The 54,434-nt window shown below is 52.2% G+C and overlaps 4 protein-coding genes across 5 annotated transcripts; 1 reads left to right on the top strand and 3 right to left on the bottom strand.

Moving 5' to 3' along the window:
• Positions 1-1,312: 1,312 nt before the first annotated feature.
• On the bottom strand, positions 1,313-4,218 carry IL10 (interleukin 10). The gene is made up of 5 exons (XM_068995934.1): positions 4,057-4,218; positions 2,667-2,729; positions 2,243-2,395; positions 1,662-1,727; positions 1,313-1,405 (listed from the first exon to the last, which is right to left on the bottom strand). Exons 1-5 carry the CDS (start codon positions 4,216-4,218, stop codon positions 1,313-1,315), a joined length of 537 nt encoding a protein of 178 aa, XP_068852035.1.
• A 12,763-nt stretch (positions 4,219-16,981) lies between these two features.
• On the top strand, positions 16,982-18,599 carry LOC138099024 (interleukin-20-like). Its single transcript, XM_068996029.1, has 5 exons — positions 16,982-17,218; positions 17,321-17,386; positions 17,794-17,946; positions 18,335-18,409; positions 18,522-18,599. Exons 1-5 carry the CDS (start codon positions 17,012-17,014, stop codon positions 18,597-18,599), a joined length of 579 nt encoding a protein of 192 aa, XP_068852130.1. The 5' UTR covers positions 16,982-17,011.
• Positions 18,600-20,975: 2,376 nt separating this feature from the next.
• Positions 20,976-30,816, bottom strand: PIGR (polymeric immunoglobulin receptor). The gene is made up of 11 exons (XM_068995653.1): positions 30,686-30,816; positions 27,405-27,500; positions 26,843-27,172; positions 26,352-26,681; positions 25,422-25,745; positions 24,741-25,055; positions 23,689-23,812; positions 23,069-23,187; positions 22,597-22,722; positions 22,414-22,472; positions 20,976-21,582 (listed from the first exon to the last, which is right to left on the bottom strand). Exons 2-11 carry the CDS (start codon positions 27,484-27,486, stop codon positions 21,457-21,459), a joined length of 1,935 nt encoding a protein of 644 aa, XP_068851754.1. The 5' UTR covers positions 27,487-27,500; positions 30,686-30,816; the 3' UTR covers positions 20,976-21,456.
• Positions 30,817-46,204: 15,388 nt separating this feature from the next.
• Positions 46,205-53,219, bottom strand: C26H1orf116 (chromosome 26 C1orf116 homolog). Of its 2 annotated transcripts, XM_068995903.1 has the most exons (5): positions 53,010-53,219; positions 52,820-52,896; positions 50,013-50,119; positions 48,543-48,705; positions 46,205-48,144 (listed from the first exon to the last, which is right to left on the bottom strand). In XM_068995903.1, exons 1-5 carry the CDS (start codon positions 53,033-53,035, stop codon positions 46,997-46,999), a joined length of 1,521 nt encoding a protein of 506 aa, XP_068852004.1. In that variant the 5' UTR covers positions 53,036-53,219; the 3' UTR covers positions 46,205-46,996. The 2 variants fall into 2 exon arrangements, with proteins under 2 accessions (XP_068852004.1, XP_068852005.1); XM_068995904.1 differs by lacking the exon at positions 52,820-52,896 and having other exon boundaries at positions 53,010-53,217.
• Between the last annotated feature and the right edge of the window lie 1,215 nt (positions 53,220-54,434).

The following is a 54,434-nucleotide window of genomic DNA, read 5'->3' on the forward strand; positions in this document are numbered from 1 at the left end:
GCCCTTGGCTCCAGGGCTGTCCTCGCTTCTCCCGCAACATCGAAGTCAAGGTGTTTGGGGGAAAAACAAGCGCAGAATTGGCTCAGTGGGAGCTTAATGTGCCCTGGGAAGAAGCTTAATTTAAGTTTTACAGTCTTTGGCTGCCCTTGAGCCCGCGCTTTCAGCAGGAGGAGCAGCGTTGCTGCCCTGCTCCGGGATGCCGAGCAAAATGTCCACAAAGAGTAAATGCGGTATAAAGAACCTCTCCTCAGCCGGGACTTGCACGGCAAACACCAAACTGGCAGTGTTTCATCTGGTGGGGGCCCTTTCACTCCTAAATGTTAGAAGTAAAAGCCTCTCTGGGGTTGTGGCCTTTTCCTCGGGCTCAGTGTCCTCCCGGGGCAGCGCAGCACACCGGGGTGAGGAGGCTGAGCCCTAAAATCAGCCACTTTTGGGGCACCGGAGGTGCTCCCACTGCTCGTGGGGATTAAAAATCCAATCCCGATATCGGCAGTGCTGGGAGCAGCCTCATGGATTTGAATGCAAATTACCCAAGCCACCTTAAAATGGTGGTTAACTAAATATCCTCTAAGTTCTACAAGGAAATGAACAACAGTAAAACAGTGAGAAAAACCCAATCAGAGACTGGAAAATAGTAAGGTTAACTTTGGAAAGTGCAGAGTGGCTCACCCAGCAGCTCTGGAAGGCAAATGCTGAGCAATATTTAAGTCAAGTTCTATTAGAACCAAACATTTCATTCCTACTACTAATTTTTTTAATTTAGTCTGGACTAGTCTACAGGCTGAAGTCTAAGGTGGAGTTAACCAAGCTGTTGCTGTGGCTTGTTCTCCCTCTAAACATAAAAACACCTGATTGCATAAATAAACAGAGAGATAGGATAGGAGGAGAGGATCATTTGCTTAAAATTAAATTTTGTTGAACTGAGAGCTGGAATTGCTCCTAATCAGGAGTGGAATTGCACTCAGGATAAGCTCAGCTCATTGTCTGCCCTCCAGAATAATGCTGCTTTGGATGTTTTGAAGCTATGAATAAAATAGCACTATGATAAACAGTATTAAAATATCGAACAATAAATAGTAATTTACAAGCTCATCACTCCTTTCTTCAAAACACATTGTAAACATCAACACTGAGGTATTTAAAGTAATAAATAATAAATTCAATTATTAAAAAAATAACTTTTAAATACAGTATTAAGCTGGAAGTTATTAACCTGAACCCTGAGATAACTTCATTTGAGCTTTTGCAGCCTAAAGTGATTTTTGAACAAGTAGCAGGATTTGGTGTGGAAGATGCAGACCCAGGGGTGCTCTCAATTCCTTCTCCTCATCGTCAAGTATTTTTCGATGTAGTTGATGAAGATGTCAAACTCTCCCATGGCCTTGTAGATTCCGTTCTTGTTCATCTGCAGGGAAAGCCGGGTGTGTTTAGTGTGACTGTCACAGATATGGGATGTACAATGCCTGGACAAGCTCTCCTTCCACGGACACCTCCAGCTTCTCTGCCCGATCCCCTGGGAATTCCCACCCTTCAATCATTGCCCTCTGGATTCCTCTGCTGCAAGAATTTGTGTGGCTAAAGACTTTTTGGGATTCTGTTCTCCACTCTCAGATCTCTGCAGGTTCCTCCCACCCCGGCCCAGCCCCTGAGCGTGGCCTTACCTTCGTGAAGGTCTCCTTGATGTGCTTCATGCTCTTGCTCCTGTCCTCGCAGGTGAAGAATCTGTGCTGTAAAGGGACACGAGCAGCGGCCTCAGCCCAGGGGTTCCTCCCCAGGGGTGTGGTGGTGGCTGTCCTCTCCTCCCTGTCCCTTGTCACTGCTGCTCCCCACCTTCCCCTTCCCCTGTGGGGCCACGGGGGCAGCAATTCCAGCTGCTTTGCACCGGGCTCTGATGGAAGGAGCCGGAGTGACCCTCAGGCCGTTCCCAGCCCTGTGTCCCTGTGTCTGGGACAGGGTTTGTCCCGGCTGACTGCACTGATGGACTCACGGCTGCAGCAGGTGTGATTTTGGGAGCCCCAGCATCGAGGTAAGGGTCAGACCTCCTCCTGCCCTCTCTTTGTCTCTTCAGCCAGGCTCTGACGTGCAGGGCTGGCTGCACGTGGTGCTCCTGCACCATCGTCATTTAACTGATGGTGAGCACAAACCCCATCTTCGAGGGCCCTGCCTGCCCGGATCCCTGCTCCTGCACCTGCCCTGCTCCTGGGGACCCTCTGCCCACCCCGTGCTGCCGAGCCCCACTCACACAGCGCCTCATCATGGTCCTGAGGCTCAGCAGGAGGTTGCCCAGGTCGCCCACGCTCTGCTGGTGGTGCGTGCTGGTCTTCATTGCGCTGGGCAGCACCTCCTCCATGTAGAACCCCATCATCTCCGACACCGACTGGCAGCCGAGGCTCCCCTGGGGCGACAGGAGGGGGAAGCCTGGTTGGGGATGGCCACCAGCACCGGGTGTGGGTGTTTGTACAAAGCAGAGGCGGGCGTGGGAGCCGCGCTGGCCGCGGGGGAAGCAGCGCCAGCCCCGCCGCAGCCACACGTGTCCCTGCAGGATGGCACAGCCAGCCTGGCGTGACAGCAGCGCATGCCCCAGTTTCCAGCTGGCTTCCCCTCTTATGAAACGCCGGGGAAGGATGGGGAAGGAGAAGGAACTCGCGAGGGAATGCGATTCTTACCTTGAACTCCTCCAGCAGGTCGGAGCTGAGCAGTTGGATGCTGAGGTCGTCATCTTTCGATTGCTGGGGGAGGATGAAGTTAAAAATGAGTTTTTCAGGCAGGCAGTCAATTCTTTCAATTTGCCCTAACAAATGATCCTTCCCTTGTCTTCATTTAGGATCTCCCTGCAGCAAAGGCAGAGGGCACCCAGCGCAGGAGCGTGCAGAGCACCGTGACACCAGGCGCAGGAGTCACCAATTCTCTGGTCCTCATCCTTGCAGCACAAGGACTGTCAGGTCAGGACAGCAGGAAAATGCAATCACAACCTCTGGTGCCATTGATTTTGTTAACGTCAAACTGCTCCGGCTGAGCTGGAGCCGCTCGCTCGCCTCAGCTGCGCAGGGTGTTGTTGTGTGAGGTGCTGCTGCAGACAGCAACGCTCCTCAGAGAGGAGTCAGAGCCGTGGCAGCCCCTGGGAGCCACCCCGACCTCTCTGCCAGGGCAGGAGGGTTTAATCCCCCTGGTTCTGTTACCCCTGTAAGCCGCCAGCTGATGGGGAAAGTGGGAGTTTGTTCCCGAGGTGCCTCTGTCGCACCAACTACGGTGGGGTGGGCAGGCACCACCCAAAGCATCAAAGGCTTCAAAGCTGTCCTGAGAGGTTAAAAATATTTTTTCCCAGCATTATCTGGGAGCTTCACAGCAAGCTCTACATCTGAAGTCTTGGCTGTGTTTGTTTGATAACAAAGACAAGCCATGACATCAGCTTGAGATTCAATCTGGAGAATTATCTTGTTTTGTTGCTAAAACACACGGACATGGCCTAAAACAGCATCAGAGCTGTGACCAGCCGCCTCTATCAGTACTGATGCCATGGCAGATGCTCTGAGTGCACCGAGTGCTGATTACTCAGCAGCCCTGAGGCTCCTGTGATGCAGAGCAGCGACCTTGCACAGGCACCAAAGCAGGTGCTCAGTTACTGCTCTGCTCCTCCACTCATAAAATACCCAGTGCAGGCTTTTGTGGTTCTTTCAAAGAAAGAATCTGCAGCAAAAGGTTTCCCTTTTCACCTGGCGCTGTCTTCAGCAGGGCTGGACCTTGGTGCCCTAAAGAAAAGACAATTTCCTTCCTATTAATTCAGTGATTAACTTGGTTTGCAACATTTCGGGGGAAGCCTGGCTAGAAAGGTTTGCAAAGGTTCATTATGAAATCTCGAGTTCATTGTAATTAAAACTAGGAAGAAAAGCCTCGCAGATCTTCTCTCAGTGAGCAGTGAAACCGAGCTGCTCTTGCTCACCCGTAACGCAACGCAGCCAAATCATTTCTGCTGGGAGGAAGCTCTTCCCCCTCCTCCAGATCCCAGAACATTGCGAAAAAGGCAGAACGAGGAGAAAGCAGCAGGGTGATACTTACAAAATAATCCTTAATTTCCTCAAACTTGACCCTCAGCTCTCTGAGCTTGGCAGGCAGGAGCTTGGGGAAGTGGAGGCAGGAGGGCTGGGCGCAGGCAGGCGCCGTGCCCAGCAGCAGCAGGAGCAGGACGGGCACGGCTGTGCCCCTGGAGCAGGTCCTCATGCTGTGGGAAAGGGCTGCTTCCCTCTGCTGCAGCTCCCGGAGGGATTCCACAGGAGGGTATAAAGCAGATCTGCAGCTTTCACCTTGATGGAGCCCCTAATTTATACTCTCAAAACATCGCTCCATTTCCTCTCCCCATTTCCTGACGAGCAATATTGGGGTTTTAAGTCATTCATTAAGCCCAAATGTCACTTGGGTTCCCGTCAACTTGGGTTTCCTGTTCTTTGACCCCCCTCCTCTACTCACACCCCATCAATTTTTTGTGCTTAGACTCTGCATTTTTTTTTACATTGCTTGTTTCTTGTAAATTTAGCTGTGGCTGAGGAGGAAAGCTGCAGAGACATGAAGAAGCCAAGGTGCTGTGTGAGGTTACTTCATTCTAACAGTTCCATTTTTTATTTTTAGATGAATGCTATATGGTTAGGGGGAAAAAAATTGTTGTTGCTTTTAAATCTCAGTATCAAACCTGCAGAGAGCATCACTCAGCAGAACTGCTTTTCACGAACTCTACAAATTCTCTGTCTCTTCCTTTGGCATTCTAATCTGCAAATGCACATAATCATCTGAAAACTTCATTTTTAATTAATTTTAATTTTCTTCCATTAATGCACATAATCATCTGAAAACTTCATTTTTAATTAATTTTAATTTTCTTCCATTAATGCATATTTCTGCTGAAGCCAGTGTGAATTTTCACTGCTCAGCAAGCTCCCAAAACTCAGCTGGAAGCTAACGGGATCAGTGGATCCCAGTGGAGGATTCCAGTCCTGCTCTGGTCCCTCGTGGATCCTCCAGGGGAGGAGCAGGGTTTGTGCCACTACTTTGATGCCTGGTGTTAAAGTGCATGAGCAGGTCATAAAAACTCATTTTCCAGGCTTTTAAATCCTATTTTGTTTCCTAGAAATGGACAGCAGTCCCATCCAAGCAGCTGTCTTAGCTGAGACTGATTGTCCCAGCTGTGATAAAAATTCTCCTTGTGGAGCCTCAGAGAATTCCTGTGACGTCTCCCCATTTTCCGCTTCCCTCTCTTTTCTCCTCTCTTTCCATATCTATTTTAGTCCACACCCCCTGTTTCCTTGGGATAAAGATTTCACTTATTTATTCAGGAATTTGGCATCCCAGAAAGTGAGAAGGGAGATAAATTCGACTTTTCTGAAATCACGGGGTTTTCTTTGAAATCCCTCATGCTATTTTAAAAGTGCTCGTTCTTCCCAGTAGGGAAGCCTTCCTCCATTAGGGAACAATCCCTTAAATTCTCATCTCCTTCATGGCACTGATCTTCTTTCAAGTTGAAGTTGTGAACCTCTGAGAGGGAATTTATCGCTGGAAAAATGCAAAGAACTGTTTGTTCCTGCACACTGAGAGTTTTTCATTTTATTTTGGGGCAGGAGAGAGGAATGGTTGGCATGCACACGTGTAAGAGCAAAGGGGATGAAACATCAGCAACTGGAGTGTCTGAGGCAGGGAAAGTGTGGGATTTTGTGATTTGTTTTCCTTTTTTCTGTTGTGTTACCTCTTCCAGAGGCGATGGGGAAGCTGCTCCCGGGGAACCACTGCAGGGACATCAGGGCAGCTGAATCATGGCCTGGGTCATGTTTTTGGTGGCCCATTTTTCTTTCCCTGCTCTAACACATCTGTGGGGTTTTTCCAATCAGCAGAATCCATCTGAAAGGAGAAGGGCAGAAAGCTCGGACAGAATCAGTCTTAAACTCACTTCCCACAGCCAGGATCCCACCTTTCCTTGGGATCCCACACGGGGAGATGTTTTTGCTTCTTTTGCATTAACTTGAACCTGCCAGGGGTCAACAAATCTTCAGTGCCAAGACCTGGATGGCTGCTGAAGCTTCCTCAGGGTATGGAAGTTGATGCGTGAGGTTGGTTTGTGTGATCCTGGATCCTGTGATCCTGAACTCCTGGAGCTGATCCTGCTCCCTTCAGGGAAGGATGCGGCCCCAGGCACTCCCCTGCAGTGGAAGGGCCGCTCAGCCCCAGCTGTGGCTTTAGCTGCTGGTGTTTTTACGGGATGCAAGGCAGAGGGGCTTTGGGAGCGTGCCCTGGCACCAGCAGGAGCTGGATCAGCCCCGCAGCTCCAGGAGCCTCCTTCCACCCTGCCCGGGGGCTGAGCGCTCGTTTCCACACTTGTCTCACTCCGAGCCCCCCCGGGCTGTCCGTGAGGTCACGTCTGACATCCCGAGCGCGCCCAGCGCTCCGGCTCTTGTGCAATTCCCTCCTCCCCGTTTTGGAACCCCGGGCTGTGTTTTGGGGCTGGCAGCAGCGTCAGGCGCCCGTGCCCGTTCCGCAGAGGAAACTCTGGCCTGCGCAGGGCGATTCTCTGCTGTGTTTACCTGCGTTTCCTCTGCCTCGTCAGAGATCTTGACGGGGCAGTTTCGCTCTGAGTCAGCCGTGCTGAGCGCTGTGGAAAGGCGGTGACTGCGCTACTACACCGGCGTTCATGAATGAAGAAAGCACCTTTGCCTAAAGAGTGTCCGGGCCGCGTGGGTGTATCTCTGAATCTTTAGGAAACAGCTTTCATCTTTGCCAAGAAGATCATTTCAGGAAGGAGAATGTGTTACTCAAAAGCCATTCGTGCAGTTTTACCCCACCTCCCACAAACTTCTGAGAGAGGCGAGTTCACAAGAAACAACGGGGCAGCAAACGCTGCTTCTGCACCGAAACAGAGGCCTGGGGGCAAACACTTTCTCCCACATGAGGAAAAGGATGGTCCTGGACATGGTCCTGGACATGGTCCTGGGCACGGCTTGGGGTCAGACATCCTCAGGGTCCCATCATCAGAGCAGGGTGGCACCTGACCCTGATAATTGAAGGGGCTTTTCTTATCTTGGCAAGGTTTAATTTTAAACTTTTAACTTTAAACTTTTAACTTTAAACTTTAAATTTTTAAACTTTTTTTGCCATCCTGGTGTCTGCCGTTGCTTTTGGACAGAGGAACATTGTGTATCACCATCCCTGGAGGGGTTTCACCATCCCTGGAGGGGTTTCACCATCCCTGGAGGGGTCCAAGGAATGACTGGACATGGCCTTCAGGGCTCTGGTCTGGTGACAAAGTGGGGATCGGTCACAGGTTGGACTCGATGATCTCAGAGGTCTTTTCCAACCTCAGTCATCTGTGACTCTGTGATTTTCTGCACTGTATTCTAGACGTAACTTGGAGGGTCCCCTACATTTCCAGGCTGTCACAGTGGTGTTCTCCTTTCTTTCCTGTTCAGAAATTCCCCATTTCTCATCCCTTCAGATCCGGACGATCTGCTGCCAGTGACGCTCGCGGGGGAAGTAGGGCCTTGGAGGCCTTTCCTTCACCCTGTGTTTGAAGCGATGGCATCTGCTCTCTCAGCAGCCCAGTGCTGATGACTAACAGTTCCTGGTGAAGCATCAAGTGCACTGCTTCATGTTTTTTTTCAAGAATTTTTCCAGCTGGCGGGGCGTGACGTTGGACATTTCACATGTGGGAACCTGGTAGGAACTCGCAGCGTGACTCACATCGACCTCAACAGGTAAATCCCAAATTGCTCTTTGGAAATTTAACCAATGTCACCGGTTTATCATGTCCAGAAATAGGTTATTAATCATGAATCAATCATAGCTTTGATGTGATTTCTGATATGACACAGAGAGAGAATTACATAAGAAGTTCTTAGAAGGTCCAGAACTTCCACGTGTTCTAAATTAAGCTGGAACTCTCTGGAACTGGCACATGAAAGAATCAAGGGGTGGAGACTTTCTCCCCTCTGCAGATTCAGTTTTGGTGATGAACTTAATTGAGAAATATTTGCACTTTTTAATTGCACTCATAAACCTCCCAATATCTGCATTTCTGCTGCAGCCTAAGGCAGAGATTGAATAACATCCCTATTTAATATCCCCCCTGGAATTCCAGGGTGCCCTCTGCCAACCTAGAAGAGCCAGCTGTGCTTTATTCCCAATTTTCCATGAGTTTTGCCATTTTAAGCCCCTCTCTGAGGGGTGTGAGGAGTCGTGGGTGAGGTCAGTGATGCTGCCATCACCCACATGAGACTTTCCCCACTCCACAAAGCAAACAGAGGTGTTGTTACATTTTTATCTCTTTTATTTTGCCCTGAAATCAGCTGTTGACAGGAATTTTATGATGCTCACAGAACTGTCCTTAGAGAACCCAATGGGACCTTGGCACTGGAGTCTCAGCAGTGGGGACTATGTGCTCCAAGTGAGGTTTACTCAGGTGAGTTTCTTCGCAGACAATTAAAAAGTGTAAAAGTATGCAAAAAAAGCTCCCTGAATATATAATCCATTGCTCAAATATCACTTCCAGTGCCCTTTGGGGGTTTTTTTGAGCCTTCTACAGAAGCAATTTTGAGCAACTCCTGCCCTGAGCAGCTCATTGCACAAGTGCTGCTGTGAGGAGTTTCTTTTTTCTTGTTCTGGTATCACTTGGGGAGAAGATGAGCCGATCTTCTGGAGAATATTGACTTTGTCATGGTTTAGCACCAACACTCTGACCAATAACACAAACCCAGCCTATTTATTGTGCTGAGGGGTCACAAGACAGAAACTCCTTGTCACAGTTTGAGAAATCAGATAAGGCAAAGCTGCTGCTCGGAAGCTCCGTGTGAGCCCGGGGTGAATTTCAGAGCCAGCTCCACTCACTTTCCACAGCAGCACGAGGCCCCAGAGCCAACACTGGCCTGGCAACTCCCACCGTGGAGTTTTGGGGTGGTTTTTGTGCAGCACTCACGTGGAGGGTTTGGAAATCCTGGGTTTTCTTTGCCAGCCCACAAACTGCGGCTCAGCGCTGGCCGGGGATGGGGATGGTGGCTCATCCTCGGAGCTCGAGGGATGCTGCAGCGTCCTCGGTGCTGCCAGGGGACTTTCCACGTGCTCCCACTGTATCTTTCTGCTCCAAAAGGTTTGCTGTGTTTTTTTGATCAAAACATGATCCACCAGGTGAGCTTTTCAGAGGTTTCAGAGGCTTTTGAAAGTCTTCAGATCCCCCTTCTGTTCTCTCGTGTTTTTTTAGGGAGGGAACAGGTAATCCAGCCTCCTTCTCCTGATTATGGAGACCCAAAGAAACTCATGGAATCATGGAGTGGTTTGAGTTGGAATGGACTGCAAAGGTCCTTTATTTCCAACCCCCTGCCATGGGGGCTGAAATTGAGTTCTGAAAGCAGTGGAGTTCAAGCACTGAAAAGCAATTCCTGAAATCCTGCTGCTCCCCATGGGAGCTGGGGTGTCAGCTCCACTCCTGCTCAGCACTGCTCTCCTTGAGCCTCTTCAGCAATTTCTCTGGGATTTATCTTTCTGTGGAAGTCTGAGGAAGATTTACTTCATTAACAGCATCAGGCATTCGTGTCTCTGTTCTGTTATTGCTCTCCCCGTCACTTTTGAGGACTGTAACTGAGAAGTGGAAGATGAAGTTGAATGGTGGAAAACCCCTCACTGAAAATGGTGTTTAAAAATAAGAAGATGAAAAAAAAAAAAAAGAAGAAGAAGAAGAAGAAGAAACAATGATCTGAAGCAAACTTCCTCTGCTGTCGGGAAAGGAGGGATGGGCCCTTCATCCCCGCGCCTCGGGAGTGCCCGGCAGCGTCTGCGGAAAATATAAAGTCAAATGAAGACTCAAAATCCTTGCAGTGCCCCTGGTTTATATTGATGGCTGAAAGGGGTTGTGCACTGAGGAAGTGCTCGGCATTTTCCAGAGCCTTCAGTGCTCCCCCGAGGTCAGGGGAGAGAGGGCCAAGCTGGTGCTCCCCGTCAGGCAGAGCTATCCAGGATAACTGGTAAGAGGATGAGCCTCTGGAAAAATTAACCCTGCTTCAGAGCATGATTTTACAAGAATTTGCACCTAGAGGCAAACAAAAAGTGCCCAGTTCTCCTGGATTTTCCCCTTCCCACAGGATGTGTTATCAAATAAGGCAGGAATTGGTGGAGCCAAGTGGCTGTGATGTGCCGGCCTTCCCTGCTTGTCCCTTACTGCCCATCTCTCCTTGCCCTGGGGCCAGAGCTGGAGCAGAACTCCCCAGGCTCACGTGCATCCATCCTGAAACCAGCCTTGGCTCGGTGGGGTTGTGAAATTGAGAGGGGCAATATTAACCCAAAACCGAAACCCGGCGCCGGGAGCCGGTTGCATACAGAATCCACAGCGAATTACTGAAACACAGCTTTCAGTTTTGGTGAAAGCTGAACCTGAGTGGCTATTGGAGTGATTCATTTGCTCCCTGGATCATTCAAAAAGGGGGCTGATATCAGCCAGCTCTCAGTTTCTCCTTTATTAGGTGTCATTTATTGCCTGCAGTGTCAGCACATTTCACCCTCGGGGCAAACCCGGGTGCTGTGTGGGACTGCCAGATCCATCGGCTGCTCCCGCCTCATCCAAGCCTGGTTTTCCATCAAAAGCCACTTTTGGGAATATGATTTAAGGGTGGTTATGGGGGTGCTGTGGTTGATTGTTGGACTGGATGATCCTGAAGTCTGTTCCAGCCTGGGTGATTCTGCATTTCTGTGAAATGCCCTGCGTAACTTCTGCTGTCACAGCAGCTTTGAGCTCTCCGAAAATAAGGATGGGAGGAATATGAGAGCTGGGTGATGGGTATGGGGATCCCAGCAAACCCTGGCCCAGACAATTTAATTCTCCAGTTGTCCCTGAACTGGGCAGAGGTGAGTTAAGCCCTCATGGGGTGGTCCTTGGCATCACACAGAGCATGAACAGCCTGGGTTTGGGCACAGGGCACTTTGGGTGGGCTCACACGGAGGCAGAGGTGGCAGCTGGAACCTGAGTGCTGGATAGTTGAAAAAAAAAAAGCTTTTTGTGCTATATTATTTGACTCTAAAAGCCTGAAATATGCGTTTCCCTTTGGGGAAGATGCCATTTATGATAACCAAAATACAAGCTCACATTTTGCCAGAACAGGGGAAACAATTATCTAACCTTCCACACCCCCCACCCTGGTGACTAAATGAATTTTCTGCAGAAGAGTTGTCGATTGTGATCCTCCACCACGCTCTTCCTCTTCCTCAGAGGTGAATCTTCGAGGTGGAAGGAAAAACAGAAAAGCACCTTTTTTTGTTTTTTTGCAATTTCTTTCCCCTCGGGGTGAAATCCTGTCCTAGCAGCAGCAGCAGCAGCAGCAGTGCCATGGGTGAGTCACATCTGCTCCGGGCAGGAGGTGGCACAGGAGGTGGCATCGCTGGGACGTGCAGCCCTGCATGGCTGGGACGTGTCCCTGACCTGGCCAAGGATGTCCAGCCAGGACAGGGGGAGCCCAGGGTCACCCCCAGCACTGGGGTGGTGCTCCCTGGGGGACGTGGCACTGTCCCCTTCCTGCTGCACCTGGGGACAGCCTGGGCCGGGCTCTTGGTGTCTGACAAGGGCAGGAAGAGCCCCAGAGGGACAGCCACGGGCGGTGCCCCAATTCAGGAGGATTCAGGCATTGTCTTGGGGTGAGGGACATTGTCTTGGGGTGAGGGACATATTCCCAGGCTCTCCAAAAGTCCCTGAGGGCCGCAGAGCTGAGAAAGGAGCTGCTTTGCCCATCCTAAAGCTGCTGAGAGTCCCGGGCACCGTGAACCTCTCGGGAAGAATCCTGGAAAGCAGCTGAATTTTTCTCCCTGGGCTTTGGATGCCTCTTGGAGCTTGGCTGAATAAAAAGCGCGTTTCCCTACGCCGAGCCACGCTCAGCCTGTTGCTTCCTACGAGGCAGCACCCAGTGTTTGATTTTCAGAATTATTCAAGTGGTTGTGGCTTGAAACGTGACTGAGGAGAGGGTACACGCTGTACCTCTCCAGCAGTAGCTCCTCACTGAGTGTTTTCTGACTCATTTGGCGAGTTTACTGAGAAAAACAATTTTTTTTTACTTCTCTCAGCAGCACTGCAGGGTGGGTGGGTGAAGGCAGGGCTGGTGCTGGCCCCAGCCAGGCTTTCTGCCCATAACAAGCTGCACTAATTAAGGGAGAGAAGAGCAGTCTGATTTTCAGGGCTGGCAGAGGGTGTTGCCATCACGGAGAGCAAACGTCGGTGCCGAGCTCACGGAAAGAGTGACACCAGGGGTGGCACCTGTAGGGTGCTGCTGTCAGCGCCTGGCTTCAGGAGGATCGTGCCAGGTTAGCACTCGTTCAAACGAGGTTTCGGCTCTGGATTGGAGCGGCAGGGATTTCTTCACAATTAAGTCTTGATTTCTGAGGTGCTGAGCACTGCATTTCACCTTGCCATTGACACCCAGCTACGCTGAGGGCAGGGCTGGCTCACAAATCACACCACTGCAAGTGTCAAAGAAATTACTCCAGTGCGTAAAAACAAAGTAGAAACACTTCCTTCTGCCGCTGGAATCACAATTCTTTGACAGGGGTTTTGGTGAGCTACAGCATTATCAGGGCACTGTAACACCCTGCAATCATTTTTGTTTCATGTGGCTGAGTTGGTTTTTGCAGCTCTTTTCCTGAAGGAGATCAGGAAGGTTCCTGAGCCCAGATATTGCTGCTGGATGTTGTTATTAAGGCTCAATTCTTCCTTTATTAAAATTTCTGGGAGCATTTCTCTCACTCAGGTTCTCCGGCTCTGGGGACCTGAGAAAAACCATTATCAGCCTCATATCTGAAATGATGGTTTACCTAAAGCTGCTGTGAAATAGGGGCGATGACAAAGAATGTCAAACCAAGGCTGGGCTGTCGAGTGTTATCAGAATTTCTTAGAGCACAAAAAGTGCATTGAAAGGCACTATTGAAACTGGTGCCTTGTCACCCTGAAACGCTTTACTGGAAACCTGATGTTGAACGTGATCTGGGACCAGTGCTGGAGAGCGGGGCGCCTTCGGGTCAGAACAGCTCGACGACAATTTTTTTAAGGATTTTTAAAAAATTTTTTTAGGATGAAATGAATTCTTTGAAATGAATTATTGGGAATGAATTGAGTTGGGCGAGGGCAGGATCAGGATCAGTCCTGCAGATCAGGATCCCCAGCAACACCAGTGGGGTGCACAGGGGATGGATGGAGCAGGGCTGGGAGCTGAGTTTCCCAGCGTAACCGGCCGGGGCTGAGTCAGTGTCGCGTCCCTGTCACCCCCCGGGGCTCTCCAGGATCGCCTCCTGTGTTCCTAACTCCCCCGAGCCCTTCGTCTGCAGCAGCCTGGTGCTTTCTGCTGCCCTGGAGATGTTTTGTCAGCAGAGCAGTGACGCTGCTCGGTGGCAGCGGTGCTTGGCGGGGCTGAGCATCGTCCCCGCGGCGCTGGGAGCTGTGGGGACACGGCGGGGTCCCAGAGGCTCCTTCCCCCCGAGCGTTGTTTTCCAGCCGCGCTGGGGATATTCCCTTTGCTCCCGGCTCAGCCCCTTCGTGCCTGTGTGATGTGGGACTGCACTGCTCACCACGGGCTTCGCAGAGGTGGTTTCTCAGATAAGTTAGCGATGCCCAGGGCTGAGCTTTAATTCCTGAGCACGAGGGCAGCTGGCTCACAACCCTCTCTGCTGCCTTGGCTTGTTATTTGGGTCGTAACTGCTCTTAGGGTGCCCTGTCACAACGTGCCTGCCATAAAATCCCGAGGGAGGAGCCCTCCCCCGTTAGCTGGGGGCAGCCTGGAAGGGTTCCCGGGGAGAGGAGCGCTGTCCCGGCCCCATTCCCAGCATGCGGTGCCCGAAGGGTTTAACTGTTCCGAGAGTGCCTGAGGGAAGCACTTCCCATTTTACTGAGCTCATCCGCAGCGTCACAATGCTGAGTTTCAGAAATCCCTCTTTCTTCTTTCCCTCTTCCTTCCCAGAGCAAAAGAGGGATGATTTGCTGTTTAATTGAGGGTATTTTCATGCTGCTGTAGCTGGCAAGTTGATGACAGCCTGGGGAAAGCCAAGCTGGGGTCATTTGCTTCCATCTGGGTTTGGTCCAACATGTGCTGATGGCTTTAAACTGGCAGAGGGCAGGGATAGATGGGATTTCGAGAAGGAATTCTTCCCTGTGAGGGTGGGCAGGCCCTGGCACAGCGTGCCCAGAGCAGCTGTGGCTGCCCCTGGATCCCTGGCAGTGCCCAAGGCCAGGCTGGACATTGGGGCTGGGAGCAGCCTGGGACAGTGGGAGGTGTCCCTGCCCGTGGAACACGAGATGGTCTGTGAGATCCCTCCCATCCCAAACCATTCTGGGAACCCTGCTGGTTCCACCCCATCTGCTCTGAAATGAGAGGCTTTTGGACATCCCCCACATCCAGCACTTGGGGTGCCCCATCACCACCATTTCACAGACAGTAAAACCCCAAAATGAAAATCTCTCTGGATTGTCCCCCACCCCGATGGGGTTTTCCTCCTTCTTGCCCTTGTGGTGAGGGTCCTGCTGATTCCTCTGCTTTGCAAAAGGTCGGTGACAGGACAGAGAGGCCGAGGGACACAGCCAGGACCATGTAGAGATCTGTACGAGGCCCTGGACCTCGATAATACAACATTTCCCTTGTGTTCCTGTATCTTCCCAGCATCTCTCCTCCAGCTCCCCCACAGCCTTTAATCCACACCTCTTTCTTGCCTTCTGGCACTTGGCTGACCCATCCTGGGCGTCAGTTCGGTTACCAAAAGGAAAAAAACCGAAAAGCAAGAAATCCTTTCATGTCATCTGCCATTTACATAATGAAGTAAGAACTCACTGCCTCTTCCCTTGTTTCCTCACCGGGCTGGGTGTGCACCGGGCTCCCGGGAATGCTGCCACTTCCTCTGCTCCCAGCAAAACTTTTGCTGCAATTCCAGGCAGCAGCTGGGAATTAGGGGAGGAAGGCAGGGATTAACAGGCCTGTGCTGCCCCAGATCCCTCCAACACCTCAGCCAGGGCAAGTCCAGCCTGCTGCAGCCTGGGCCCTGCCCTTAGGCTGCCCTGCAGTGGGCTGAGGGAGGCTTTTGGGGCAGTTTCAGCAATCCCGTGTGCAATACCCTGACTAGCCTGGGCAGAAAATCCATTTGCCTAGTCCTCCCCTGGTGACAGATCTACGCTCAAGACTGAGCTTGGTTATCAATAAATAAATTAGTCACCAGCAGATCTGTGCAGGACAGCCCTGGCCCACAGGCACGAGATACACCTGCATTGCAACAGGGGCTGCTGCTCCCAGCAGGAACCCGCTCCAGAGGCTGCCTCTGGGATTAGAGGGGCGACTTTGCCACCCCAGTGCCCTCTAAGTCCAGCTGGCCATCCCTCCCAGCCCCAGGAACTCCAAGGAGTTTGTTCAGCTGCACATTTTTGTTTGTAGACTGAACGAAGCTCCCTCCAAAGGGGCTACAGGAACAACCAAACCATCCTTGGAAGCAACAGCGCAGGGATCCGGGGTTTGCACCAGCACTGCCACATCTGGGTGACACTGTGCCCAGCTGGCAAACCCTGGTTCCCTGGGCACAGCCTGGAGTTGAAATGCTGGGAACAGAATGTGCCTGCTGTGCTCGAGGACCTGGGCTGCATCAGCAATTAAAGCTGCTGGTGGGATGATCGCGGGTGTCACGGTGCCACGGGGCTGGGGGACTTTGGAAAGTGTCAGTGACATTTCTGTCCTGCAGGGTGACAGCTTTGGACGGTGAATAATGATCACCTACATCACCTGTGACCCTGGAAACCGCTTCTTCTGCCAGCAGGGTGGGACTGTGTCCTCCAAAATCCCTGACCTCGTGTTTCTTTGCGTCTCCGACACCGGGGACACGGGATGGAGAAGTGTCCAGCCATTGAGGAGACTGGGACCAGGATTCCCTGAACCTGGGAGAAAGATTTCTTGGATTTGGGACCAGGATTCCCTGAAAGTGGCAGGGGAAGGCCACTTGTGCCAGGACATTGATGGAGAAAAGCCCTGGACTTGGTTTCACCACTTCTACCAGGTCCATTGCCAGAGGCCCTGGGGTGCTGGGACCACCGGCACCCCGTGGGGTGATGCCTCTGAGCTCCCCCCATCCCAACACCTCTGTGGTGAGCTGGGAACAGCCCCTCTCCACGGGGATTGTCAGCATTGCTCCACGTTGGGGAATTTTGGGGATGTGACCCCCAGGATTGTCCCTCCTTTGGTCACATCCCTCTTCCCAAAAGAAAACCCACGCAGTGATGCCAAGAGTTCCCGCCTCCGTAGGTGAGGGAAACACCTGTGGGAGAGGGAGCTGGTCCCTTGCACGAGCTCATTAATTCAGCAAATTACAAAGGGAAATACATGCCAGGAAAAGCAAGAAAAATCCCAAAAGTTAATCCAAGAGTTATTTCCTCCTGGTACTGGGATAAAAACGGGTCCCTCGGAGCCTTCCAGGTCAGACAGCGGTGAGAGAGGTGAACCCACACCGAAGAACAAGGTAAGATCCTGAATTTATCCCTTTGCTCTATGTCCTTCTGGGTATTTCCTTGCATTCCTATAATGTAATATTCCTATAATTTCTCTGAAGTTTTTTTTTTTTCTTTAATAACCTTAATTTTCAATGCTAACAAAACTTGTGTTTGACTCCTGCTATTCCAGAGGGAAAACACTTTATTTTGGGATCAGAGTTTGGGGTCTGCTCCTTTCAGCACCTCCTGCTGCTTCTGTGTCAGTAGACTTCTAAAAATTTAACTTCACTGTATTTATTTTTCTGATAACGTTTTTTCAGAAAAACTCTGTTTATTTAGATGCATTTTTAACTGATGTTTTATTTAATTTTCCTCTGCTTTTTGAGCTCTTCTGTTCAATATTTGACTTAATTTGATTTTTTTTCTCTTGCTCGGGGGAGCAAAAAAGAAATGGGTAAGAGACCCTAATGAGCATGGGGTTTTTAATACAGATGTAGAAGTTTTACATAAGATGTGTCTATTTTCATATGGATCACAGTTGTGTTATTTGGGAAAATGATGAGGAATATTCTCTTCCTTGGGCCAGTCTCCCAGGCAGCTGATATGAGAGGATCCCCTTTGTTCCTCTGCCTGTTCTCCATGTCCTGCTGGGTGAATCTGATGCTGACAGCTGGGGACAAAATCTTCCACTTCGGAGCCTGCAGGGTTTCCGTGAGCATGACAGAGATCAGGGCTGGCTTCACAGCAATTAAAGCCAATATTGTGAGTATTCACCAGGGTCCTGGGGAGCTGGGGGAGCCCTTGGCAGCTCCTGGAGCCCCTCTGGAGCCAGCAGGTCCATGCCCACCTCTGTCCTCTCTGCAGCAATCCAGAGACCCCATCCGGACCCTGAGCATCCTGTCCCACCCACAGTCCCTACACAAGGTTAAGGTAGGTGGCCCTGGCTGGGGGGCCCTTAAAGGATCCAAAAGCAGGTGAATGGGACCTTGGGAAGTGCAATCTATCAGAAATCAGTATCCTTCAGCTTTCTCACACCCCAAAGCACAAGACAAGGGCCACTGCTCCAGGTCTCAGCCTCTGATGTCCAGCTGCAAAATCAGCTGGTTTTATTTCGTGAGACTTGCTGAGGATGGATCTCCTGGAAAACCAGCCTAAAATGATTTCCCATATATTTTATCAGCTTCAATCAAGCACCACTGAAGAAGCTTTGTCTGAGTCAGACTGTCCTGCTGTGCTCAGCTACAACAGGCTTCCTGTTAGAGATGCTTTATCCCAGAGAGTCACTGCAGGTTACACCCCTTTGGAAGGCCTTTCACTCACTAAATCCATTTCTTAAGTCTTCAGACAGATGCTGCATCACTCATCACCTCTTCACCTTCTACGTGGACAAAGTTTTCAAGCACTGCAGGACTGAGGACTCGTTTGTGAACAGGAAAATCAGCAGCATCGCCAACTCCTTCCTGAGCGTGAGGAGGAAGCTCGAGCAGTGTGTAAGTCTTGGGTACTGCTCCAGTGGAGCTTCTTCTGTTACTGTTTCATGTATGAACCAGCCTGAGAGCTCCATAAAGCTGCAAAGTCTCTGTTTATAGAAATGGTTTTAACGAGAACACGAAGCAGAGTGATGGGAAGAGTGTTCTGTCCACTGAGAGATTTTTATATCTCACCAGCAAACTCCCCCACTGGTCCCCAGGAGCAATATTTGTCCTGTCCCTGAGTCTGCCAAGTCAACTGTTGTTAGCTAAAGTCTGATTTAGGGACCTGCAGCCTTTCCCACAGTTCCACAACGGCTCAGTCTATGATGCCCAGCAGAATTAGAAACTGAAATCTCATTTTTAAAAATTAACTTCCCAGACCAATGAATTAATCTTATGTTTCCAGCATGAGCAGAATAATTGTGTGTGTGGGGAGGAATCCACAGAGAAATTCAAGCAAATACTTGCAAACTACGAAGGGGTGAGTTGATGAGCCTGGTAATTAACACCATTTAAATTTATATTTCAATTCTCTTTATGTTGGGTTGTACTGCTGGTCTCTGCTTACAGCTCGATCCTTTATGTCATTGTAGCTGAATGTCACATCTGCAGCCATGAAGTCCCTGGGGGAGCTGGACATCCTCCTGGACTGGATGGAGAAATCTCGTTAGTGGGTGGCGTTAACGACCCACGGCCGGGGCTGAGGAGCTGCAGGGGCTTTGCACACAGCAGAGATGAGAGGGGCAGTAAACCACTGGATCAGCGCAGCTCCTCAGCAATTCCAGCTGCATCCAGGCTAACATGGAGAGCTTTGCCAGCCAGGGACAGCGGCAGAGTCTTCATTAAGATGGAAATAACGAGTTTGATTAAATCAGCATCGCCCTCGCTGACTGCTACCAAAGGATGCTCCAAGGGAAAACCTAGCAGGGTTTCTCTTGCTGGCAGACATAAGCTGTGATCATGCCATAAAATTATTGTTTAAATTATAGATTTTTTTTGTCTAGGGAATGTGGGGAATGAGTGCTGAGTGCTGGCTGGGAGGACTCTGGTGCAGCTGATGTTGCGTAAACCTCGGCTCGGTCTCAGGGCTGCTGCCACTGATGGATCTGGCTGAAATGAGGAGTACAGTGTGAGAAATGGTTCCAAGAATAGGTCCCAGCAGGTATGTCAGGCCTTAGAAATCTGTGTTTCCTTTTGAGGTGATATTTTCTGCCTTATCAGTAAAGAAATTTCTGTGCAAGATACGGAGTTGCTGAATAGAAAAAGGTTCTTGACTGTATTGTGCAATTTACTGACACTCAGTAGTGAGTCTCGTGGAAATCAGTTGCCATGACTGTAAATAAACCCCACTTGAAACTGTGCTGAGTCTGTTGGTCAAAATTCTGAGGAATTACATGATTCTTGTTGGTGAAACTTTCTGAATTCTCTGTGGTGTCCTTACACAGCAGACGCTGCCACTCCGGCATCCCAGGGCTGATGCATCCTTCCGGGCACGCCAGGAACACCAAACTCAGACCCCAGTGCTGCTAAATCCCCCCAGTTTGTCCCCAAGATCATTTTTACTGAGCATTGTTTATAGCTCTGGTCTGTTCTCTCCCTCTTTGGACGTTGCTGGTGCCACTCTCAATCCCGGCTGGGGGACAGCACCAGCATTTCCCTACAGCACGTGTGTCACGCCGAGTGACATTTGGTCATTCATTTTCGGACAAAAGATCTCCTGCTGCTCACTGTCCTCCCTCAAATATTGGCTTGTGCCAAAGGGGAGCTTCTCAGGGCTTTGATTCTGTTAATCTGCTTTCTCATGGGTTTCATTTGTCCAGCTGTCAGGGCACGAACAGGTGAATTCATCTCCCCATGCTCTGGCAGTGCTCGGGAGAGCTGCTTTTTCAGCTCCATCACTCTTTTAGGGAAGACAGACATCTGGGATTTTCCACGACTCTCTGTTGAAGAACAACCACCAGGAATGATGCTGGGATGCAGGGAGGGACTGCAGGGAGGGACCACAGCTCGTCCCTGACTGCAGGAAATCAGTTGACACCCGGTGACACAGGGGCGGCCTGGTGAGTTCCTCATGGATCTTTTTGGGCTCTGGATCGCAGCTTGGGGGTTTTATTCCACACCTTCAGCTTATGTTGCAACCATCACAGTTCATCCTATCCATCGATCACACCCCGTGTGTTGCATGCCTCAGTCCATGCCAGGCTCCCTGCTTTCACCTCAACCAGGGATTTTACACTTCTGTACCCACTGCAGGGCACGGCAGCAGCCCAGGGCCGTTCCCCTTCGGAAACGGGATGCCAGCTGGCAATGCCAGCAGTGGGAAGGAGCGGGGGTCGCAGCAGGCAGCTGCCAGGGCTGAGGGGTGCAGGAGGGCTGCGGGATGCTCAGCCCCTGCTCCTCTCCCGGAGTTCAGCTCATCCCGGCCGCTCCCGGGCAGTGAGGGAGGAGCGGAGCTGAGCAGAGGACGCCGTCGGGCAGGCTGAGGAGGAAGAGGATTTGCAAAGGGAGAGCAAAAGGGGTTTTCTCCTCTCAGAAATTTCCAAACCCGAGCGTTCTGCTGTCGCTGCTGCCCCCCCGGGGACGCTTTCCAGGCTCTCGCCTTTCCTGTTGCACCAGAGTCAGACATTCCCTCCCTTCCAGCAGCTCCGGGCGGGTGCGGACGTGTCCCGGCCCCTCCACGCCTTTCCCGATTCCAAACCCCTTCCCACAGGGATGCAGCCCTGGGGACGGGGCAGGTGAGCCCTCAGCTCCCTTTGGGGGCTGGCAGGGAGGTGCTGAGCGGGGCAATGTGGATTTGAGAACCGGTGAGCGGGGGGAGCTGCTGCCCTGCTCATCCCAGCACTGCAAGTGCACAATTCAGGAATGATTTGTGTTTTATCCGCAATGAAACTCAGTGTCTGTCAGCGAACCCAGCCCGCCGTGGTCACCTCTTGGTCATTACAGCTTCTTACACTGCTTTATCTGTGGAATATTCAGCTTTTCCCACCCTTTCTGTGCCTCTCTGGGTGGGCTCCCCTGTGATACCTCACAGACCATGAGTTCCCCAGTCTGCTGAAAGCCACTGGATTCTTTATTGCTCGTGCATACAAAAACTCCAGACCGTGTCTGCCCTGCAGGTGCTGCCCACAGGTCGCAAAAGCTTAGAGAAATCAAAAGCGTCAGATGCTGTTCTGAAGGGTTTTCCAGCTGCCTTTAAAAGAAAATGGGATTTTTTTTCTTTTTTCTTTCTTTTTTTTTTTTTTCCCAATGCTCCTTCTGGCCTGTGAGACGTCAGTGCTGGAACTGGGGCTGCTGGTGGGATGAGCCACTCGAGTTCCTGCTGCTCCCCAGCCCAACCTCCTCACTCAGTCCTGCACTTCCAGCCCAGCCCCCTCTGGCGTCAAACGATTCCTCCTAAATCACCGCTCGAAGCTGAATTTAAGCAAAAAGAGGTCAAGCTATAGCAAGTTGTGGCAGCAATGAAGAGTGTTGCTGGCTGACATCGTGATCCTCAAGGCAGAGCCGGTCCCAGGCGCTGCCACCTCCCCCTCAGACCTGGTCCTGCTTGGGGGACACGTCCAGGACAGCGCTGTCCCCCCTGGAGCTGCCCTGGGCGATGCTGTCGGAGGTGACGAGGAAGGAGGAGTAGGCGAGGTCAGCATCCTCCTTGGAGCTCTGGGAAGGACAGGAGGATGCAGTCAGGGGATGGGGATGGGCAGCATTTTGGGGATATCTCAGGATAACACGGGGACACGGGAGGAGTGGGACAATCCAGCGGATCACACTGGTGCCGCTGTGAGCATCACCCCTGGGAAGACCCCAAATGTTTTCAGGTTCGGGAATGCGTGACAAGCCTGTCCCTGGGTGTTGGCATCCAGCTCCCCTGTCCTACACCTGCTGGGCTTTACTGGTTCCCTGAACTTCCTTTATTGCTCCAGTTCAGCTCCTGGCACTTACAACACCCACACCTCACCTGTTGGTACGGACTTTGAAAAACACAGGCTTGATTCTGGCACCTTCAGCCACTGCCAAGTGGTGCCACTGAACCATGATCTTACCTGAGGGGAGGAGAGGCAGGAGAGGGCAGGGAGAGGCAGAGAAAATTAGGGGAAGGCAAGGATCTGAGGAGCAGCCCTTGCAATGGCAGAGCCCTCCCTGTGGCCCCTGTACCACTGAAAAGTGGGATGTGCTCTGGTTTCCAGCCATCTGCTTATCCCAATGTTTCCCATTTCTGGTAACAACCCCAACCTTCCTGACACTGGCTGGGGCTGCTTTGGTTTATTTCCTGAAGCAAAGTGACTGCTGCAATTGTCTCTGCTGAAACAGGGAGTCAGGACAGGGGTGAGACCACCCACGGGGGCTGGTCCACAGCAGGTACTGGATCCGGGTAAAATGGAGAGCACCTGGGTGTAAATAAAGCCCCTGGGAGGAGACACTCTGTTGCACAGACTGCAGGGCTGTGGCCACATCTCCCGGGTCAGTGGCCTCTCTCCTGCCTCCTCTTACCCTTTTTGCCTTCTTGGTGTCGGCAGCGCTTTCCAGAGTGTCCGTGGTGGTGATGAACTCTGCAGGCAGAGAAAGGGAGGTGTTGGGGAGGGGGCAGGGGCTGGCAGGTGTTTCTGTGGCTTTTGTGGGGTATTTCAGCAAGGAAGGGCTGAGCCCGGGGCAGGGCTGGGGTCACCCACTCACCGTCCGGCCCCATGGGGGTCTCCTGGCTGTCCTTCACGCAGGCGCTGTTGCTGGCGCTGTAGTCCCTGACGCTTTCGAAGTCTGACATGCTGATGTTCGTCCTGTAGCTCCCCACGGACACCAGGTCTGGTGAGAGGCAGGAGAAAATCCCTCAGGTCTCGCTCAGAGCGGGTGGGAGCACGTTCAGACCCAAACCCTCTGTGCCAGGCGATGCCGTGTGGCACAACGGGCAAAGCCCAGGGAGGGCTGGGCTCTGTCTCAGCCTGGGCGCTCTGGGAGTTGGAGCCCTGTGGATGGGCTCAGTGGGAGGAGCAGGGAGTTGGAGCTCTCTGGATGGGATCATTGGAGAAGCAGGGACCTCCCCTGCCCATCCTGGTGTGGCACCAGGAGAGCAGCTGAGCCCAGCACGTGGGTATTGATTTAACTTAGTGCTGCTGCAGTTTCTTGGGAGCCCAGAAAGGCAGGGACTCACCAGATCTCTTCATCTGCCTGTATTTGACAATGGCAAAAGCTGTCACGACGATCAGGATCAGCCCAGCAAGAGGGCCCAGCACCAAGGCAAGAGTGTTGGAGCCGTGGCTTTCATCAGAGCTGGAACAGAGGGAAGGAGATCTCACTGAGAATGATACATGTGAAAATCCAGCAGGCTGAATCTGGGCAGGATGGTAATTCTGAGTGAGCATGATGCATTTCAATCAATGAACTGGATCCTAGCACATATAATTAATAAAAACCAAATAAAAATATAGGCTAAAGGTTGTGCTGAAACAGCTCCATCGGCAGCTTGGTCATAAATACGTGAAGGAAAATTATCTAATATTAACAAAAGTACTTTCAAATAGCTGTTTTGTACCTGGAATTTCTAATAATTTCCTTCTGATACTGTTTGCTTGAAGTAGAGATTAATTGTGAGTCATCTCGCCCTTTGCTGTCATTTTTTATCTTCTCTGACATTTAGAGTAAAGTTCTTTGTGGATAAGATGATTTTTGTGTTGCTAAACAACACAGCCAGGGTGCACAAACACAGCAACCACAACGGGTCCATATAAACCCCACAAAAATGATAAATGGCAGGGGAGGGAGAGAACCAACCTTTCTGGGGCAGCTCCTTTTCGCACCTCAGCATCGCTGTAGGCTCCTCCCGGGGGAACAGCTCCGGACTCGGGGCTGGAATCGCCAACATCCAGGAGCTCTGGGCTGTGCTTGGCATCGTCCCCTGTGTGCCCCGGGAAAGGAGGGTGGTCAGTGAGCAGCAGCATGAGAATTGGACACAGAAACTATTTGGATGTGTTTCGTGGACGTGGAGCTGCTGTGGGTTTTGGCTTTCCATGAGAGGCTCTTCAAAATGGAGGTTTGAGATCTGAAATGATCTCACACCAAATAATTTACTGCGAAAATCTCAAGCAGGCTCTCTCTGCCTGTGAACTTTTGAAAGTCTTGCATTTCTAAGTAAAAAGGCTTGAATTTCTAAGTTCTGCCTCTAATATGTCCTGATCAAACTTTGCATCCTTGCTTTGCTTTTACTCCTGGCTCCTTGCCCATCAAAAGCAATGAAATAAGGTTGTTTCTTTCTCTTTTCACTTTGGCCATCACCCACTCAGGGTGGCTAAATATGGGATACCCAGAGCTCTTCTCTTTCTCTGCTTCTAACAATGTTCCTCCCCCAAAACCATTTCAATTCCAAGATACTCCACCAAGGCTGAGACCAAGCCCCCTGCTGTTGGTGTCAGCCTTTCCTGCTCCTTACTGGTTTCCTGTTTTTTATTAAGACAAGAAGTTCCCTGGAGAGAGATCCCTGAACTGGATCAGTTCTTCACCTGAAAGGTGCCAGATGTTGCCTAAACTCAATGACGATACAAACTGAATAGCAATAATTAGTACGGGTGGGGTTAAAAGTAAAACGTGCGTGGAAAGAGGTGAGTTTTAGACCGGATGTTTCATGACTGGGAAGTCAAAACGGAGCGGGATGAAAGCCCCGGAGGCAGAGGGTGCAAAGCAGGGCGCTGCTGGCACCTCTGGGAGATGCTGGGCGGCAGCGCTTCTGTTTTGCGGTGCTGCAGCCTAGCGGTGATGGAGAGCGCTCCCCGGGCAGAAGGCAGCGCGCTCAGAGCCGGGACAGCGGAGCAGCCCCGCCCGGGGCTCACCTGCGGCCACCCGCAGCTGCACGGCCAGGACTTCCCCGAAGAGCCCGTTGCGCTTCACCCCGCACCAGTACCAGCCTGCATCTTCCTCCGTCACCGGGTCAAAGCTCAGCACAACCGTCTTGTTGGACGTGTTACAGGTGGCACCTGGCCCCGGCAGCCCCTGGTCCTGCGCTGGCAGCACGGGGCAGCCGGTGTAGTTCCACTTGCACCAGTACTTCTCGTAGGAGTAGTACTTGCAGGGGTAGGAGCAGGTCAAATCCAGCCGGGAGCCCACTGGTGCCTCCACTTCCTTCTTGCCAGTCAGGCCAGGCTCTCCTGCAAGGGCAAACGGGACATCAGGGCTGCTGTGAGTGGTTTGGGTGGCGGGGGTGGCTGCCAGCAGGTAACGGTGCTGCTGGGGATGGAGCTCCGAGGGGAAGTGCTCCTTGCATTGCTAAATTAAAGCTAAAGATGCTGTTTATGGTTCTTGTCCTGCAAGGCTTAAGAAACACTTAAATGAGAATTTTCTGTGAAAATTCCCACGAAACTGAACCTTTCTGTCTCAGTTGTAAAGCTGCTGGGGTGAGTTCAGGCTTGGAGCTCACGTCTCTTCCCAAAACACCAGATTGCTCACTTGGGGTGCTCAGGAGGTGGTTTTGTACCTCCTGAGCAGGCAGAGAACCGCCAGTGCACAGCTCTTACCGTCTACAACCTTCAGCTCCGTTGATGATTGCTGCTCCTTCAGTTCATTTGACATGCACCAGTAAAAGCCTTCGTCCTTGGCCTCCAGCTGGTTCAGGACGATGGTGACGGTTTTGTTTCCGGGGTTCTCGAACATGGCCACTCTTCCCTCGTACGAGTACTTCACGTACCCCGTGTTGTCGATGATCTTGTCACATCCCTGGATTCTCCACTTGCACCAGATCCTCGTGGTGGATTTCTTTAGAGGATCATAGAGGCACTCGAAAGTTGCCGAACTTCCTTTTGTCCCGGTGACTGTGGTCTTTAACTGAGGGAAGTTTTTGTCTGTTGGTGAGGATGAAATGAGCAGTTATAAATGCCTCACTTGTGTCCATGGGGCATTCTCCCAAGAAAATCGACATTATCAGATCAAACAAAGCTGCTGTGGGTAAAGCAAGGCCAGGCAAAGCTCAGGGGGGCAGCCAGCAGGAGACTGTCCCGGCACCGGTGGGAACTGATCCTAAAGGGTCAGCCAGGCCTTGCTTTTCCCCAAATTCTCTGGGTGTTTGTTGGCTTTGTGGACAGACATTCCAAAGCTTTTTTCCCTTTGCTGGAGGGAGCATCTACATCTGTCAGTTTGGGATTTAAGGAAGTAGGGGCTTGAAGAGACAGCTTGCTTGCCTCAGACTGGGGGGTGGAATTTGTCTCCTGGAGTTTTGGGCTGGGGAACAGAGCTACCCACTGCTGGGAAGGTGAAGTCTGGATACAAGCGTTATATAGCGATGGTTTAGTACATTACAGGTGGTTAAATGAACAGAAAGAAGGATTTAGATGAGAGAATAGGGTAATAGCAAAGAGAAATTCGAGGTCTTGCTAAATAGAGTGAGACTGCTGGTGATGCTCCTGAAGAGAAGGAGAGAGGAAGGGGAAAACACACTGGGAACAGCTCACCCTCGTAGATAAACACGTCCAGTTCCTTCGATTTTCCTCCGCTCCCATATTCGCCGGTCCCACAGTAGTACAAGCCTGCGTCTTCCCAGTCCATCTGAGTCATCGTGACACTGAATGAGCCTACAGGCTCCTCAAAAGTCAGCAGAGCTCTGCCTTTGAAGGCATCATCAATTTCCTGATAGCTGTTGATGATGGTCCGGCAGCCTTCCTCGTCCTTCTTGCACAGGTATCTCTTCATGTCGGCAGTCTCCGGCCCAAAGCTGCAGGACACGGTCCAGGTGCTGTGGAGCTTCACGTAGAAGAGCTCAGGCGCCTCAGGAACAGGTGGGGCTGAGCACAGAGACACAGGCAGGGGCTGAAATGAAACTTTCCTGAGAGCACCGAGCACCTGCAGCTCTCAGACACCGGGCAGGCCATCGGTGGAGCCTTGTTTAAAAGGGAGAGGGGGGGAAAACTAAAAGAAAATGGTATTTTAGGGAGCCTGTGATTACCTTCAGCAACAGTGAGAGTGACTCTGTAGGAGAGCCCTCTGCCATTGACCCCAAGACCACACTGGTAGGAGCCGGAGTCCTCCAGCCCCAGCGCCGAGATGTTGATCTGGAAGTTCTCTGCCTCGGGGTGGTCAGTGAGGGACACTCTGTCCTGGTAGCTCGGGGCGACGTAGTTCGTGGACACCATGGTCACACACCTGGAGCCCGACTCCCTGCACCAGTACTTCCTGTCGTGTCTGTTCACCGCCGTGGGCGGGTAGAAGCATTTCACGGTGGCCGAGCCGCCCAGCACGCCATGGACCTGCCGCGGGCCGAACACGGGGCTGGAGACTGCGAGGGGAGGACAGGCCGGGTGTGAGTGCCCCACGTGCCACGCTGGCCGCGTGTCCCAGGGCAGCGGGGCGGCCCCAGGGCTGGCCAGCAGCAGGTGCCCGCGGGGTCCCGTGGCACCGAGGGGCACCCGTGAGATAAAGATGCTCTCCGGACCCTCCTCCTCCCTTCCCGATGTCACCTCCGGTCCTTGGCCACCCCAAGACCTGTGCCCCGGGCAGGTGACACTCACTGCTTGCCTTGGGGGGGTATCTGCTCTTTGCAGATCCCGCTGGGAGCAAGGCGAACAGGAACAGCAACGCCAGCAGAGTCATTTTTCTCGCATTCCCTGGAAAAGATGTGGAAGGATGTGGTGAATAATCACACTTGCAAAATGTTAACCATCCAAGAGTCTTCGTGCTTTGAGGATATGAGGGTTGTGGCTACTTGAAGTTGAGAGAAATGTGGTTTTTAACTGCTCCTATCAGGGAATTGAAGAGGAGAGAGGGAGTTGGTAACTCTGTTCTTGCCAGTGATGCTGCAGGGCAACAGGACTGCCCATGGATCTCATCCCAACACTCCAATATTCCCTCTGTCACAGAATTCCTGCCTGAAGCCTGTATTTGGTGGCTGCTCTTTGTTTCCCTGCTCTGTCCAAGGACACACAAAAGAGGAAAAATGGTGATATTTTCACCTCTACTTTTTTTTCTTTTCCCAGCTGCTGAGGAACTGAGTGAGCTGCAGGGATTTGCCTCAGCTCTGCTCCTCCAAAAATCAGATTTTATGGGCATTTCCTGAGCACAGCTCCTGATCCACCTGCCTATTCCAAGTTCATGGAAGGCACCCACAGGAGCTGATGAGAGGTGCCAAGGAAAACCCTTACAAACAAGCGGAGGAATTTGATTTCAGGGCATCGAGTGACACAATTTTATTAAGGGTAATTCCCAGCAGAAGGGAAAAGCTTTTATTTCCCTGTTAAGATCAAAGGTGTTCTGTTGTGCCTCTTCCTTGTATTGTGATTTCTCCTTGTTCAATGGCCACTGGTAGGTGGCTAATAATTAACTCACTGAGCATGAAAAATTCTCTTTCAAACACATCCCAGAAGTAGCCAGCAAGGCAAACATAACAAATTCTGCAGAAAGTAAACAGCGTGGCATGAAGAGAGCCTTGATATTTGCCCTGGGCTCACAGCAGCTCCGCTGGCTGATGGTCACCTCACTGCCCTCCAGCCCTCACTCTGTGGTGCAAGCAGGACCCCAGTTCAGCCTTGCCCATTTTGGCAAAGTTGAAATAATCTGTTATTCTGATGTCTTCAAAAAATTCAACTGTTTTTGGGATACAGACCATGTTGTTTTGTGGGGTAGGGAAGGGCATTTCCAGGACAACCTGGATGGAACCATCCCCTTCCTCTCCAGTGCTATTTTATGCCTAAATTTTGATATTTTCCAGGTTTCCAGCAGCAAATGCTCTCTGGCCAGGCTGGCTCTTCCAAACCTCATCCATTACAGGACTTTCCCCGCATTTCTGTTGTGCTTTTGGGATTCTGTCAGCCCTAGGGAGAATTATCTTCAGATTTATGATGATTTGGAAGAGACCAGGACTGACCCCTGACTTGGGCAAAGCTGAGCCAGCAGCTGCTCTGTCTGGGCGTGGAACACCAGAGCTCAGTTCCCAAATTCTGCTGAATTCCTGCTGTGGGGATTTCCAGGGGTCAGCCCAGTCTGGCCCATTAGATATTAACTATTGCTCCTAACAACGACCGGTGTCAAGGTCGTGCCATGGGCCCAGCAAAACACCAGGGTTGGGTTGTGACATTTGTCATTCCAGCCTGGGAGCCCTTCTGGCTTTTTGTGGAATGTTTGCTGCTACTCAAATAGTTGAGAAATAATAGCACAGAGGTAATATATTCTATACTGAGGTGATATATTCTATATATTTTATATATTGGAAATATTTTCCCACTCAAATCCCTTTGACCCGTGGGGAAGCTGTGCAGATGCAAATGGTTGTAGGGAGAGCTGTGCTGTGAGGAGGTGCTGGAGGCTTCTGTGCCCAGAAAAAGGGCACAGCAACAAATTTCATCCTGGGTTTTCCACATCTTCAACTGCCCATCAAGGTCACTGCTCACCTTGCCTTGCTGTGAGTTTTATTTGGGGGGAGTGGAATAGGGAAAAGCCCCCAATCCACCCCATTTTCACAGGGTTGAGAATGAGCAATCAACTTCCAGACAGAAGATCAAGCTGACCCAACACGTGCAGAAAATGAAGGTTTCCAGTTCCAAACAGAGGCCCCTTTACAAGGTGGAGAGAATGAATGGGAGGGGCTCGTTTTGTGATGCTGTGAGCAGAAACACCCAGGCAGAGTTTACTGAAGATTATCAGGATTTACCAAGAAATCAGCAGTTTTTAGGAATGCCTGCAGTGCTTAGGACGCTCTGAACTAAGAATGTTTGTGTCAGTTAAACACGTGAGCAACAAACTCCAGAAAAGGAATGAAATAGAAAAAACAGGCAGCTCTCACAGTGGTGACAAATCCCAGCTGGGACTGTGCTGCTGGCCCAGTTCTGTGGTCCTTTCAGCTGTTGGATCCACTCTACACTAACCTGAGACCTAATTTTATGTTCCTTTAAGCTGTTGGATCCCCCACACACCAACTTGTTGCTTTCCAGATCAGACCTTCATGGTTCATCTGTTTCTTGGGCTGGAAAGTGAAACCAGCTCCAGCACTATTAAATTATTTTGGTTTAATTCTCCTCTTCCTGCAAGGAGCAGGAACATTCCATGGCCCAAGAGCACTTGTTCAGCTCAGCCTGGAGGGATTGATGGTGCCAGGGTGGATTCATTAACAGTGGCAATTAGGTGATGTTTATCTGTACCTCAGAAATGTATTGAATCTATAGGAACGCTCCCTTTGCAGAGTAGGAATTCAGGTGTGCAGGAACCCACACCTCCCCTGGCCTGGATGGGACAGGGCTCTGCCAGGCTTCTCTGATTTCACTTTTAGGATGTCCAGCCCATTCACTCAAGCTCCAGTTTCTGTTTATCTTCCTGTTAACTGTACAAGCTTCTCAGGGAGCTTCTGAAGCAGCTCCTCTAGGACAGAACTGCACCAATTCTCTTCTGAAATTTCAAAATCTGCCTGTTGGCATTCAAAAGTCTGTAATGACCTCAGGCTGAGTGGCAAAATTTAGATTACTACAGTAATATTTACTAACTTTTAATTCCTGTGTTAAAACTTAATGCAAATATTGTAATGATAATTAATAATTTTTTCCCCCAAGAAATTAAATATTAAAAATCTACTGCAGAGAAGAAACCATAACTGCCATAAGCCTGTTCCTATGGCTCTTTCAGGAGAAATCAGCCTCCCACCAGTGAGCCCTGAACATGAAATGGTTCCAAACCGCAGCTTCCCTCCCGTGTGAGGAAGGGTCCTCAAAAGTGGCCCAAGACTTGTGTTCTTCTCCTTCCCCATCCCACCTCGGTCCTACAAGAGGTTTTGCATTCCCAAAGATGACGAGGCAGCGTTACTTACACTCAGGGCTCCTCCTGCAGTGTTGGGCACCTCTTGCTTTCCCTCTCAGGCTGACCCTGGACCTGCTGTGAGTGAGCAGTGTCCCGGTCCCCGCGGGGCTCTGGCACTGCCAGCCTGGTTTAAATACTCGCTGCACTTTCAGCCCTGCATTTCCACCTGTTGTGCCTTAAAGGAACAACATCCAGCAGCGCTGCCAGGTGAGCCCCAGCCCACGCCAGGGCCGGGCAGCCAATGCCCAGCCCAGCTCTGCTGTCCCTGCAGGGTGCCCTCTCTTGTCACCCTCCTGATCACAGCCACCCCAAGGGCAGGGGGCTCTCAGGAAAGGTCCAGGGCACCTCTGCCTCCTTTGGGAAGCAGCCTGGTGGCTCTGTGGGGTCAAGTCCATGGAGGGTCCCTTGGACAGCTGGGATTCCTTGCTTTGCCTTGTTTTAATGATGCAAAAGCAGGAATTCCTTCTGACTGGGGGGGTCACATGGAGCTTTTCTCATCCATTCAGGGAAAACTGATGAGTTTGGACAGGATGGCAGCTCCAGGCATTCCTCCATGTCTGGGAGCAGCAAGATCCTGACCCAGAACTGGGATCTTTGACAGATTTGCCAGATCTTAAAGCCAGCCTTGGAAGCATCTTTTGTTTAGCTGAGGGTGTTGAGCTCTTTTCTTTCCATGAATGCACATCTTTTGGGGTGAGCAAGGAGCTTTTGGCTGTTGCTGTGCTTGGTGGGGATCTTGGACCAGGAGAACAGCCATCACCACCTCTCCTGGATGGGAGCAAACCCTGATCCCCTCCAAACTTCCCACCAGGGCTGCTTCCCTGGGCATTCCAAACATTCCCCAGGTAATGCTGGCATTACTTTTTTTGCCTTGTGGCCACGGGGTTGTGCTGGCTGGACCACAGTGGACTCAGCTGTGTTTGCTCTCCTGGAGCTCCCACTCTGCCAGGCCAGGTCCCTCGGGATCAGCTTCCCTGCTGGATCTTGCAGAGGGATGGAAATGCATATTTAAGACCTTGCAGAAGAAGGTGGGATGGCCGTGGGCAGAGGAAATCCTGGCAGAAGCACTGGAACCTGTAACTGCTGGTGCATCTCAAGGAGGAAAAATTAATCCAAGGCGAATGAACAGGTTTTTTTTAACCAAACCTCCCCTTTCACCCTCAAGGTTTCCAGTAAAACCAATCTGTTGCCTCATGCAAATATATTTGAAAAGTATTTCCTTGCTTTAGCACACGAGGAAGCGTTTTCCTGCCAAGTCCCAGGTTCCAAAGCATTTTGGCATCTCCAGAAAACAAACAACCTTCGGATTGCTTTTATTTGGGGAGTGCAGATTGCAGCATGAACCATGATCTGAGTGTAAAACCCACGCTGGGCTGCGCTTGGGCTGAAGCTGATCTGGTTTTGAAGCTGTGGATATCCCTGCAGAAGAGGTGAAGGAAAAATAGCACTTGGGAATGTGGGTGTCTGAGAAACTGAAATCAGACGTGGTTTATGTGTTGGAAAATGACTCCATGGATCAGAATCAAAAAAAAAAACAAGCCAGAAAATTCTCATTTGTTGAGCAACCTGGTCCCTTCCAACCCAAACCACTCCATGATTCTCTGATATTTTGCCTCCCACTGAGCAACCCTGAAACCACAAAGGTCCTTCCCTCCCCACCCCTCCCCAGCTTTACCTTTCCCTCAGGGAAATAACCCCCAAATAGCCGGGTTCAGGTGCATAATTTTATTCTCTTTTGTGCAAAACACGGAGCGATTTGGGCAGTCTGGGGGTTCAGCTCTCGCTTAAGGGGATTTGGGTTCTGAGCAGAGCAATGGGAGCTGTTGGGGGCTTGGCATTTTATAGCTCTGCCCTGGCTTTCCATAGGGAAAATTCCCAGCTCGGGTACACGGGGCTTTCATAGAAGGTTCTGTCTCCAGTCTTCATCAGGCACCTCGAAAAGTAACTTTTCCCCATAGGGCAGCTGTAAAATAATGAAACAGAAGAGAAGCTGTGACCTGGCACTGCCTCTCTGTGGTATTTGCAGAAGTGATTCCATAGGGGTTTCTGGGTTTATGCCAGACTTGGTATTTTAAGTGATATTTTAGGGGGTTCTGAGAACAGAAAGCTGGAGAAACCCGGCTCAGAGGGGACTCCTGGAGTCACCCTCCTGCTCAGCTTAAGGGAATTCTCCCAGGCTTTACCCCAACCCAGACATCTGCGAGCAAAAGGCACAAATAATTTCTGGGTTTCATTCTCATTTTTAGGAGTTTTTCACAGAACGCTGAGAGTTTATTTTCAAGGTTTTAGGGGGGACGCACTTTTTCCTTTCCAGTCTTTATATTTAGGACCAGAAGGCCCCTTTTGGCTCTGAGTGCATCGTAATGAGAATGTGAAATCACCAAATTTCTGAGCCACTATTCCACTATTTTTTTTTTTTCCAGTGGAATCCTTTTCACTGATACGAATTCCTGCGGGTTAGATACACCTTCAAATATTTGCTCAGATGATTTTTGCAGGAGATTTTCTCTGAAAAGCATCAACAGTCTGAGACAGACTCTTACACAGAAGTTGGTCATCCTGATATTCCCAAGGATAGCAGAGATTGTCCTGTGCAATAAAACAAAAAAGAATGACATGGTTGCAACACAGTGAACAATAATTTCTTCTGTGTAATACTGAGAAAGGTGATAAGCAATCAGAATTTACTGAAATAGGCAGGAAGAGCGATAACAGCTTTAGTGCTTGCAATCAAAAATTATAATCAGCCCTACAATAAATATATAAACTTTATATAGGATTTAATCCAAGTCTTTTGAAATCCATGGCTTAACTTTTCTTGGTAAGGAGTAAAGGCAAGAGTTTGGCAGCAGAATGGGATTCTTGGACTGTGGATTGTCTTTCCTGGACTGCAAACCTGGTGCCTCTCCTGTGGAGAGCCACGAATTCCCTGCTTAAAATTTGGGTTTCTTCTCTCCTACCAAGGGAGACGACACTTGCAGTTCCAGCCCCAGCAAACACCCACCTACATTTGCCAGAGCCCATCCTGAACTCCTGCACTTCTCCTGGGCTCGGGTTCTCCTCCATCCTTTCCTCCCTTCCAGGACTCAGCCCAGCTGGCTCCAGGCTCCCCGTGGTGCTTCCTGCTTCTCCTTTAAAACAAAACACACGGATGCACCGCAGGGAACACCCCCACTCGCTCCTCTTTAAGTATTCCAGCCTGTCAGACCCCAAATTAGGCCATTATTTCACAGTTTTCTTCTTGTGAAAAATGTGTTTCCCCTCACCGCTGTCATCGCTGAAGGTTTTTTGTCCCTAAATTTATTTCTATGGATATAATATGGTCTGGATTAAGATAGGTGCACATATCTTTGCAGATCAGTCATTAGAAGGGATTTTTGGGCCTGTCTTTGTCAGCTTTGCACTGAATGAGCTGGATTTGGCCCCAGAAGCTGCCCAGAGTGAAGCCACTCGCACCACACAGGTCCCTCCCTTCAGGATTTTCTATCACTCACGGGGCCATCAATCTTCTACACACAAAACCCAGCCTTGCTTTCCGCAGGGCTCCAGGATTCCCATTTCCTTCATTTGCTTTGTGTTTGAGCACGTTTAAGACAAAACCAAACAACTTCTCAAGGACTTTGCTTGCAGGTCCAGCCGCGCTCTCGGGCTGCAGGGCGGACACGTGTCCGAGAGATGGAAATATTCCACGGGTCAGACTCCAGCCCTCGCAAAACAACCACTGCAGCCCCAAAAGGTGTTGCCTGGCCAGCTTACCTGGCTTCTTTAGAAGCTTGATTTTGGCCAGAGTGAGGATGGTGATGGCGACGCAAATCAGCAAAAGCAGAGCTGGTAACACAACTGGGAGCAGCCGTGATTCCCCCGAGGAGCTGGGGAGATGAACCACCGGGATTAAACTGGGTTTGGATTCACCTTCGTGGTTCATGCAGGTGGTTGTTGTCACACTAAAGGGTATTCAAGGAGTTTTAAACTCTGTCTGAATCAAAGAAAACTCAACAGAGTCAAGGAGAGCTGAAATCATTCAATCTGGAGTTTGGCTTATGAGGGAGTGATTCCTGCAGCTGCTGTGTGGGGTTAGTGCTGCCAGCTGAATTAGCCCCTCCAAAGGAAAATGAGCTGTTTGCACAGTACAAATTCACAAGAGATACGTCCTTTTGGCGAGTTGTTACAACCCTCACGTTTTTGGAAGGTGTCTTCCCTCCTCCTTCTGTCAGAATGGCAGGGAAATGTGGCTTGGGGGAAGCTGGGGATGGGGAGGATGAGGCTTCCCATGCTGGGGCTCAGGGGGGTGGATGCAAATCCGAGGTGCCCCATCTCAATATTGAACTGGATTTGTGGACTTTGCCCAGGTTGGGTCTGGCTGATCCTGCAGTACCTGGTGCATCTGCACCAGATCCCCTCAGCAGGGCTGGCTGGTGGCCACAGCGGGGGGAGAAGGGCTGGAGCTGCTCACAGGGAGCACAGGAGGCAAATCCACTGGGAAACCATCTGCCACCGGTGTGGAGAACAACCTGGAATGATTCCTGGCCAAAATGCTCCCAGCTTTTTGAGGGACCTTGCCCAAAGCTGAGTCCTGACACAGCGGCGAGCACGCAGCACTGCCCGTGGGCTCCTGGCTGCTGCGGGGCTGGGGAAGGTGCACTGAGCTCTGCAGCAGCTGCACATTCACCAGGGCTATTGCTCAAGCTCAGCAACGCTTCCCAAGGTCCTGTCTCTGTCCTGAGCACAGGGAACCAGGCAGGAGCCCAGCTGTTGACTCTGGCACCTGCTCCACAGGAGGGTTGGAGACAAGTTCAAAGTGTGCATGGACATGAGGCAACCTCCCCTTCTCCAGCTTCTCGTGTGTCCTGGAGATGTTTTCAGCTGTGCACAGCTTCCACAGGGCTCCGGGGAATGGGGCACAGGTTGTAAAACACCAAGGATGTGGCTGAGAACTCACCTCTCCTGGAAGGTTTCACCTGGGGAGGTTGCAGAGGTGCCCGGGGTGGCAGTGGGCAGCAGGGTGCTGCTGCCCTTGGGGACAGTGCCCATCGTGGTGCCCTGGGGGACAGTGCCCATCGTGGTGCCCTGGGGGACAGTGCCCATCAGGTCTGCGATGCTCCCGTGCCTGGGTGTGCTGTGGGCAGCAGGACTTGCTGACGAGGGTCTCGCAGGAGGGGCTGTTCCTGGGTATCGTGAGGAGCAGATTTCTGCACAGAACATTATTTGGAGGCTTTAATACCCACTTTCTTGCAGAGGCAACGGGTTTGTTAGATTTACTGAAGATTTACACGTTTCACCTTGCATCTCGTGTGAAAAAACACCAGACTCAGGCATTTCTGTTTTCCTTGGAGTCCTACAGAAAGCAGCCTGGGAGTACTAATGAAAACCTTAATACCTGGCAACCATTCCTGCTTTAACCCCGCTCTTTCTGCCGTTGCCAGAGGAGCAGTTCCTGTGTATTTACACTCTGCAGTTTCTCAAACTGCAAGATAACCTTCAGCTTATCTTCAGAGCCAAACATGTCTCTGTGCTGCACGTGCCAGGACCAGGATGTCGGGTCCCAGGGCGTTTGCATCATAAACAATCGATAATGTAATCCAAACCCATCAAATTTCCTCCGAAAGCTCAGCTCTCACACCCCTGATAACCTTCACCATCACCTCAGCTGCTCTCTAATAACTGAGGGGAAATGTAGAGCTGCTGCTTTCTCCTGGTGTGGAATGGTTTGGGGATCACCCAGGCCCTGCCACCACCTACCCTTGTGGATGAGCAGCTTCAGGGAGGCCGTGAGCTCTGCGTGCCCACTCCTGGCCCCACACCAGTACCACCCTGCGTCCTCCTCCCTCAGCTGCCTCAGCACCACCGTGTAGGTCCCGCGCTCGGGGTCACTGCTGGAGATTTGTATCCGCCCTTTGTAGGACTCCAGCACAAATCCCTCGTCGTCCAGCAGCACCGGGCAGCTCCCTCCCTTCCACCTGCACAGATACTTCTTCTCGTAGGTCCCCTTGGGGTCGTGGTGGCACTGGAAGGACAGCGAGCCCCCGACTGTGCCGCTGAAGAATTTGGGTCTCCTGGGAACGGTGGAGGCTGCGAGGGAGGGACAGAATTAGCATTTCACGCCCCTCACCCAGCGCTGTGAGCCCCCCATGCCCCGTCCTACCTGTGGCCACCTGCAGAACCACCTCCTGTGGGCTCTCCTGACCCCTCAGTCCTTGTGTCCCACACAGGTACAGCCCCGAGTCCTCCTTCCTTAGGTCATTCATCAGGACTCTGAAAGCCCCAGAGCTCTCCTGAGGGGTGATAAGGATTCGGCCTTGGTGCCTCCTGTCCACGTAGCCATCGGAGCTGGCGATGAGACCGCAGCTGCTTCTGCCCACTTTGCACCAGAACCTCTTCTTGTCACCTTGGGTGTCCCCAGAGGGGCACAGGACAGTGACAGAGCCACGGAGCTCCCCTCGGATGAGCTGGGTTGGCCTCGCCACCGTGGCATCTGTAGGGAGAGAGCAGGAGAGGGACTGTCAGCTCACAGAACCCCCAAAAACCTGCCCCATCCTTTTGGCTCTACAAATTCTCTCAGGCCACGTTCCTGAGCTCTGCTCCAGGATAATAAAGATTCATCTTTTTGGCTTATAATAACTGAAAAATATCCGTACACACATACCTCACACCCTAAAAGCCCATCAGTTATTTCCTTTTCTTCTCCAAAACCCGTTCACTCAGACATTTCCTCTGTGCCCTTCCCCAGAATCTCCAAACCTGTGTTTCCAACAGGCAGGAGAGGGTTTCCTTTCACAATTATATACCTTTTGCCCAATCTGGGTGCTTTTACACCCCACAATTACAAACACCTGGTTAACAGAAAAAGCTGAGGCGCCTGCTGCGTGTCGATGCTCCAGCACCTTGACCCCAAACCTCTCCCAGGAGAGAATCCTACCTGCCAGAACCGTCAGGTTGAGGCTGACGTAGAGCCCGTCGTTGGTGCTGCCAATGCCACACCTGTAGGTGCCCGCGTCGCTGCTCCTCAGCCCTGTCACGGTCACGGTGAAGGTGCCGTTCTCGGGGGTGTCCCCCAGGGCCACCCTGCCCCGGTACTCGCTCGAGGTGTAGCTGCTGGAGGAGATGATGGTGTAGCAGACCCCGGTCGCTGCCATTTTGCACCAATATTTCCGCTCGTATTTGTTGGCTGGGGTGGGGGAGTAGAAGCACCGGTGGGTGATGGAGCCCCCGAGCCCTCCCGTCAAAAACCTGGAGCCGTACAGGCTGCTGGAAACGGGCTCTTCTGGGGACAGACACAGAAGGTTTTGGTTACTCAGAGACAACCAGGAGGACCCAGCATTGCTCCTTTGAGGCAGGGCCGTGGTTCTGAGTGGCACCAGGGGACATCTGGCTCAGGAAATCTACTTTGGGTGTGCTGTGTTACCCACCCTGAGTGCCACTTTGCCCTCCTGAGGGGCACTGGTGTCACAGAGCCACTGGCACAGAGGGGGGACCCTCGATGCTCCTTACAGGACACCGTAGACCCCTCCCAGCCCTGGAGTTAAAGGCCAAGGGCAGAAATCAATGGGAAAAACCTTCGGCATTTGCAAACTCTGCCTGATCTGGCAACATCCTTCTTCCTGTGGTTGCTGCAGGAGAGCTGGGATTCTCCTCCCAGCTCCTCCCACAATCTGCTGGCTCTCTGCAGATTTGGACTGGGCAGGGGGGTGTCTGGAATGGTTTCCACACTGCAGGTGGAGGTGTTTGGTGTCCAAGGCAGGATTTAGCCAGAAGAGCACAGCCTGTGTCCCCGGTTCCAGCTTTACCTGTTCTTATCAGGGGCTGGGGACGCGGTGACTCACCTTGCAGCAGAGCTGCTAAAAGGAAGAGAAGCACCATGTCCAGCCCTCCCGAGTGTTCCCTCGGCCAACTTCACAAATCTCACGTTGGGGACGGGATTTTGCCGATTTCTGCGTTATCAAACAAAAGAGAGAGATTGTGGCAGCCCCTGGATTGCTCTGACGGCTGCTCAGGGCAGGGCGGTGGCTCCGAGACTCTGACCTGTCCTAGGCCAAAAATAAGGGAATTTTAAAAGGAAAAAAGGTGCTATTGGTGCTCTGCAGATCTCTCCCTCCTGCTTTGAACCCTGTGGGGATGGTGTGGTTGCTAAAGGCATCGCTGGCAATGAGGGGGCAGTGACGGCCAAAAGATGTGTGAGGGACCTGCCGCGGCACCGAGCCTTCCCTTCTCCCTTCTCCCTTCTCCCTTCTCCCTTCTCCCTTCTCCCTTCTCCCTTCTCCCTTCTCCCTTCTCCCTTCTCCCTTCTCCCTTCTCCCTTCTCCCTTCTCCCTTCTCCCTTCTCCCTTCTCCCTTCTCCCTTCTCCCTTCTCCCTTCTCCCTTCTCCCTTCTCCCTTCTCCCTTCTCCCTTCTCCCTTCTCCCTTCTCCCTTCTCCCTTCTCCCTTCTCCCTTCTCTTTTTTTCGAACCAAGAAACAGGAGGAGAAGCTGCAGATCTCAGGGATGCCAGCACCCTTAAACATCTCCTGTCCCCCCCTCCAATCACCTCCCTTTTTAATTTTTATTCCCTGCCGTTTATCTTTGCACAGATTGCTGTTGCCCCTTTCCAGATCCGAACACAAACAGAGCCTGGCTGTTCCTGCTGAGGACAGGGATGACTTCCTTGTTTGAATTAAAAACTTTGGCTCACTGCAGCGTTTGCTCTGGAATTCTTTGTCTGAGGTTTGCCTCGTCCCCAGCGCTGCCCAGACCTCGGTGAGTGCAAACCCCGTGGTTCATTTCACACTTGTTCAAGCGTTGGGAGCTCTTCAAAGCACTCAGGGAACGTGAACAAGGAAACTCGTAAAGCCATAAGGAGCCTCATTCCTGCTGGGCTGAGTCCTGGGCTGGATGCCCACAAACCCCACTGCTCGTGGGCCGCAGAGGGTGGGAGACGAGCCCAGCCTCGCACCAGTGCCACGGCTCAGCCCGAACCAGCACAACCAGTCCCTTGCACACCCCGTGCTGGGGACACTGGGCACCTCCCCAGCTTGCAGGCACCCAGCTCTGCCTCCCCTCTGCTGAGGGAAGTGTGGGGCAGGGCTGCAGAAATGCCCCCTTCCCCGCTGGGCGCAGCCTGGGGGGGTCCCGTTGGCCCAGGGTCCTCACTGGGCGCTTCCCCCCAGGTTTCTCCTGTTTCTGGGCCAGGGGAGGCAGCTCAGGTCCCCCCAGCTCTGCTCACCTGGGGCAGAGGGCTCAGCAGAGCCTCAGCAGCTCCCTCACCCCAGCCCACAGTGGGGTGGCTTGAAAAATGGGGATTTTCACTCAATGTCATAAATTCCCACCAGACTGGAGGACTTGAAGCAAGGAGGAGCTAACAAGAATGCCCTGGGAGAGCTGAATGGCCTTTTTTTTCATGAAGAAATCAGTAAAAATATGATCCCTATGCTTATTTAACCTTTTCTGATGTCCAGCAGTGCACTCCCTCTTTTCCTCACTTGTGGTCTGCAGGACAGAACCCTCAGCTCCATCTTAATCTCATTTAATGTTAGTTTTCAGGCAAGGAGGTGTTTTTTAACGTTTTTAACCAGCAAATAGGCATTAAATATAAAGCAGAAAGTGACAAGAAAGAGCTGGAGAAATCCCAGGAGTAAACCATGCGTGGTTGGTTTTTTCCTGTCTTTATTTCAGTCTTACATTGTGAAAATATTTATAGGATCTGATTAAACCATTATCCTGCCACCACCCATAACTGGGATGCATTTTACCTTGTCCACATCATTTTTTGGGGTGTTCTTGGCCAAAAAGGACAGTAATTTAATTTATAGCTTTAAAAAGAAAAAAATAATAAAGCCACAGTGGGGAGAAAAATCACCTTAAATCACTACCTTTATTTTTTATAGAAATAATTATGTTAAATTTCAGAACTGTGACATTTTACAGTGAAATATCTCAAGCTATCTCCTATAATCACTCTACAACAGCACTGTTCTCCAAAAAACAGTGTTTTTGGGCAAATTGAGGCTCACCTACCTTAGATTGTGATGCTTCTGGTGCTGGGAATTTTCTCCTCCTCTGCCTCCAGTTTGAATTAAGTTTAATAAAGTTGTTTTTGCAGCTGGCAGCTCAGTCTGCCTTTGCTTTTCTCTTGATGTTTAATTCTTTTTTTCATATATTGATGTGCAGAGTTTAAAATGGGTGCACTAAAAATCTTCTGAGGTCTTGATGTGCATTGCTGAGCAAACTGGAGATGGGCAAAATGCTCAGGGAAGTAGCAGAGGTGCCACCAATGTAGCGAGGATGGGACCCAAAAATGGTCTTTTTTAGCTATATAGGGATGTGGTGACATCACAGAAGGGGGGGAAAAGGGGTCAGGAGCAGAAACCACAGAGTTTGAGAGGAATTCCCCTGCTCTGCAGACAGAATCCTTCATTGTGGAACACCTGTCCCCAAAGAGCTGTAGTGAAACGGTGTTTGCCACTTCCAGGCAGAACTTCACATCAAGAACTTTGTGAAAGGTTCCTCAAACATCTGTGGTTTGAATGGACCTTCACTGAGCTCATGTCTGTGTTTTGATCCTGTTTTAGGGTCAAAAAGATGGTTTCTGCTTCAATTTTTGTCACAAACCAGGCCCCAAAATGTGAACGAGGTGGGTTCAGCTCACAGGGTCTGAAGATGGAACATAAACACTATTCCTCTTCTGCATGACCCAAGTAACTGAGAGAAGTGTGGATGTGCTGATAGCTTCAAACCATGGAGGCAGGTCAGTTATTGCCAGGGGCTTTGGTCTGCTTTGCCTTCAATTAAAAATGATGGGCTGCAAGCAAAAACCCACCTGTGGCACTCGTGGGCTGGCTCCAGCACTCCCTGTGTCCCCAGGATCTGCAGGACAACATTCCCTGTGTGAGGAGTGCGACGGGTTCGGAGGGAGATTTAGAGGAACCACTTTGTTCTCAAGTCCAAGGCCTTGATTTTCCCCTCTTGGGTCAGCCAGGGCGTGAAGAGCAGGTTGTTTTCTGTGTTAACACAATCATTGGAGCACTTTGGAATCTCCCTGGCTGAAGATAAATCTCCATCGAGCAGTTTTGTGCCGTTAATCATGATATGATTGCTTCTGTTGCAGTAATTGTTGTGCTTCCTACCAAACCTGCCCCATAAATTCCCCACTCTTGGCTGGGCTCCAGCAGAACTGCTCTGTCTGAGGGCATTTATTGCCATGCCAGCAGCAAAGCAACAGGACTGGCCTTGTGCGAGCAAGAAACTGGATACAGGTGATGGTGGGACCCCCTCAGGAATACTCAGTGTTGTTTTGGAGAATCATAAACCCACGGAATTACGGGAGACCCTCCTGGGGCAGCACCGCTGCCTTGCACCTTCCACTGCTAAAGGACAATTACAGTTCTTAGAATTTATACTTCCGGGCTGTGCCCGTAAAGGAAATTCCTCTTCCTCTGGCAAGCCTGTGCTGGAGGGGGAATCCTCTCCCCGGGAGCAGCACCGGGACAGGCAGAGGCTCCATCCCTTGTGCTCCATCCCTTGTGCTCCATCCCCTGTGCTCCATCCCCTGTGCTCCATCCCTAGTGCTCCATCCCTAGTGCTCCATCCCTTGTGCTCCATCCCTTGTGCTCCATCCCCTGTGCTCCATCCCTAGTGCTCCATCCCTGTGCAATCTCCATCCCTGTCAGCACCTCAGCACAGCCTGCCCGCGCTCAGAGCTGTAATTAATGAATGATAACAACCCCTGCCTGCTCCACAGTGCCCGGTTAATGATTAAACTCCTGCTTGGAACCAGCCGGGGATGTCACTGCTGCACATAAACCCCTGTGCAAGGAACAACACTGCCCCTGTCTGTCTCTTCCCGGACTTCCAAATCCGAGGGTGTTTGGAAAAAACGAGCTGAGCTCTCGGGGAAGTGGAGATCCTCACTCGCTGCCCTGCCAGGTTGATCCATCCTTGCCTGAATCCACCAGGTTTTAAGAGCAGGAACGAGGAGCACCGGGTCTAGTTCTGGTTTAAGATATTATCGGGTAACTTTGCACCGCCGGCAAACAGAGGAAAGCAAACCCAGACCAGTAAACCCTGCTTGCTTTGGCACAGCAGTAAAAGGCTGGAATGCCTCTGGCCGGGCTCCTCTTTGCAGGTTGTTGGATCTGTGGGGCCAAGCCCGGCTCGGGTGGGAGCTGCAGTGATGAGCTTTGGCCTTTTTCCATTTACAATTCCATTAGAAATAAAGGCCAGGGGCAAAAAAAAAAAAAAAAAAAAAAAAAAAAAAAAAAAAGAGAGAGAGAAAAAAAGACAATGGAGAGAAGCCTGGTGGAGTTGGAGAGGGTCCTTCCCTCCACGTGGGGAAGGGCAGAGCCTCGGCTCCTGGTTGTTGCCCAAACCGTGCTGGAATGTGGTCAAAAAGCCGCAGACATCTCCAGCCATCTCCCACAGAGCTGGAGCAAGCCCAGCTCGATCCCGGAGCCCAGGTTTGGTGTTTTCCTGCTCGGTTCAGCAGCATCCAACCCTCCTTCCCCACCTCTCAGCCCCAAGGCTCCCCAGACGCTGCCCCAGAGGCACAAGGGCTGTTATTAACAAACACAAATGATTCCTGCTGCGGCCTGTGCAGCTGATGATCCCTGACACTGCCAGAATTCCAGCAGCCACTGCTCCTGAATTTGATCTTTGTAATGAAAGATGTGCACAAGGATGTTTCAGTTGGGCCAGTAGGTCTTGACAGGCTCATGTAGACATGGAAATGACACGTCTGAGCCAGGGTGGGACTGGGAGTTAGGAATTAGATGAATATTCCGTGCAAAATGCAAAGCTGGGCGTTTTCTTTGTTGTTCTTAACATTGTTTTGCCACATAAACTCAGTCTGGATAATCTGCATGAAGACACTGAGGGTACATTCACCAACTCTTCTGAGACTTGTTGCTTCTGCAAGGCTGTGATTTCTCTTCGTGGCTGTTTTGTGTCTGGGCTCTGCTGGGATTTTGCCTTCTGGGCACAAATTGAGTTAAATATGCCCAGAATTAGATTTGTGGAATGATTTGGGTTGGAAGGGACCTTAAAGATCATCTCATTCCACTCCGTGCCGAAGTATGAAGTCTGATTTTGGGGGTCCCCAGACCAGAACCCAGGAGCTCTACTGGGCTCTGGCTGAACCTGGGGGTAGATTTGGTTTGTGTTCTTGCTTTGTCCCCCACCCAGACTTGGAGCAACCTGGGATGGTGGAAGGTGGGTGAAACTGGATGACCTTTAAGGTCCCTTCCAACCCAAACCATTCCATGATTTTATGGTGATGACAAAGGGAGTGCCCTCGTTCCTTACAGGCAATTTAATTTCCAAACTAACGCAGGCTTTCTTTAGAGAGAGGGCCTGACCCGTGGATGCAATCGCACCAAACAATTTACTGATGTTAATTAACTGCTTGCAGCACTAAGCTGCACTCAGTCGTTTCCATCGCTGACCTTGCAGCACCAGCACCTTTCCAGGACAGTCTGTGAATACCAAACAGGCTCAGGCTGACAAAACCCACAGCCAGGCTTTTAATCCCTCTCCAAACAGGCAGCACTGGAGCTGTTCTGCATGGAGAGGAGGGGAGGGTACCCTAGAGCAGAACTGCACCGCTTCAAACCCGCACACGGAAGGTGTGCACGGGGGGGAGGAATGACCCACAGAAAGAACCCGAGGAATGCAAGGCACTGATGCCTGGTGAGCTGCACTCGGGGGAAGCAGGGAAACACTCGCTTGTAGCTGAGCAATTCACTGAATTCCTCTGGGGCTGGCCAGCCTGATGCAAGCCTGTACATCAGCAGAAGAAAACTCGCCGGCAGCAGGAGGCAAAAGGAGCAGCTGGGCTGCAGGAAGCCACTGCCAGGTGCTCCAGGTGGAGCTGAGGTGGCCGCGCTCCCAGCAGGAGCAGGGGCAGGGGCAGGGGCAGGAGCAGGGGCAGGGGCAGGGGCAGGGGCAGGGGCAGGGGCAGGGGCAGGGGCAGGGGCAGGAGCAGGGGCAGGGGCAGGGGCAGGGGCAGGGGCAGGAGGAGGGGCAGGAGCAGGGGCAGGAGCAGGGGCAGGGGCAGGAGGAGGGGCAGGAGCAGGGGCAGGAGCAGGGGCAGGGGCAGGAGCAGGGGCAGGAGCAGGGGCAGGGGCAGGAGCAGGGGCAGGGGCAGGAGCAGGGGCAGGAGCAGGGGCAGGGGCAGGGGCAGGGGCAGGAGGAGGGGCAGGGGCAGGGGCAGGAGCAGGGGCAGGGGCAGGGGCAGGGGCAGGGGCAGGGGCAGGGGCAGGAGCAGGAGCAGGAGCAGGGGCAGGGGCAGGGGCAGGGGCAGGAGCAGGAGCAGGGGCAGGAGCAGGAGCAGGATCCCTCTGTCAGCAGCAGGGCTCAGCTCTGGGTGGCACCAGGCACAGTCACAGGCCTGCTCTTGCATAAGGTCCCGGCCCCTGGGCATAAACAGCTCGGTTTCTAAGGGCTACTGACAGATCCAGCAGGTAAAATTCCGTATTCCCCTCGCAGGATTAAACAGCAACGCCTGCTCTTGGAACGGGGCTTGCCCGTGGTGAGCGATTCAGCCCAGAGGATCTGGCAGCAGCAGCAGGAGAGGCACAGAAATGTGGAGTTCATTCCCAGAGGAATGACCCTGCTGCTCTGTGGCTGTTTTAATTTATTCTCTTTTGTTTCCATTTCATACCAGCGTGCACAGCTCCTGTTTGTGAAGATCACCACGTCACAGACTGATAAGCGATCTTTGGAAGATCTTTGAGATTCCTCCTTGGAAATCTGAACAGAACTCAGCTTTCATGGCACCAGCACACAATGGTTCTGACTAAAGCCAAGGACTGGAAGAGAAACCTTTTGTTTCCAAAACAATCTGGTTTTAAGAAATGTTTAGGTTCTGTTTCAGGTCAAAAATGTTTTGAGAGAGTCCTTAATGCTCCCCTCCCTTCTCAGTAGATAAACAAGGTGAGATTTCCCTTGGGACTTGCATCATGCAGGTGCTGAGCAGTCAGACAGAGCATTAAATAGCTGGAATCAGCCCTGGGTGAGACAGAGTGGTCAGAGGAGAGGAGCACAGGGATGAAAATGCACCTTTCACCCAGGCAGGAGCTTGGCTGACCCTTTCACTCAGTGCTTACCCTGGCATCTCCTCTCTACACGGTGCTCTTGCTGCCTTTAAAGCCAACCATTTGCACTTGAAAGTCCCCAGCCCGGGGAGCTCAGGGCTGGGCGGAACTTCTGCTGCTGCCTGGCTGCACATCGGGCTGCTTCGAGCCTGCCAGCAAACACGGCAGCACCGGGAATTCCACACTCCCTCTTTGTGCTTGCAGGGAGAGCTGGGAATCACAGAATCATGGAACAGTTTGGGTCGGAAAGGACCTTAAAGCTCTCCTTGTTCCACCCCTTGTCACAGGCAGGGCCACCTTCCACTGTCCCAGGTGGCTCCATGGAAGACTTTGCCTGTGCTGGTAAAATGATTCCATGTTATAGGTGGGACAGACCTGACCTGGCTCATCCTTTGTCTCAGAACTCTTTGTTTTACAACTCCAACATTTAGATTTACCTGACTGAGACATAAATCTGCAGCACACGGCACTTTCTGATCACACACAGGTTTATTAGGAACACAAACCACCTCTGTTCCCCAAGGTGAGCAGCGAGGTGTTGGCAGCATTAGCTGGGCCTGAGAGGTGCCAGGACAGCTCGGAAGGGAAGGAGTTGGGGCTGTCCCAGCTTTGCATCTGTCCCATTTTGGCAGCACTTCTGGATCCGACACCAGCACAGCCTCTTGCCTCCTTAGCTGTCCCTTCCTGCAGTTCTAAGTCTTCCAACTGCTGGATTCGGGTGGTCAGGGCTGGATGGGAGAGCAGAGCGCGGCAGAGGAGGCAGTGGGATGTCTGTGCAGCCCTCCAGCCCCTCCAGCAGGCAGTGGTGGTTTTGGGAGGCACTTTCATGTGGCAGATGAGTGCTCAGGCCTCAGAGGCTGTGATAAAATTAATAAAAAAAAATCCCAAAAAAGTCCTAAAGGAGCAGCAAAGTCCAGCAGTTCTTCCCAGAGACGCTTTATCCACAGGCAACCCCTTTGAAATAAGCCAAACCCCTAATTCCGTGGCTTCCCTGTTTTGATGAATCCCCAAATGCATTAAAGCCCTTGCAGAAGACTCCACCCCGTCCATGCTGAGAGCTGCTTTGTATAAATAGCTCATATACATCTGCTCTATACAAAATACTCTGTACACGCGGCGCTCCTTTATTCAGCGTGAAGCTCCCACAGCGCTCCCGAGGTGCTGGGGCAGGAGGTGGCAGCAGAAAATGCTCATGGCCGAGGCCAGGCAGTGAAGGCCGCTGGATTTGGGGTGAAAAGCCCCTTTTCCACCAGCCCCCTGAGCTATTCTTTCAGCAGCCCCAACTTCTTGAGCGCCTCGCGCCGGTTCTCGTCGGCCGCGCCCTTCGGGGAGATCTTCACGCTCACGGCGGAGCGGGGCGGCCTGGGGAAGCTGGGCAGAGGGTGGGATCTCCTCTTGCTGCTCTTGTCCTGCTCCTCCTGCTCCTTCAGGCCGCTAAAGTCCTTCCCTGCCCCGAGGGAGGCGGGCCGGGGGCGGCCGCTGCGGAGGAAGCTGGGGGCCAGGCGCTCGATGAAGGACATCTTGCCCAGGGAGCTGCTGCTGCTCTTGGCATTCTGCTCCTTGGTGCTGCTGATGGAGCTGCCCAGCCCCACCCCGGAGCGCTCCAGGGTGTTGGATTTGAAGGCCATCTGCCGGATCCCCGGCACGGAGCCCTCCGCAGGCTGCCCGGGGATGGGGAGCGGCGTCTCCCTGGGGTGGGGATGGAGGTGGGCGCTGGGCTCCCTCCTGTCCTGGGACAGTCCCAGCTTCTCCAGGGCTTCCCGCCGGGCTTTCTCCTTCTCCTTGGGGTCGAGGTGCCCGGAATTCCCCTTTTCAGCAGTGCTGTCGCTGGCAGGGCTGGGGTGAGAGGCGGCTGAGGGTGGAGGTGCTGCTTTTACCTTCTGGTTGTGCTCCGTGGCCAGCGGCACGGGGCTGTTCCTGCTGGTCTTCAGGATGATGTTTGGTGGCAATTTCCGTGGTTTGGGGGCAGTAGGAGGCCCACGCTTGGCATCGTGGTCCTGAGGGGCCTCCTCCAACGTGGATTTCTCCGGGTGGCCCCACGAAGTCAGAGTCTTGGTCTCCTTGGCCGCCTCCCCTTTGGCATCTGAGCGAGGGCTGCGTGACCACTCCAGGTCACCCTGGAAGGGGTCTGGTGGTTGGATAATCACAGACTTCATGTGGCTTCCTGTGTTGGCTTGGTCCAGCCTGCCCTCCTTGGGCACCTCCTGTGCAGGTTTTCCTGCTGGCACTGTGTGGACACTTCCTTTGCTGCCAGAAGCTCCATTTGCTGCAGGGTTGTTCCTCGGGAGACTGGAATAACCTGGGCTTGGAGCAGCTGCCGGAGCCGAGCTGGAGGAGGCAGAGACGCTTTTACCACTCCTCTGTTCAGCCCCACGCTGCTGATCTCTGCTTGGAGCCCCATTGCCCAAATCTGGGAAGAGAGGGAGATGAAGTCACGCACAGCACAGGGCCACAGAACACCCCTCACCCCTGCTGGGCCCGCACAGCCACAGCTCAGGACGGGCACCCAGGGCTCCCCTGACTCCACCGATCCATCCCTGCTGGGGAAACTGGATCCTTTGGGCCTGACAAAGCCTTGTGAGGCTGTGTGAGCCTGTTCAGAGCACGAGCACAGACGCTGTGCCCCGCGGTTCTGCTGCCTTTGCTCCACACCCGCCCGTGAGCAGCGGGAGGGCACAGATGGTGCCCGACTCGTGTGGCTGCTGCAGCGTGATGGGGACCACGTGTGCCTTATCGACCCGGGGCACTCCCTCCCTGCCAAGGACATTCCCTTGGCACAGCCAGGCTGCACAAGGGTTTCCAGCTTACCCCGGGGCACAGGGCCCTTCCTGGGCTTGGAGGGCTCCCCGTAGTCGGTGTCGTCCGTGGAGACCCCGCTGTCTCCCTCTGCATCCAGGGAGCCAATGGTTTCTTCTAGGAACATCAAACACTCTTTCTCTTCCACAGATAAATAGTCATAGCTGTTGTCACTCTGGAGAAAGAAGATGAAGCAGTGCAGGTAAGAAAGAGAGGTTTACTTTATTATCTTTTATATATATTTATATATATATGTCACTTTATATAACTTTTTATATATATATAACTTTATACTGTTTAATGTCTAGGTAGTTTAGCGAGCCTGTGGCAGCTGCTTGGCCAGTGGCTGTTCAATGATGAGTATTTACAGCTCCAGAAAACCAGACAACCTCCTCTAAAATAGGAAATATATGTACACTTAAAGCCTTTTTTTATATTACCCTACTCTGTGGGTCAGGAGGTGGATTATTCTTAATTTGGGAACTTGGCCTCTTACTTTCAGTTCTTTAAATTACTATGAAATGTGAGCAGATGGGTGACAGATCTGTAGGTACAGACACCTCTATTAATGCTTAGAAAACACCATAAATACTGAAGGTTTCTGTGCAGGTGATGAATTCTCCTTGTTCTCCCATTCATACCTCAGCAAGAGCTGCTTAATTTTTGTTGTATTTTCAGTACCAGGAGATGTGATATTGCAACATCAGATATCAAGGTGATTCCTGCAATCTGTCATGAACAAAACGAAGCGCAGGACAGGATGGAATGTGCATCAGATCAACAAGCACGGGGCAGGAATCGTCCCAGGTGGAGTTGTTTTGCAGAGGCACCTTATCCAAATCTTTTACTGTGCACTATCACAACCAGTTTTTCCATCCCTGTTGCATTCAGAGGGTTTGGTTCTGGTTTGCAATACATCAAATGGAGAACCTGCCAGGACTGAGCTCTGCTCTCACACATATCAATTATGCTCCCAGCCAGGCAGGATGTAATTAGTGCATCAATCTTGGAATCGGCGTTGGGAGACAAACGAGCTTGAACGGAGAGATAGTGAAAAATGACACATCTACACCCATGGCCCACACTCATCTCTGCCTTAACTGGGGCATTCCTCTCTGCCAGGCAGGAGGAGCTCAGCTCGCTGTCTCCTCCAGGTGAAGTCACTCTCCTCGGAGCCAGTGTGACCCAGTTACCCAAGGGTCTGCCCCGCACCCCTGGCAGCGCAGGAGCCGCTGGCACAGATCCCAGCCTGGCCCAGAGCAGTCCCTGCAGCAGCGAAGGCTCCCGGCTGCTGCCACACACGTGGCAGCTTGGGAAGGCTGCGAGTGCTCTGGGGCAGGAACTCATCTGGTCCTGGTGCTGGCTCAGGGCCTCCAGGTGCTTCTGAAGCACCGATGGAGAGCGGATTTGAACTGAGATCTGCCCCAAACCCTTGCTCAGCTCAGAGGGGCGAGCTGGGCCGGGCACCCCAGGGTTACTCACCCGCTGCGAGTGGTCGGAAGCCGTGCTGACCATGCTGTCACAGCTGCCGGAGCTGCAGCCAGCCATCCCCAGCTCCTTCCTGGGCATAGCACGGGCTGCCCTGGTGGCTGCAGAAAGGAGAAGCATTGAGTTGTGAGATTCTCCCGGGGCTGACTCAAGCATGCTGGGAGGGAGGACAGGCAGGCTCTGATGCTGCTGGATGGAGGAAATGTGCTCCATCTTAGGCTGGTGTCTCCAGGAGAAGGCACAGCTGGGCTTTTTAAAATAATCTTTGAAGTTTTCCCCAAAATAATTTGGAATAGGGTCATCTCTGCACAGCCAGCTCGTGTTGGAGGCTCTCTAATCACCTCAGAGGGGTGGATAAGGCAAAGGCAGAAGCTGCAAGCCCAGCTCAGCCTCAGAGATCCCAGCACCAGCCCCAGCCCCGACTCATGGGACCTCTTTCCTCCGCCACACCCTGTGCCAGCCCTGCAGCTTGAACTTGAGACCGAGCTGGCCCCAAGTGCTGCTGGTTACTCACATCCTCGCTCTGTCAGGAGCTTCCTCTGCCACCCTTCCTTGGGGGCCCCGGGGAGGTGCCCCCGCCTTTGGGGCACGCCTGGGTGTGTTTGGGCACACGGCTGGTGCAGCCCGTGGGGAGCAGGGCAGGCTGGGGCTGTGCCCAGGCTGCTCCAGGGGGGTTCAAGCAGCCCCTCAATGTCCCCTCTGCTCACAGCAGGGTCCCCCTGATGCTCCTCTGGATGCAGCCCGGACCCCCCATCACCAGTGGGACCCCAGTGTGGCAGCAGCTGCCTGATAAACGCCCTGAATTTGGGTTCCAACACCGTGACAGGGGCAGGGCAGGGGCCCACGTGGCACAGGGGACAGTTATCCCTGCACAGAGCTCTGCTGCCTGCAGAGAGAGGCTGAGCACCCACGGAAGGTGTCATTACTGATGGATGCAAAGCACTGAGCTTCCAGAATTTCCTGGCACCGCCAATTAGTTCCCTCCACATGCACCACCCCGTTCCTGGGGAGGGAACTGGGCTGTGGAGGCGAAAGGGAGCAGCAAAACAAACACCAACACCCCCTCCAAGACACACGGACCCACGCGAGAGGATTTGCTCCTCAGAAGACAGAGGAGCCCTTTGTGCTGTAACCTGCAGGCAGGAACACACTGCTGCTTTTATTTCTTGTAGCAGGATCAGGGAATTAGATCCAGCGATAAGTGAGCAGAACTGGCTGCTTGTTCAGAGCGTTAGACCCTGAAAGAATTCCTCTGTAATTGGAATATGCCGCAAAAATCAGATTTCAACACCCACGCCCTGACAGATCTAATCCTTCCACGCAGGAGGATTTTAATATTTCAGTCTCAGCTTTGCATTATTTACTGCTTAAATGACGTTGCAGTAAGTGGTGGCTTTGGAACAGCAGTTCCCTGGATTCTTTGAATTCAGATCACTTCATGGCCAGGGATTTGAGCTGTCAGGAAGCAGAGCTGAGCTTGGGGGACTTCAGGCCTCTGCAGGGTTTTGCTGTGCACTTGAACATCCACAGTGTGAAATTTAGATTTATATCAAAACTAGATTTATAGATTTGTATCGACTCCTAAGTAGCAGGAGGCTTGACCATGGTTGTTGCAGTGCTCCTGGCTGCCTCCCTCCCAAATTTCAGACAGCAAAACCCTCCTGGGGAAGTGAAAGCCTTGCTGGAAGTTGAGTGTGCAGCTGGTTGGGGCCAGCAGGGAGGCATTTCCACCATGAGGATCCCCACCACCACCAGGCCGTTAAAGAAAGAATTTCCTCTCATTCAAACAGCATTTGCAGGGACCTAAAGCAGCCACCAAGGCTTTGGCACCCACCGAGCCCCGGCTCACGGGAGGCAAGGTTCAGCCCGAGCCCGCCGGGCGCTGCGGAGGATCCGCACCGAAACAAGAAGTTCCTTTTCCTGCCCATTAGTTCTCTGATGTGATTACGGCTCCAGCACACTCATCCAGCTTGGGAAAGGGGAAAAAAATCAGTGTTGAAACTCCCCAGTTTTAATGATTCAGAAGGATTTCAGTTCCTTCTTTTGGTGAGTAAGAGCCACGAATTAAAAACGCAACTGAGCATTTAAGAGACGTGGTACTCAAAAAGTTTTATAGCTGGGTTTCAATGGTGTCGATCTCTTCCCCCACTAAAAATATATTTGGAAGAAGTTTTTTTAATCGAAATCCAAAGGCCAGGTGCCTCAGCTCCTATGGCCGTTCTCATAACTGTCCTTTGAAAGCCCACGGAGCCATCAAAGAGGTGCTGGGTAGCAATTAATGCTAACTGCTTTAGACAAGAGGCTACTTTCTTTCAGCCAGCACCACCCCAAGCTCTCCATCCCGGGTTAAAACACCGCGGTTTTGCTGCCTGGGGCAGAGCAGCCGGACCCCTCCTGACCCTGGCTTTGTCCTGGCCAGCCCCAAACACAACCCGAAGCAAATCCCCCTTTGCAGGCACCTGAGCAGCCCAGGGGATGGATCGCACCTCTGGGGCAAAGGGGACGGTGGCAGATCCGCATTTCCTCCTCTCTGGACAAGTGAATGAAGCGCCCCAGCAGCTGCCTGAGCTGTTTGCTGTCCTGGGCACAGCTTTCCCCAGCTTTCCTCCACCACCACCTTCAAACCACCTCGTCCAGCTTCGCTGGTGAATCCCCCACCGCATTTCACCCTTCCACAGCAGAGCCCTGCAGGTACCCAGAGCCCCCCAGCCCTTCACCCGCAGCCCATCCAGCACGAAAAGCACAGAAAGCAAAGGACAAGCAGGAACACAAATGATTATGAATCCGTTTCGTTGTTTTACCAGGCCGTCCGTCGCTCCGTGCTGCCCAATTCCTTGTCCCGGCCGTGCCTGTCCCAGGACTTCTTTGCTTTTCTGGGCTAAGCAAACACAGCCAGGTTACACATTAACTCTGCTCCCGCTGCAGATAAGGCTGTGCCGGGCCCGAGGCTGCTCGCAGGTACGTCCTGACAGGCGATCCCTGGCCCCTCACCTGCAGCCAGGGCGAGCGAAATTCATCCTGCAGCCCTGCAAGGCACCTTTCCTCCTGCTCCGGGCTGGGGTCACGGCGTGGCTGAGCCCCTAAAACCCGTCCGTGCCATGCCCCAGAGCGCTGGGTCGTGGCTGCTGCGCTGCCAGCGCTGGGTGTGAGCTGGCAGTGCCCGGGAGCTGCGGGCAGCTCTGCTCGGTACCACCCAGCTCCCTCACTTCCCTGCTGTCCTCTGCTGTCCTCGGCACGGGTTTCGCCGGAGACTCCTTAATCCGACATCCTGTTCTGCCGCATAGCTGCTCGCTGACACCGGAGCAGCCGAGCCGAGCCCTGACCCGAGCCTTGCACACAATAATTACGTCCCCGGCTGGGCGTTTGCGCCCAGGAACGCGTCACCCACAACAGGTTTCTTCTCTCAGGTGGTTTGTGCAGGGATCCCGCAGCTCGGGGTAGGAGCCGGCTCCTCCTCGGCTCTGAAAACACAGCCTGGGCTAGGACAGGTAGGGACTTGCATTTCACCACAGCTTCCCAGAGGCCAAAAGTTTGCTGCCTGCAAAGGAAGGAGGTTGTGAAGACAGGCAGAAAGTGTTTTGGAAGGGAAGCTTCAGCACAGATTTATTTACGTGCTGCAGGATGGGGTGCCCAGGTCTGCGCAGCTCCGAGGCTCCTTCTGCCTGTCCCGACCTGCAGCTGCTTTTGCCCCAGTTGGCACCATTCCCTGCTGGCACCAAAACCCTCTGCAAGCTCCTTCCAGTGCTGGGAACTACTTCCCCAGGCAGCTTGAGGTCAGTTCCTGGAGCTCTGGTGAAAGCTAAAGCCCCCCAAGATGCCCACCACACTCATCTTCACCCTGATGACACCTTCTCAGAAACTCTGCCAGGCATTTCCTTCAGTAGCATCTCCCCGAGCCCCAGGGTACCACCTCTGCTGCCTCTTCCAAAGAGGGGCCCAGATTTGCCCACCCTGTGCAGGGTGACACCGACCCCCAGCCCGGGTGGTGCTGCAGGGCAGGGAGGCAGCAGCCGTGCCTCCTTAGGACTGACTTCGGGCTCTGTTACTAAAATCAGAGCTTTTCCAGCTGATAAACACCACTTTGGCCATTCTCCACACACAGCACGGACTTGTACCTGCTTGACAAGGTGCTGCTCACTGAACATCTACAAACGCCCTGCAGGGAATTTCCAGGGCTGACACAGCTGCAGGATTCATTCACATTTCTATGCTACAATGATTTTATTATTTTTTTTTTTAATTTGTATTTTTAGCAAAAGTCTGTGTTGCCACACATGTTCCCTGCTCCACAGAACAGGGAAGTGGAGCTAATGAAAGCCACGGGAAGATGGAGGGAAAGCAGATGAGCCGGGAAGCGGCGAGGCTCCCACCGGCGGTGCTGAGCCCAGCCGAGCGCTGTTCCAGAAGGGAACGTGC

The sequence above is a fragment of the Aphelocoma coerulescens genome, chromosome 26, assembly GCF_041296385.1.
Source record: "Aphelocoma coerulescens isolate FSJ_1873_10779 chromosome 26, UR_Acoe_1.0, whole genome shotgun sequence".
In the NCBI taxonomy this organism is placed as follows: domain Eukaryota; kingdom Metazoa; phylum Chordata; class Aves; order Passeriformes; family Corvidae; genus Aphelocoma; species Aphelocoma coerulescens.

Excerpts from the sequence above, each read along its gene's own strand:
- LOC138099024 (XM_068996029.1), top strand. The coding sequence starts at position 17,012 with ATGATGAGGAATATTCTCTTCCTTGGGCCAGTCTCCCAGGCAGCTGAT. Across the intron at positions 17,219-17,320 it reads CAGCAATTAAAGCCAATATT|CAATCCAGAGACCCCATCCG; the intron begins GTGAGTATTCAC and ends TCCTCTCTGCAG. Across the intron at positions 18,410-18,521 it reads TACTTGCAAACTACGAAGGG|CTGAATGTCACATCTGCAGC; the intron begins GTGAGTTGATGA and ends ATGTCATTGTAG.
- IL10 (XM_068995934.1), bottom strand. The coding sequence starts at position 4,218 with ATGAGGACCTGCTCCAGGGGCACAGCCGTGCCCGTCCTGCTCCTGCTG. Across the intron at positions 2,730-4,056 it reads AGGAAATTAAGGATTATTTT|CAATCGAAAGATGACGACCT; the intron begins GTAAGTATCACC and ends ATCCTCCCCCAG. Across the intron at positions 1,728-2,242 it reads GGACCATGATGAGGCGCTGT|CACAGATTCTTCACCTGCGA; the intron begins GTGAGTGGGGCT and ends GTCCCTTTACAG.
- PIGR (XM_068995653.1), bottom strand. The coding sequence starts at position 27,486 with ATGACTCTGCTGGCGTTGCTGTTCCTGTTCGCCTTGCTCCCAGCGGGA. Across the intron at positions 27,173-27,404 it reads ATACCCCCCCAAGGCAAGCA|TCTCCAGCCCCGTGTTCGGC; the intron begins GTGAGTGTCACC and ends CTCCCCTCGCAG. Across the intron at positions 22,723-23,068 it reads CAGGCAGATGAAGAGATCTG|ACCTGGTGTCCGTGGGGAGC; the intron begins GTGAGTCCCTGC and ends GCCTCTCACCAG.
- C26H1orf116 (XM_068995903.1), bottom strand. The coding sequence starts at position 53,035 with ATGAATTTCGCTCGCCCTGGCTGCAG. Across the intron at positions 52,897-53,009 it reads TTCGCTCGCCCTGGCTGCAG|CCCAGAAAAGCAAAGAAGTC; the intron begins GTGAGGGGCCAG and ends GTGTTTGCTTAG. Across the intron at positions 50,120-52,819 it reads ACGGAGCGACGGACGGCCTG|CCACCAGGGCAGCCCGTGCT; the intron begins GTAAAACAACGA and ends TCCTTTCTGCAG.